Source organism: Papilio xuthus, unplaced genomic scaffold, assembly GCF_000836235.2.
Source record: "Papilio xuthus unplaced genomic scaffold, Pxut_1.1 DF827714.1, whole genome shotgun sequence".
In the NCBI taxonomy this organism is placed as follows: Eukaryota; Metazoa; Arthropoda; class Insecta; order Lepidoptera; family Papilionidae; genus Papilio; species Papilio xuthus.
Genome location: NW_013530935.1, coordinates 820856 through 887796, shown reverse-complemented (window position 1 = coordinate 887796; position 66941 = coordinate 820856). Strand labels below are relative to the sequence as shown.

General features: G+C 36.2%; 7 protein-coding genes across 13 annotated transcripts in view; 4 read left to right on the top strand and 3 right to left on the bottom strand.

Moving 5' to 3' along the window:
- The window catches only part of LOC106116725 (uncharacterized protein DDB_G0284459), a 65283-nt gene extending 56760 nt beyond the window's left edge, over window positions 1–8523 (top strand). For all 5 annotated transcript variants that reach the window (XM_013310687.1, XM_013310688.1, XM_013310691.1 and 2 more), the window contains exons 2-6: window positions 2781–5241; window positions 5432–6069; window positions 6602–6917; window positions 7311–7653; window positions 8063–8523. In XM_013310687.1, coding sequence (XP_013166141.1) covers window positions 2781–5241; window positions 5432–6069; window positions 6602–6917; window positions 7311–7653; window positions 8063–8474 — 4170 coding nt within the window. In that variant the 3' untranslated portion in view covers window positions 8475–8523. The remainder of the gene's footprint in view (window positions 1–2780; window positions 5242–5431; window positions 6070–6601; window positions 6918–7310; window positions 7654–8062) is intronic.
- Window positions 8524–11484: 2961 nt separating this feature from the next.
- Window positions 11485–19352, bottom strand: Sfxn2 (sideroflexin 2). Its single transcript, XM_013310432.1, has 9 exons — window positions 19258–19352; window positions 15106–15266; window positions 14634–14804; window positions 13980–14181; window positions 12923–13001; window positions 12762–12849; window positions 12327–12452; window positions 11947–11994; window positions 11485–11726 (listed from the first exon to the last, which is right to left on the bottom strand). Exons 2-9 carry the CDS (start codon window positions 15261–15263, stop codon window positions 11615–11617), a joined length of 984 nt encoding a protein of 327 aa, XP_013165886.1. The 5' UTR covers window positions 15264–15266; window positions 19258–19352; the 3' UTR covers window positions 11485–11614.
- Window positions 19353–19648: 296 nt separating this feature from the next.
- LOC106116847 (PWWP domain-containing protein 2A) lies at window positions 19649–22673 on the top strand. Its single transcript, XM_013310892.1, has 3 exons — window positions 19649–20038; window positions 20123–21425; window positions 21770–22673. The coding sequence occupies exons 1-3, from the start codon at window positions 19887–19889 to the stop codon at window positions 21926–21928; spliced, it is 1614 nt and encodes a 537-aa protein (XP_013166346.1). The 5' UTR covers window positions 19649–19886; the 3' UTR covers window positions 21929–22673.
- Window positions 22674–24806: 2133 nt separating this feature from the next.
- Window positions 24807–30818, top strand: LOC106116495 (glutamate receptor ionotropic, kainate 2). Its single transcript, XM_013310365.1, has 18 exons — window positions 24807–24896; window positions 25131–25273; window positions 25445–25594; window positions 25738–25886; window positions 25982–26178; window positions 26332–26588; window positions 26828–26895; window positions 26939–27044; window positions 27114–27177; window positions 27384–27526; window positions 27833–27994; window positions 28336–28535; window positions 28738–28939; window positions 29165–29250; window positions 29319–29400; window positions 29505–29553; window positions 29970–30085; window positions 30207–30818. Exons 1-18 carry the CDS (start codon window positions 24824–24826, stop codon window positions 30672–30674), a joined length of 2715 nt encoding a protein of 904 aa, XP_013165819.1. The 5' UTR covers window positions 24807–24823; the 3' UTR covers window positions 30675–30818.
- A 2160-nt stretch (window positions 30819–32978) lies between these two features.
- jef (major facilitator superfamily domain-containing protein 6 jef) lies at window positions 32979–38915 on the top strand. Its single transcript, XM_013310927.1, has 9 exons — window positions 32979–33252; window positions 34489–35187; window positions 35258–35450; window positions 35557–35724; window positions 36143–36292; window positions 36394–36507; window positions 36649–36928; window positions 37103–37338; window positions 37436–38915. Exons 1-9 carry the CDS (start codon window positions 33155–33157, stop codon window positions 37544–37546), a joined length of 2049 nt encoding a protein of 682 aa, XP_013166381.1. The 5' UTR covers window positions 32979–33154; the 3' UTR covers window positions 37547–38915.
- Window positions 38916–39276: 361 nt separating this feature from the next.
- On the bottom strand, window positions 39277–42066 carry LOC106116608 (uncharacterized). Of its 3 annotated transcripts, none has more exons than XM_013310490.1 (5): window positions 41722–42066; window positions 40854–41057; window positions 40357–40557; window positions 40144–40289; window positions 39277–39863 (listed from the first exon to the last, which is right to left on the bottom strand). In XM_013310490.1, exons 1-5 carry the CDS (start codon window positions 41779–41781, stop codon window positions 39788–39790), a joined length of 687 nt encoding a protein of 228 aa, XP_013165944.1. In that variant the 5' UTR covers window positions 41782–42066; the 3' UTR covers window positions 39277–39787. The 3 variants fall into 3 exon arrangements, with proteins under 3 accessions (XP_013165944.1, XP_013165945.1, XP_013165943.1); XM_013310491.1 differs by having other exon boundaries at window positions 41900–42066; XM_013310489.1 differs by lacking the exon at window positions 41722–42066 and adding an exon at window positions 41516–41671.
- Window positions 42067–42842: 776 nt separating this feature from the next.
- LOC106116791 (uncharacterized) lies at window positions 42843–65837 on the bottom strand. Its single transcript, XM_013310813.1, has 6 exons — window positions 65704–65837; window positions 47437–47625; window positions 46245–46448; window positions 46010–46081; window positions 45641–45886; window positions 42843–45390 (listed from the first exon to the last, which is right to left on the bottom strand). The coding sequence occupies exons 1-5, from the start codon at window positions 65767–65769 to the stop codon at window positions 45644–45646; spliced, it is 774 nt and encodes a 257-aa protein (XP_013166267.1). The 5' UTR covers window positions 65770–65837; the 3' UTR covers window positions 42843–45390; window positions 45641–45643.
- Window positions 65838–66941: the final 1104 nt, after the last annotated feature.

The following is a 66941-nucleotide window of genomic DNA, read 5'->3' as shown; positions in this document are numbered from 1 at the left end:
AGAAATTTAAATAAAGTTAACAACAATTAGGTCAGACCATCGCGGATGAAGTGAGTGGTCGGAGCGTGGATTGTCTTTGCGGGTTTTAAGAATGGTACGCGCGGAAACTATACGTACAAGTGTTATCTCCATATGTGTGCGCGCCCACGCACACTGGAATGTTTATTGCAAACAATTCGACCAAAAATTTGATGTAGTTTGGATATTGACATTCAGTTTTTTTTCTTTATTTCTTAAATATAATCAGTATCAGTAAAAGGTAAAAGTAAAAGTGTTATTTTTACCGGTACAAGTTTAACAAACATGAGTAATAAACAAATTACATGCCAATAGCATCGCTTTATCTCCTTCATTTTTGTTTGAAATAGAAAAGTACTTTAACGGTCAAACTCATTAGTCCAAGGCAATATCAAAAAGTACCTAATAACTACGGCGATAGAGTTTAATTACATGTGCTTCGATATTAAAATTAAAAAGTTTAAATATCAAAAAAAAAATAGTGGCTTGGGATATGAACCGCCGACCTTACGTACCAACGGCGGCGAACGGTAAGGCCACGAGACCAAACTAGCATATATGATGACAAACTTAAATTTGATGTTGGTTTTATCTACCTAATATCTGTCATCCGCGTCGAACACTTTTAGTAAATTTTGAAAAATGGTTTGATGCAAAGTGTCAAATGAATGTAACAGAAGTAGTTTATTCCAAATTGTATCACAAGTATATAGAGATAGAGTTCAATTTTGTCAAATGTACCGATATTTTTGAGCACCTTGACTGCTTCGTTACTTATGACGCTGTGGCTGCTACGATATTTATGAGCATCTTGCATGTACTCATATATTTGACGCTGTGTATGTACCGATGTATTTGAGCAGGGTGAATGTATCTATTATTTTGAGGACTTTTGTTGTACCGATATAATTGATTACTTTTGATGTACCTATATATTTGCATATCTTGTCTGTTACGATCTATATGACGCTGACTGTACATAAGCTAACCTTTAAAAGTCCGCCAAAGTCTAAATAACAATATTTGATGTAGAAATTTTTTCCACATATGATAATGTATTACTATTGCAGCAATGATAAAGCGTTATGTTACATTGCAAATTATGCCTTCAGGTTTAATCATAAGATTCAAATTTAATTGTCATTCATTCACTTGCCACCATATGGCAGATATTGATTGTCAATCAATCTCATGTGTTTGAAATTGATATCACATGAAGGTCTTGATTACAAACAATTGATTCCAAATTATACTAATATTGTAAATGCGAATGTTCCATAGATTCATGTTTGTGAGAAGTTATAGAATGACTGCATGGATCTTGCTGAAATTTTACATAGATGTACAACATAGACTGGAAGAACTTGTTTATATTAAAAGCTAGTGGAATAATAAATGTGTAAACTATCGTATCATGACATCATCATCATTAAAATATACTTTTTATCTTTTTTAAGTTATTAAGTGACAAAATACTTTTATTTGTCGAAAGCTTTATAAACAGCTCGTAAACTTTTATAAGTATTCCTAAGTGTAGTGTATGCATAAACGTAGTGTTGTTTGTCTCGAGCGTACACGCCATAAGTACATGCCGGAGAGAGGGGACGTCAGTCGATGTCAGACCTTTGAGCCGGCAACACGTGTCGGTACGTGAACGAGCCAAATATAGCGCAACGAATGCTACACTAAGCATAACAATCCAGTTTCACTTTGTCTAACATGATGGCAATTTCAGCTTTACATTTATTTGTTTTGTATTACATTGCTTGATAAAATCATCATCATTCTCTTCTAACCTTACTCACCACATACACCCGAGTTGACTTCCAGATCGATCTATCTTCCTTCATTCCAGTCTCCTTATTTAATCAAGTCTACCTAATAATCCATCAATCTCTTTCTAAGCCTATTCCTAAAGGTATTGCTAATTAATTTAAACTATTATGTACACAGTGTCTGCCAACAAAGATATTCATTCTATAGTTTGGGTCTGATAACAGATTATTAACAATCTACGTTTTGGACCACATCTAGTATATCTATATCAATAAGACATTTGTAACCAACATACATTTCACGGTCCATCGGCACTTTGCCATGCATATATTTAGCGTGAATTGTCAATTCATATGTAAAGTACTTGACATTGCAATGTTTGAAGAGAAAGCGTCATGACATGCTAACTGTACCTAGTATAAGTCAGGAACGGTAGCGGAGAAAGCAAATTTTATATATTACATACAATCGTTTAAAAAATGGGACCCACCTGCAAGCAAAACGTTTCGATTAAAACAACCACCAATGTCGGAGTTATGCGTTACATATAAAAATACGGAAGATTGAAGCTCCTTTTTGAAGTCGACTAAAAAGTAGCTTGTTTCAGATCAGATGACAAAGCAGATTCTTATATTGCAAATATAACTAACCTAAATTTTACATTTATAAAGTTAATATAACATTAATTAATTATCTAATTACCGAATAAAATAATAATAATCCTTATACGATCTAATATGGCGTGTTAAAGTGACTGTGTAATTATATAAGATTTGATTAACGCGCTTGCACGCAATCTCGCGCTGTGCCTAGTGCATACACGTACCATATGATTATAAAATCGCATAAACAATAACTATTACCAATTTTCCACAAACTATAGTATCACAGAATATTTAGAAATAATTCTTTGGTTTAAATCTGAATTCCTAGTACCATAATTCAAACGTAAAAATATTTTAAATTACTTTTTTCTTTGTTTCCAGAATGCGGGTTATGTGATCAACAGACGTTATACGAAGAGCAAAATGTCACCAGTATGTCACAGCTTCGTGCAAAACGCGTGGAAGAAAGACTTCTGCTCGAACTGCTTCAAATCACGAGAAGAACACGTCAAGCAGGAAAAGACGACGGATGGTAGCAAATATTCTGCGACTCCCTTCCAAAACAGAAGTACATTCTTTAAGAAAACACCACCGAGTATATTAAAGATTACTCCAAAGAAGAAGAACAAGCGTAATGTTCGGTTCCCAGAAGAAGTGTGCAGTGTGATTGGCTTCGGAGGCGATGATTGGTCTGACGAAGAAGAATTCGAAATGTCAGAAGACAACGACGACGAAGATGTATTCCCAGACACAGAAGAGGAAAGAGAATTGTACAAAATTACAAAATCTAACACAGACTTTAATACCGTGAAAGCAAATCTATTGGGAGATTCGGTAGCCAAGTCTTATACTTCGTTGTTGCTTGGCAAAATTCAAACAGATTCCGATGGAAAGAAGAAAACGTTAATGGTGTCCGTAACTCCTTTCGGCCAAGAGAATAAAGGCCCAAATGTTAAGACGCATACTCGAAAACCCGCTGTCATTCATATAAATGAAACGCAAACGGAAGAAGCGGCGAATAATTACAAAACTAATATTATTCTGACGTCTTATATTAAAGAATCGGAGACTATAATTGCTTCAGAAAGTGTTCGATCTACTGAAGGCATTTGCACAGAGAAATCATTGTTGGAAGAAATATCAGAGACATTGCAGCAAAATAGAATGAGCAACACGGACCTTAACTTAAACCACAAGGATAACAATAAGCCTACTGTTATCGAAGAAAAAAGAAAAGAAAGTATGCAAGACGAAGTGGAGAAGAAAGAAATGTCTGAATCGCGGAAAAATGGAATTGTAAGAAAATCTCCCTTAATTAAAACACAGGAAAGACCTAAAGTAAACTTAAGTAGGTCAGAATTCAAATTTTGTAAAATAAACATTGAAAGCGGTAGTGTAGATTCTGCAGTCGGTACTTTAAATTCTACCGCTAATAATTCACTGACATCGGACGATGACAGTTTTAGCGCACGTACCGATTCTGATAATGACGATAGCGGACATTTCTCTGAAACGCACAAATGTGAGGAAACTGTTAAGATAAAGGTGTTTAACGAATCAGAAAAAACGATGAAGATGTCTCCTATTGGACACCTACGAAAAGCCGATGGAAAAGCTGGTAGTGGCTATAGCACGTTTCAGACTCCGATCATAGATATGCCCCCGATTATACCTAAGCAGCCCGATACTGTTTTCTCTGCTGAGGCAAGTAGGGAGTTAGCCGGCGAGCCTGATGGCAGAGCGGATCCTGACGAACCGAGTGAAGCACCCGCTCTGCCCAGCAGTCCAATACCTACCATGGATCCGCGACCATCTTTTCTACACGGAATGATAACCGACATTATGCCATCTAAGCCCACTGTGCCAGAAAAACCGAAAGTACCAACCAAACCAGTTATAAAGCAAACAACTAAGAAGTCTGTGACATCATCCCATCAAACCATGCAAATTCATTCCACAAAGAAAGACGGAGAAGGGAGTAAACATGTAAGCGAAGAAAAACAAAATGGTTCAGAAATACACGAACAAAAAACAGAATCCATATATTATGCGAAACCAGTGCTTACGAAACAAGACAGCGACGTTTCGCTCAATAGTCTTAGCAAACGAAAGGCACCGACACCACCGTTATCTCCAACAGAGGAATTCCCAAATAATTTGTACCAAAGAAATCCAAGCGGATATATGAAATCAGATTCTCCAGTCGTTAGAGAAATGGAGAAGAGAGAAAGAGCCGTAATGTCGTCGACCCCAAAAACCAGAACCGTTGAAGACATTGAAAAGAAAGACTTGCAACCCGAGCCGGCTCCCAGAAGGAGTATATCCCTCTCTCACGATAATTTACTTCTAGATGAAAAGCGCAAAGGAAAGTATAAGTTTTCGATCAAGAAATTATTACGCATTGGTTCTTCAAAAGATTTAGATAAGAAAGAATTAAGTGTGGCGACCGTTACGAAAGTGTCCCCGCACAAGACGGAGGAAATATACGACCTGGCACCGAAGCCGAAACCGCGACTTGTCATCATTCATCCGTTGGACATTAACGGATCAAGCGTCGAAGTGGTGAAATCGAATTGTGAAATTTCGGAAAGTTTACGTCGCATGAGTCACGACGACGTGTCAATTTACAGCGGGTCTAGCTCAGCGACTGACGCAGAGCCTGCAAAGATCGTAAACAAGCCTCCGCCGCCGCCAAGGCTGTCTAGCGAGGACGCCAGTGCTGTACCTGCACCGATCCCAGCACGCCCTCCCCCGCCCAAATCTGCTGCATTGCAGAAGAAACAGAAGCAACAAGCGTGGACGCCTGCAGCATCCAAGTCTGATAGCATCTACGCTAATTTAGGTAAGAATTTTTTTATAAGAATAATGTATTAAAAGCTGTTTACAAATATACTATAGTCACAAATAATGAAACGTGATATAGATATAACATAAACATTTTGTTAATCTATTATTAAAATTTGTAACACGACCTAAGTACCACTATTGAATCTGTTGCTTTGAATTCAAATGTAAACAATTTAACTTTCCAGGCGAGATAAGATCAGCTCTTGCGCCGAGAAAACCCGAACGAACAGCAAGCATGCGCGAACGTGAATCTCATCTGGAGCTTCTGAAACGTAGAACACCTTTAGACGATGACAAAGACGAATCAGACGAACCACAAGAACTAGTCCAAGCTACAAACGATACTGTCATTAACAGCTACGATGACGTCTACAATTCCGGCAAATACGACGAGGAGACTTGTGACTCAGCTAAAAACAGCGACAGTGACTATGAATACGTCCACCACGCTCGGTCAAGCTCGCCTGAGTGCGATGCTGCTATCAAACCCCGAGAACCAAAAATCGAAACCAGAACTGATACCAAAAACGAAGACAATAACACCGAATATCCCAAATATAACAACAGTTTTAACAGATCCTCCATCCCTTACTGCGGAAGCGAGACAGAATCAGAAATATACTCACCATACAGCTTTTACAGTTCGAATGACAATATGGATGGATCTACGAACGATGATTACCAAAATGAGATGACACCAAAGGCCACCACCAATAAACTACGAGTGAGGAAAGGCAGGAGTATTGTACACAAGAATCTTGAGGATAACTACGGAGCTGTTGTTATAGCTAACCACGAAGCATTAGCACAGGTTTTAGAACAGGTAACGTTTGCCATTTGTAATATTAATCTGCATCCCCTAATTTCAAAACGGTAAAGACGAATATATAAATACGCAATGCTTCTTAACTAATAGAAGAGCTTTGTATTCATTTCCAAAGCTTTTGCATTGAACCGAAAGAAGCAATTAAATCTTTTCTTCTTATAATATTATAGGTACATACAAACTGCAATTAAATATATGTTTTCTGAGTTTTTATTGGTAAAAAGCTGTTTCCAAATGCATTCATTGTGTTAAACAACTATCGTGTACTACGTAGAGTCTACAATTGTATAAGGATGTGGGGCCCGCATACACTCCGCATATCCTTTATAATCAAATTTAAATCAATCAAATCAAAAACTATACGATTAATATAACTGGGACTTAGTATAATAACAAAATGAATCAATGATTATTAAAATTAAATCGTCAAAACAAAATTTGTATAAAATTTAGGAAATAAGAATGCAAACAGACTCGCTAAACCTAATCTATCTGATCTTCGTATTTACGTAGTAAAAACAAATTTCAGGTACAACAAAGTGCTACAATGCAACCATCTCTCCGAGGTCTTAAAGCTTGCACCAACTTACGCTGGAGTGACTTCACAATTCAACCTCAGAGTAAAGGTCTCACAAGAGCGGGCAAGCGAGTCTTTCATCCTGCAGTGTGGAACTCCAACCAGGGTCCGGTGCAGGTCACCTTGATGCTGTACAAGGAGCAGCTGGCCTCACAAATGGTGTGCCAGCAATCGCTGCAGCCGACCCTCAGCCTGAACGCAGTCACCGAGTTCTGTGACCTGGTGCCTCTACAGCATTTCGGGGAAGAGGGAGATGATCTGGTGCAAGGTGAGTGTTTTGGACAATTACGTCGATTTAGTTTATCTTATAAGTTATAGCTTTGAATACATATTAACTTAAGTTTCGATTTGTGTTGTCATTGTTATATGGGCAAATAGCCAAATTTTGCGTAACCTAGTTGGCTAAAAACTTTGTAAAATATTGTGTCTTCATCACTTTAAGTGTTTTGAATCACATTCTTAAGCTAAATAATTTTGTTCTGAATAATATTTACTATCTCTAGACCTATAGACAATCACCATTCTCTACCTGTAGTCATAATTATAGAATTACGAGTAGTGTAAAGAAGCCATTGCATAATATAGTTTAAAATGAAATTACTACAACTTTAAACTTCCAAGATATTAAAACTTTGTTCTCACAGAACCATTTTTCTTCCAGCAACAATCGTAGTGTTAGGTCAGGCGCAGGTAGACACTTTGCAGTCATACGGGGAGTCGCTGCACAGCGGCGAGGGTCACAGCAAAGACCACCAGCTCGTCGCTACTGAGCAGACGCACGAGGCCATATTCATGTTACTTCAGCTCATCAACGGTCTCAAGTGCCTGCAGGCGCGCGGTGTCGAGGAGATATCGGAAGCTCTCACCTCCTTCATTTCGCTCAAAGAGATCCAACCCCTCACCTCTCACGGCAGCACACTGAACCTGCCCTCGCCTGATGACAGACTCAACTCTCTCTGGGCGCCGAAGACTAACTCTTATGGAAGACTTTGCGTCTTACAAGGGTCAGTATTAATTTTGTGAAGCTAATTTAAACTCAAAAATTAATCCTAATTTCTTACGAATTTACGGTTTAGATTTTTGTCTGTCTGTCCGTCCGCTAGGCCACGTTTGTTCTGGATAATCTCCAGAACGGCTAGACCAATTTTATCGGGATTTTGACGAAGAGGTAGCTAAAGCTCCGGGGCATATATATAAAGCTGCTTTTTTAAATACTAAGATTACGAAGTTGCGGGAGACCGCTAGTATTTAAATAATATGGTTGAAGTGATATCAAAGTATATGCATTTTAAATACATGCAGTTATGATAGTCAGATAATAAAAACCAAGCAAGTAGAAAGATAACTAAATTCCCTTGTCATTTGTATACGTAAAGTTAATTGAAATTAAAAAAAAATCATTTTATATTTCAGTTTGAGTGACGAGATAAACAACGGTAAGTCGAACGAAGGTGAACATCACAGTTCTCTGTGCAAATGCGCGATAATGGCCGTCGACATCCTCCTGCCGGGAGAGAAGCTGACACCATTGCTAAAGGAAGTTCTACAAGAGGAGAGAGCTGTCTCCTTGAATCAGGCCAAATCTGTCTTGGAATTTATGTTATGGGGACCTTTGGATGTCGTCCAAGGTGTTCCAGTTGAAGAAAGAGAACTATCTCTTCAGAGATGGTTGGATTTAGAACGAGCGACAGTTTTACATGGTCTTGTTAGAACAAGAGTGCAGTTGAACGTTTTCGAACAACTGCATCTAATGTTTTTGGTGAGATCCACAGCGAAAGCAATGTGCGACGCGTCTGTACTCTTAGAGAAAGCTAATGTATACTAATTTTGTATATTTTATTTAAGTTTTGAAATGGATGCCGTTATGAATTATATTTTTATGATTACTTTTAATGTATGGTCCTTCGAGCCGGATTCGAAAAATTGAACGAAGTTAATTGATTATATCAGGTTTGTTTATGACGCATGTGGTATTGTAAAATGTAGATAGACGCACAAAGATATAAGGCATCCATATTTAGATTTAAATAAAATAGTAGGCACCTTAAGACTTATCGTATTTTAATATTTTATTTCCATTGAGAAAATTAGGAACACTCAATTGATAGAAATTATATGATCGAAAGAAAAAATCGTTTGTAGGGAACCTAATACGATGTTCATATTAAAGTTTTGTATACTCATAATATTCCGGTGCCTTATCTTGTATAATACACAAGCTTATTGTAAATTTATATTGTAATTTATTTTAATATTATAAATATTTTAGTGCTCGATTCGACTTCAGTGCAAAAATGTTTAATCTTATTTTATAAATATTCATCGAATATAAATGTTTCTTATCATAAATGAAGTTTTATTTTTTAAAAATTCCTGAAATCATAAAGAAAATGTTAAGGGAGAGATTCCCGATCACGTCGGGGGTTCGAATCCCGCAATTCGACTATTATCAACCATGTCCTAGCATAAGCATAGAAGTTAGTTTGAATGGTAAAAGAAATATTAGGATATTGACTAAAATCTGCTTATATTTTATGAAAAAAATACTAAAGTATTACTCAATGGAATATATTACCTAACTGGAAAGCACACTAACGCCCCCCCTAATGTTTTCTTGAACTATTACTGTTTTGTCATTTTTTCCTATGTACATATAAACATTTTCTGCGAACTAACCACCATAGCAGCATCAAATATGAAATGCATTTGGGAAAAAATGAAAAAAATAAATTTTTTCATAACGATTTTATTGTCACTCACCATCACAAGTACCAGATTATACTTTAATCTTAAAACTAAAACGCAACATAAAAAAAACAAGCAAAAAGAATTATATGAAAATATAAGTTCAAAAAAAATTGAGCGATCTCAAATATCAAAGACTAGACAGATACAGATTATAAAATGCGTTGTCTTTTAAAGTTGATTAGTTTAATAGCACTTTTTACTTAATTATAGATTATAAAATAAATATAATATCCAGCCATAAATTTAGGAAAAACTTCTTTAAAAAAATATTAAAAAAATATTTTATTTGTTCGAAAAATCTCAGATAAAAATAAACAAGCAATAATTGAATCAAATTATCTGTAAAAAGCACAAAAAAAATGAAAAAATACAAAATTAGATTCATTTATATTAACGGAATGTATGTACAGGATAAATTCGTACGCGATTGCGAAAAAAATAATTTAAGAAATCTATTCGAGAACAAAAATATCCTATAAAACATTTTCCAATTTAAAAAATATATATAAAAAATGATACTCTTAAGCATAAATTATTTTAAAACAGTAACAATGTAACCTTTTTTTATTTACCCGAACCTAATTGAATATCAGAAAAAAGATAAAATAGAAAAGAATAAACTAGAGTTTTATAAGATTCTTACATATTTTTTTCTATAAAAAATCATATAAACATCTGCAAATATAACATACGCTTACATTTTAATGAATTAGGAACCATTTTTAACAAAAAAAAATCTAAAATTGACATTTTAGAAAAAATAATCTTAATTAAATTTATATACTGTTGCGTAGAAAAACATTTATTGTAATTAATAACAAATATTTAATAATACTTTAAGCGCTTTGGAAACAAAAAAACACAATAAAATAACACGCAACAAAAAAGCAAAAGGCGTAATTTAAACGTACTTTTTCACTTTAAAGTTATTGCCACAAAAAAAACCAAAGAATGCAAATTTTGCATAAACCTTTTCTCAGTGGAAATTATAGGCCAGTTGTCAAGATTTTTAACACTATAGTGTATATATTTAAGATAGATAAGTTTGACAATTCACTAGATATGGGTTGATTAAAATCGGTTATAAAAATTTTGGATTTTCGATTTCGGTTGTTTTCATAGAACTTGCAATCGTATATTTCGTGATCGTTGATTTTGATTTACAATACAAATTAAATTGTTTCTTTCTATGCCAATTGTATTCTTAAAAACTACGTAGAAAAATAAAATATAAAACCAAAGATTGAGATGTTGAGAAATACAAAGAAATGTTTTTAATCTTTTTTTTTTAATTATTTGCTCGAGATATAGCTAAATATCTGTAATCAATTCTAAATAGTATTTATTTGTTCTATTACTATTATTACAAGACCGATTCTCGATACTTCGTAGTTGTTCGTAATGCGCGTACACTCCGACACTATAACATCAATTAAGTACAACATTTATCCTCATACAAAATTAATTCGATACTTTATAGGCGTCAGTTGTCAAACTAATCTATCTTAAATAGACACACTAACAAAAATGTCAAACAACATGACAGTCGATTAACAATTTGACATACAAACATCAAAATAAATTTGTATTTGAAACAATTAATAAATATTTTGTGTGTTATTGCTCTTTTACAACTATTTAATAATAGAATTAAATACATCTTTTTTAGTTTTAAAATGAAAAGTTCGAAAATGTAACCTAAAACACATCTATGATTTTAATCACGATTCTCAAGTTAATAAAAGCAATCGAATACTGCATTTAAAATTAATATTGCTTTGACGTTTGTACTATAATATCAAGAAGGCGCTAGTTGTCTACAGACAGAGAATTAAATTTGGTACCCATCTAAAATTATTCTACGATCAAGTTAAGGGTAGGAGATAAATTTCCTCGACAGTTAGGGAACATACCTATACTACGTGACCTACTACGTGACGTTTTTTTAGTTTTTTTTAAGTTTTTTAAGACTGCATGCGTACTTAAATTACTAGTGAATTATGTATTATGAAAAAAAAACAAGTAACGAGTACGTGACTAAAATCTGAGACCCCCAGATTCTGAGACTGAGCGTAGTATTTTAAAGACACCGCTCCCCCCCCCCCTAAACGGGTCACGTAGTATGCGTACGTTCCCTTATCTTAACATTTGCTTACTGTTAAATTATTGCATTTCTAAACTAATTCAACTGCTCTGTGTAACCTTATTTACTATTTTTTACAATCCCTTATTGAAATAAACATACTGCGGCGGTTTGCCGGACGTGTTCTTTAATATTTCTTCATAGTTCTCCTTTTCAAATCGCTTGATGGTATCTATTGAGAGTTTGCTGGAAGAGAACGTAAGAGAAAGAGATTGAAATATGGAAAAGAGAAGTTAAACACATCTTTTGGTAATTTGTCGGAACTTTACTATAGGAGAATAACCATAGAAACATCTGAACATATTGCTGTCCTTTTCATTCTCTTTGAAGAAATAGAGATAGGAAAGAAATATAGAAAGAAATTACGATTTACTACGATTTTTCTTGTTTATGAATTTAAACTCACCATCTCTGCGGGAAGAGAGCGCACGCTGTCGGCACCATGAATGTTAGGCTGAAATATACAAAAAAAAATCATGTTTAATGTAATAAAAGGTCGTATATATATTTCTAGGTGATAAATTTACAGACATCGTAAAATTAAAAAATATATATTACTAAGACCTTTCAATTAAACCTATTGAATAAACTTTAGGGAACATACCCATACTACGAGACCTATTTTTTTAGTTTCCCTCCCCTCGGTGACCACTCGTAGTACATGCCAAGACCCCCCTCTCCCCCTTTAGTTTTCACGTAGTAATTCTTTTCAATTTCATTTCCATTTAACCTTTTCATTAAAGTTTTGACTTTGGAGTAAACTATTGTCTTCAGTATGATACTCACAACATGCCGACGATGGCGGTCTGCACGAGGATGTGACCTCGCTTGATCCTCTGCATCCAGGGCTTGGGCTCGATGCGCTCCATGATGACCGGCAGCAGCAGCATGCCCGGCGCACACATCACGATCCTGACACACACACGCACACACACCACCATACACATATTATAAAGTAGTTTTCTATGTAACGAATAAACTCAAAAACTACAACACCTAATTCCAAAATTTGTGATCAGAGAGCTGCATTATGCGTTAAGTAACATAGGATATATTTATTACTGGAATTTTTCCTAATTCGGTTCGGACAAAGTCGCGTGAAAAAGCTATAAAATCCAAAGACCTCAATACAAAATATGTAGGAAAAGATTTATTTTTCTTTGATACTAAATATTACGTATATGTAAACAGTATAAAATTAAAAAAGTAGAATAAACTCACCTGGAGGTGACGACTTGTGATATCCCCTTGATGGGCGCGACTTGAGACTTGCCTATCACTTTGCCGCTCTCGTCTGTCACGTCCAGACCTTACGTAACAATACAGATACAGTTAAAGTAATGTTCAGACATTCATGTTCATTCATTAGTTCAGTAAAATACCTAATAGTATTTCATTCTGTCTCATGAGAGGGATGTTGACCCAGTTGGCGGCCGCCACCGCCACGAACGGCACGAACCTCTGCAACGAGACGAAAAACACTTTATAAAGTTAGGAAGAAAATCCGAAACTGTGCCGGTGTACTGGCGCAACACTAGCCTTACTAAAATGTCGACATTTGTTCCCTCACTAATCATTCTAACACTTGTCTTGGTAAAAAATAATGTCTAAAATTAATTAAGCGTCCATAGCCTAATGGTTAAGGATACGGCTATCCGATCACGAGGTCGGGGGTTCGAATCCCGCCATTCGATTCTATTATCGTAAACCATATCCTAGCACAAGACTAAAGCTTAGTTGAAATGGTAAAAGAAATATTAGTAAATATACAAAAAATCTGCTAATATTAAAAAAAAAATTAGATTACGAAAGTATAATTAAAGTCCAAAAAATATACTTAAAATAAAATTTTCACATTCTTACAAAAATTTACTGTTACAATAGTAAAAAGGACACATAAAAAAGATAATTTGTCAACCTTAAATGCTTTGAGCATCGAAGATTTTTAGTAGTACTAGTAATTAACAACTTACTAACGCCCTGGGCTAGATTTCTTTTTTTACCATACATTAGTGACTTGGTTTATGGATTACCAGGGTTATATGACACTGTATAATTCGAGCCCATTTCAGTGTAACGCCCTGGGCGGTCGCCAAATATCCCTAACTTAACGCCGGCCCTGTAGTCACAAATCATCATCAGCTCACTATACATCCCCACTGAGGGGTCGGAGTCTACCCTAAGTTGGGTTTGACTAGGACATAGTCAACTCCCCGAGAGGGAGCTGCCTCGGCAGCTGGCGCAGACGGGGCCGCGTAGGAAAGCGAAATCGGGCCCGTGGCCCCGTCCCGATGCGTTGGAGGAACAGAGATGTTAAGTGGGTATGCCTCCGCTATGGAGGAGAATCCCACATAACTACCGCGTCCCCCCCGGGGCGCGGGGTATGCATAAAGCATTCCTCTCTGAAAAAAAGGCCATAGTCAAGTCAGAAATACTTACCGCTAATATGGGATTAGTAGCACGTTTCTGTATAACAAACTTGAAAGTGAGCGCAGTGGACATGGCGGCCGTCATCGCGGACACGTACGCCACACCCATCTGTGTGGTGGTCAGAGGTGCGTTCGCGTTGCGGTTCGTGTAGTTCACCAGCGCATTGAACGATTGGTTCACCCACTGCCAGAACACCACCGCTGTTGCTGATCTGTATACATATATCTTTATATATTTACGTGATAACTTTGCTACGATTCGATATATGTTATTGACAATTAGGCACAAGCTATGTTCTATTATCATAATCTTAAATAACACACAGCACTTAACACTAGTATTCATACCGATTGTTTTTAATTTCGCGCGGACAAAGTCGCGTTACAAATAGGGTTATGTTGGTATATTTGTTAAGACATAGTATGTCATACTAATATTATAAATGCGAATGTTTAGATAGATAGATGGATGGATGGGTGTTTGTTTGAAGGCATCTCCGGAACGACTTGACGGATCTTGATGTAATTTGACACATATGTAGAACGTAGTCTCGAAGAAGACATATGCTACTCATTAAGTTTTAAATATCCGCGCGGACAGCGTCGCGGGCGACTGCTAGTTTATAAATATATTTAGAGGTCGTTGTTATTAGTAAGAGCCGACCTGTACCACTGCAGCATGGCGCCTGTGGCCAGACAACCGCCAGGCATCTGGAAGGACATCCTGCCGAACACATTTTGCAGCTCGCCACTGTCCGGGTGGAAGGCTGACTCGTACAGCTGCTTGGCGCGCACCACCTGCGACATCGTTGTCCCTTCTGGCTCCTCACCTGCTCTGTGGGCAAGTAAGGCTCGCTACAAACGGACAGAGTATGGTAACTACGAATTTCTAACTTAAGCCTTTTCATAAAAAAAGAAAAAAAAACCATAACCAAATACAGTCAGTCAGACGTCAATTTCAAAGACAATTAGGTAGAAAAAAAAATGTTTTATAAATAAGCTAAGGCTCTAGGGTTTTATTCCAGTGATAACTATATTTTCTAGTAATGAAGAAATCAGCTATTCCTTACAGTTATAAAAAACTTTAACATTTTAAAGAAAACTTTAAGAGTTTTGTTGAGTTTAATTATACTTACTTATATTTCATATATAGGTCTCTGGCTTCGTACAGCTGCTTCTCCGGCACGAAGGTGAGCAAGGGATTGGAGATGAAGGCGAAGTGCCGGAACCGACCCACGAACGTGTTCTGGTCCCACAGTGGCTGTGTTATATCAATCCTCTTCTCAGAAGACATTGTCTATGGACAATAAAACTCTATGGTGCATACGAAAAAACATAGGAACATTACTTTGAGCAGGGGAGAACTTATATTCTGTTAAATTACAGTGTTACATTGTTTCGTCTAATCAGTTTATGTCCATTAATTAAGTAGGTTTTCCACAAAATCGGCGCACATTAATCCATTGTCGATATGTTTGTTGTTCAAAGATTATTTTTAGTTTACAAAAATAGAAAGTTACGACTTAGGGGCCTTCAAGAAAACAGCGTACACCTTCCTTAAAGGCCGGCAACGCATCTGCAGTTCCTATGGCGTTGCGGATGTCCATGGGCATCGGATCAAATAATATTAGGCGATTCGTTGCTCGTTTGCCCACTTCTCCTATATAAAAAATAGAAAAGATTTTGTTCTCTTATTTCGCGAAATGAATATCTGTATTTACTCTTACAAAGATAAGAATTTATGTTAATGATATGCAAGTTGTTATCATATTGACATAAGCTAACGTTATACATAACGTTATATATAACGTTATACATAACGTTATATATATATATATATTCTTGAGATATTTAATAACAAGTCCAAGGTGCAATGTTTATATAAGACTAGCGGACCCGACAGACGTTGTCCTGTCTACACGTCTTTAATTTGAAAATTCGAATATTATTTAAAATTTGACACTGCGATGGTAGCGCCGTCTGTCGGATCCAATGTAAAACATTCCAAAATCAACAACTACTAATAAATTAAAAATTAATTAAAAAAAACATTGTCCAGCGGACAAAATTGTGAATCTAAACCATTCCCAGATCCCCTTGAACACACACAAAAAATTTCATCAAAATCGGTCCAGTCGTTTGAGAGAAGTTCAGTGACATACACACGCACAGAAGAATTATATATATAAAGATAAGTAAATGAAAGGATTGTAAATCTAATCCGTTTATATACTAAATTACAGAGCGTCGGTGGCTCAGTGGTCAAGCACTTGACTTGCAATCTGCAGGTCCTGGGTTCGAATCCCGCCATGTACCAATGTGTTTTTCGATTTCCGATTTACATATGTACATTTATCCGACGTTCTTACGGTTAAGGAAAACATCGTGATGCTGTACATATCTGAGAAGAAATTCAAAGATATTTGTGAAGTCAACCCGCACTTGGCCAGCGTGGTTGACTATGGCCTAATCACCCTTAACTTAGGGTAGGCTCCGAGCCCCTCAGGTGGACGTATGATGATGACTAAATTAAAAATTGACGACATATATTCTAAAAGTAAACATAGTATCAAATACCTGACTACGATTATTCAATAGGATGTTATGTTATTACAGTGACCACTAAAAGCCGGAAAGAGAAACAGTGTACGTTTTTTTTCATACATTAGACAAAGTTTTCAAAACAAGTATTCAGTTTTATTAACAAAGATGAGTGAAAGGTAGACCTAACTGTAAAAAATAAATTAACATGTATCTTATCTATCCGTGTTAACATTTACATTCAAACAAATGAAATTAATCATAAACTTTCATTCGATAAATATAGGAACATATACGCATAGAATGAGAAAACTCCATCTACATATATGGCATTTTTTTAATGCATACAAGACAAAAAAAATGTTACTGGCTGATAAAAGTTTTTTTATTTATTGGTAAAGCAATTTTTATAATTAGGTTTGTAGTTTTTAAGCTAAACCTGAGAATCGCATTTTAGCTGAATCCATTCTTAGCTATGCAGACGTTCAGTAGTAGAGTGAGGTGGGGCCACCGCCCAGGGCGCAGAGCACAAGGGGCACCTGCTTTGCTCCATAAGATAGGGTATCTTTGCAACATATCCCCGGACACTAAATAAAGAAGGCGCCGTAAATGTCGCCTATAAGGCCCTGCACACGATAACCGAGTTTCATAGTATTCGTATAGTTTCATCACCACCAACGCTAAAGTTTGTAAACTTAACGTGTGTAACCTGCCTAATTTTACTGCATAAATATAAAATTAATGTTACACGTGTATTTTGTGCAATATATGAAGAAAAATTAATTAAATTCAATGATTTTAATACAAGACATTTTAAGATATTCATTAATGAAACGATAGTTTACATTTATCGATAACATATTTTTGTACAACGCATTTTATTATGTTTTGATTTATAGCCGTTATTAGTTTTGAACACGAAAACCGCATTTTTATCACAATTTTTTTTAAAGTGTCTTTCCATTACGAAACTATTTTCTATTTTTCCATCCGCGTCCGCGATTTCATCCGCGCGAAATTACAAAAAAAAAATAATTAGTAGCCTCTGTGTTCTTCAAGGCTATGTTCTATAATTATGCCAAATTTCATCGTTATCCGTTAAACCGTTGTGAAGACACCTTCAAACAAACATCCATTCATAATATTAGTAAGAAATAAGATTGGTGTCGCGAACGGTGTCATTCGATTCTTATAATAGTGTCATTGTGGTTTAGTAAACTCTTCATGTGTTCATACGTCAATGCTCTATTTCTTTGTTTTAAACATAATGGAGTTAACTTTACTTGTACTATTTCTAAAGGATTAGCATATAAATAGCTATTTTAGTTGCTAGCAATATTGTTCAACAAAATGTTATACGAGCGTGACAACTGTGTGGCATTATATGCTATATTGTAATTACCTCATAAATCAATTAAAAAAAATAAACGTCAAGTAACAAAATTGTGACGTTGACATAACGCGCCAAAAATGTTGCAATCCCAATTACCTTTTTGGCGCGAAAGAATAATTTGAAATAGATAAGTATCCCACATAAGTTGACAAAGAGCAAATGTAATTTGAATTTTCGTAGATTTTAGGAGTAAATTAATTTTGTAACTGTTGAAATTGACATTTCTTAACTTTTAAAAATTTTACCGCAAAACGTAACCGCATTGCGGTAAAAGATTAGGAGGTCTGATTTTACATAAGGTAACTTTTAGCATGTACAAAATTAATATTCAATATATTTTGTTGTATATAACAATTATCATATCAAAAGATTATGTAAAAACACTTCGTGTGTACAAACAAATGGCCAAGAACAAAGTAGTGTGATTAAAGGAAACATTGTAACATTATCTCTTGTTATTTAATTTAACGGTACATATGCAAGGCTTTTTATATTTCTAGAGATATTCAAAACCATTATTCGATAATTACTAAGCTTAGATTTACGTTAACACTAGCTGTCCCCCACGACTCCGTCCACGCTGTATCAAAATAAATTTAATTAGTAGCCTATGTGTACTTCCAGGCTATGTTCTAAATCTGTGCCAAATTTCAGAGAGACCCATACAGCCGTTCTGGAGATACCTTCAAATAAACATTCATCCGTCTAAACATTCACATTAATATATTAGTAAGATAAAAAACCACAACTTTTTAATTGATAAAGTAATTGGCTCATTGCTCAAAATTATTTCTCAAATAATAAATCATCCTGTAAATAGATCTATGACTCTAACATGGTTTATTACTTCTGTCATTATGTACAGTATGATATATATTTGAATAATGGAGATTAATACATTAATTTGTTACAGGCATAACAATTACAAGAATAACATTTAAATTGAGTACAAGGACATTCATCATGTTTTACAGTAAACTGATAGTGGTTATATAAATTAACATATTTACAGTGTGTTAAGTCCTCTGATATAAATTGCATATATTACTTATATTTTTATATAGGATTAAAATTCGGTTATTTTAAATTATATAATTTTTTTATGGATTTGAGACAGAAAATAGAATGATAGAAATTCCAAATGAATACAGTATATGAAAAGATTTTATCCTATAATATTTTAATATTATTATTCTGTTATAATTTCTAATCCTTGAATTTAATTTAGGCCGAAAAAAACGATAATAGGAAGGAAACCAATATCTTATTTTACGCTAACATAGATTATGTAAGTAGCAAAGTATAGAAATAAACTTAATAAATAACCATTAGTTATGGAAAGATAATTACTCACTGTGTTTTATTTAGTCGTATTAAGTACTTTTAACTTAAAAACGGCAAATTTGCGAAATCGCAAAATCAAAAACGACTGTACACCACGAACTTAACTGTCAGATAGAAATTGTCAAGCTATGAGCTGTCAAAGCCATATGATATGAAGTTGTCTTTGGTTCCGCTAAATAACAGTTATTTTCGTAGAGTAATCGTTATAACGTTATAAAAGCAGTTCACGATGATTTTAAAGGAGCGTTTACACTGACATCATTGATCATTATCAAATATCAAAGTTACTTATTTGAGAAGACTTTGATTATTGTATGCTGTGTTTTATTATGAGTGGTGGAATGTTCCACAACAGTGCATGTTTAATTTTGTATGATAAAACTGGTGACCTTTATATTAAGAATTGAAACATTTTAATCTCTTGTATACATAAATAAAAATGTAGTAGTAAATTGAGAGTTTATAAGTCGACGATCTTCTAGTTATGACCTTGTTCTTTTGAATTGTTCGGGCTTCAGGATAAAAAGCGATCTTTTTAAAGTAAGGACAAAGGGCACAATTTTTTTCTAATGATCTGTCTATTCTATTTTCATAATATTGTACAATGAAGACTCTATGGCCAAGGACTGAGAAAAGAATATGGCGGCTGTCGTGCCAACAGCCGATATGATGATTCAAAAGAATTCCCAAATATTAGTAAATGTTGAGGAAGCACTGGTCGATTTACTAGTTGTGTCGTATTGTACTGAAGATAAAAAATTTCAGGGTGTGCTTTTGGACTCCAGTAAAGGGTTGGTATTGGAATAATGCTTCTGAAATATTAGTCGATTTTTGAAGAATTCCTAGTTTCCTTCTAATTGCTCATTCTTTTACAGTAATTTGCCTTTTGGCGTGTATAGTCTACATCCAGCTTTTAATAAAGAGACTGAATCCACCGATAAAAAAGATGAAAAATTACATTCCGTTAGTCAAAGATTTACTTACCAAGAGCCTCAATATGGAGATGAGGATGGCCAAAAGACAAAGAAACTCGGACCCAAGGGTAAGCCTCAGCCTAGACAAAAGATGACGGTAAGATTAAGGCCTAGGAAAGTACTATGCTCGAATTGCCAAGGGATATGCAACGAAAATAATGAAAATGTGGACGTGTCTAAAAAACGGAAACTAGACAGCAGTGACGACACTCCTCAAAATGGCTCCGGGCAACAGAAGGTCGAGAAAAAATATTTAATGAACAGCATGCTAATACCTAAACTAACAAGGCTTGAGGAAAGTGAACTGAGTGCTTTAAAAACAAGTGAGAAAAAATTAAAAAGTATAAAAAGTGAAAAATCGGAAGTGAGTGAGACTACACGTGAGTTAGCATTTGTTAGTGTTTCTGATCATAATAATGTCTGTGATGATAGTGAATTAAAGGAAGATAATGACGCGTCATTTAATTCATTGTTCTCCAACGCGCGGACTTTAAAGATATGCTTTGGTGAAGGCGAGGGCACTGTGGTCAAAATTCCTCCACTCACCGGAGACTATAATGAAGACTCAGGTGTGTCCTGTGATATGGGAAAGCCTGATTCCAAAGCTGTTAAAAAAGCTTTAAAGAAAGCTAAAAAACAAGCTAAAAAGATAAATACCTCAGATAAAGATGAAGAAAGCAACACAACTTCCCCAAAACACATTGGTGCGTTGTCACCTCACAATAACATGTCAGATAACCCAACATCAGATCCATTAGAGAAGAAACACAAGCATAAAATAAAACACAAGAAGAAACGTAAAGTGACAAAGAAACGAGATGAAAACAGTAGCAAAAGTGATGACAGTATGGACTATTTTAGTAATATAAAAGAGCACTGCCTGAAACAAAAACTGTCTATTAGTCTGCGTAGGTTGAGCAGCAATTCCTATGAAAAACAAACTGAACAAGAGACTGATTCTGAGGACCTGGAAAATGAAACAGTTCCAGATTTCCCTGCAAACTCAATGGAAGGTATCGGAGGAAAGTTATTAAGGGTATCACCAGGTGATATAGTTTGGGGGAAGGTGGTTGGTTTCCCATGGTGGCCGGGTAGAGTGCTGAGTGTCACACAAACTTCCAGAGCTCATGTTTCTTGGTTTGCATCAAGTTCATCATCTTTGATGCCCTTTGACAGTTTATGTCCATTTCTAGAAGATTATAAGGTGCATATTTCTATATATTTGATATTAGCCAGCTTCCTATCATATAGAACACTGTTAAATGTACAATATTTACATACACTTCATTTTCCTTTTCAAAGAATATTTTGTCAAAGGAAAATAGATGTAATATTCGTAAATTTGTCCATAAATTGACACCTTCACATGTAACTTATGAGATGCTCAATTAACAATAGAAATATGTAGTAAATAAAGAAAATTGTGGACTAATTAACTTGAATATTCACTCCTATCATTGTAGAGAAACTATAAATAACCATTTAATTCAAAGCAAGACCTTGATGTAAATTTATTATATAATAAATAAAATAATATTTAATTTCCAGATACGATTCAATAAAAAGAAAAAAGGTGCATACAAAGAAGCTGTAAAGGAAGCTACCATTGAAGCAAGAAGATTAGAATCTCATATGGACCCATTGGCCAGCCCGACACACGCTAACCTGACCACAGTCTCCCCACGACCTATTGATGTGTTCTCATAATTGTGATTGTAGTCTATTCTATATTCAATGAAAAGAGTTACATCTGTTAAGATGTGACCATTTTCATCAGATAGTATTTGTATCCGAATTTGAAATTGATGTGATAATTCCGTAGGCACAAGTTAATTGACCATTTAAGGTGAGTTTGCAATGTCATAGTATCTGTATATTGTTGTCTTTGTTATTCTCTTTGAAAGATATAGAGATAGCAATAATGTGTGTTGACAGTATATATTCACACTTAGGTTAATTTTCTTATATAAATATGTGATTTAATCAGTGATAATGTTTGTCTTTGTCATCGTCATATTATTTCTGTCGTGTACTACTAACCATAGGTTTCTGAAACCTAGATATCTGTAAAAAATATATCATCCAATCCATCAATCTTATGTTTTAAACTAGGATTTTGGTCTCAGAAACCCATGGTAAATGAACCAACATTTATTTCCAAATAAATTGTCTCGACCAATCAAATACTTTGATGTTGTGCGAGACAGGTATGAAGTATTCTGCATCGGAGAAGTGAGATGTTTAAAATAAGGTTCAATTTCAGTCCCCTTCCCATTTTATAGTAGTAAAAGGATGGGAAAGGAATGCGATAAGCAGAAGAGGGATTAATTGGAATCAGAAATATCTTTTTTCTGTACAACATTTCTATTTTCTACTGTAAAAGTATGGCAAAATTTCCTACTGCTTTTAATTTTAATGTAAAAGTTTTTTTGAAACCTATTTACTTTCTTTATGCAATATTTTTTTTGCATGAATATTTAATTAGATAATTTTTAAATCATGTTTATGATTTCGTGTGCATTTATATCTAGAAAACTGTAGTAAATCTAAAAACATTTTTAACAAGATAAAATCTATTAAGTAATTATTGCAAAATTTCATCGATGATGTCATTTGGTACCCATAGCAAGGACTAGAAGCATTTTATTCTTAAAAAAAAAAAAATTGTACTTATAAAAAAAGAAATGTTACCAGTAATTGGTGTTTAAGAATAAATTCTCCATATTTTTTAGTTAATTGAGCATTAATTTTTTTTTTAATTTTTTCATCTATTACAATGGCTTTGTTATGTTTTAATATTTTTTATATTTTCTGTTTATATTAAAAATGGCCATGTTATATAGTTTAATAATTCTTGATTGGGTAGTTATTTAGTTTTGTTGCCATTCCTTTGAATTTAGTGATTTTTTTATATATTTCTCTGTATCATTCACGGTATATTTGGTTTTTAATCTGAAGATTTAGCTTAAATGTAGACAAAAAAAAATATTAAAGCTAAAAATGTCTTTGATAACTATTAATTTCTCTTAACTTCAGATTCAAAGATTTATGTGTATTTTAAATATGGAAATTGTTTTTTTTTTATTTTGTAGAAAATTCTTGATTCCTGTTCAATAAAATTGTTATTTATTTTTAAGATAAAAACATATTATACTATAAGCATTCAGATTTCGTTATACAAGCTAACTAAGATTATAAAAATCTTTGCCTAGGAGCAATTAATTTGATGTTAATCACTTTCTAAAGGACGCAAAGAAATTAGTCCCATATTTTTCAATATGGCGAAGTTTTTTATATCTCTGGTCAGGCTATAGTTTATATTTTTTGATTTTTTTTGGGTGAAAATGAATTCATAAATTAAATTATTGCCAGTAAAAAAAATAAAAGCAATTAGGTGAATATTTATGCTCAAAATTTTAATTTTTTATTTTGCATGAAAATGAAATCTGGTTGTATTATAAATTTTGCGTTTTTTTTTATGTGTGCTTATTTTACCAGGTACTTCAACAAAGATAAAAAGACACACATATTAATTAACTATAATTTTAAATTAAATATAATAAATACAAAAATATTATAATAGAAAATGTAAATTTTACGGGTGATAAAAGCATTTGTAGGCGAAAACATTAGACAAAAATGTATGTTTAATATAAAAAAATATTTTATAATATCAGTTACCTTATCGCTAAATATTTATAAGTTTTAAGGTAGAAAAAAAATAAAAAATATTTTTTTTTGTAGAAAAAAATTAAAAAATATTTTTTTTGTAGATTTTTTTTCTGGATAATGTACTTATTCGAAAAACACGTTTCCCCAACGAGATGTGTATTATGAATGTTTTAAAATATACAAATTCCTAAAATATATATATGCCAAAGTTTAATGATCTTTGTCATATACTTACAAGTATGTGTATTTTTTAAATTTACGTTGATGTATCTATATATAAAACAGATTCCATTGTATGTATAGTTTAAGGCAGTTTAATTTAAATAGATTTAAACTTATTGAAATATTAATTATATTTCTCTATGAAGCCTTACCAACTTCCCATTCCTTTCATACCTATCCATAAATATTCTCTAAACAGCTGTCGCCCGCGACACCGTCCGCGCGGAATTAAAATAAAATTATTGGTCGCAGCTTAATGTTGTATAGCTTAAAGCTTTCCGCTATAAATGGACAATCCAACAAAAAAATAATTTCTCAAATCGGACCGGTACTTCCTGAGATTAGGTCATTTGAAAAATCAAATCTTTCCTCTTAATAACATTAGATATGGGAAGGTGAGCTTTTATTCTATTATAATGATGGAAAATATTTCTATTTTTTAAGGTGACATAATGAGATTACGGTCTAAATTCAATAAGAAAGTAAATGATTGGAAAGGAAACACGAGTTATAAGTAAAACAATCGTCTATACTATTTTTAAATTGATTGTTTGAATTCACTTGAAATGGGGAGAACTAGTGACACAATTTAAATAAAAAACAAGCGCGGAACGCTTACGCATAGTCTGGACGAGCCAGAAATAGCAGAGTGCGGGGGGATGGGTGTCAGAGTGAAGGGGGGTGGCGGGAACATAACATGTCCGCGCTATGTGGACACGCACGTGTATACTGTATGTGCTGTGCATCAGCTGTATAGTCGCGGAGGATGATTTGCAAATTGGTTAGAAAAAGTGTTTAATTATTGAAAATATAATAGCATTGTTAAGTGCAAAGCTAACCTTTTTGAGGAGTATCGAAATGTTCTGTTTGTGTTGTGTCTAGAAGTGAATACAAATATGTGCCTAGGCATAAATATGGGTTGACTTAGGTGAAGACCTACTAGGATTACCACAGTCTGCAAGAAGTTGCAGACTGTGGTAATCCTAGGTACACATGGTTCGGTGTCTGTGTGCAGGCGTGGTGTGCACGGAACCGGAGCGTGCGGCTCGGCTGGCGGCGGCGGTTGACGCGGCGCTCGGCTGCGAGGAGCCCTGCGCCGTGCTGCTGCAGGCTGAGCCGCTAGAGCCGCTCGCTCTGCCACAAACTGTCTGCGATCAGGTGTGGTGTAATTGAACAAAAGCTTAGCTACTAGCAAAAAGAAATACTGAACAGAAAATAAATCACTTGTAACAAGTCCTATTTAGGATTCTAAACATTATTGCGTTGAACAGTACAGTATCACGAAGAGGTAGTGATTTTGCGGCTGCTTAACTTATATTACGATCGTAGGGGGGAGGACTAAGTGCGCTTGTGGGTGATGTGGCAGCACTTCCTGCCGCGGTGCGCGCAGGACTGCCTCTGCTGCTGCCGGCCTCCGCGCCCTCTACCGACGCCGTCTTTGCCTTACAATTGCTGCCGGATCCTGACCTTATTGCTCAGGTATTGCTTTATTCTAAAACAATTTCATACCGACTTATATAGTATATATCAGTAAGGGTAGGCCTAGAACTAGATCGACGGATTGCGAGAAATTTTGCCATTGTTTATCTTGGCTGCACGTTAGCCTGGTGTAAAATGTGCAGGCGTGCGCAGAGGTTTGCGTGGCCAAGGGCTGGAGCAGCGCTGTGCTGTTACACGAGGGAGGCGCGGGGGGCGCAGCTCGGCTGGCTAGTGCCGGCGTAGACATCATACCCCATCAGCTACCGCCGCCGGAAGACGACGCTTTGCTCAGGTATACTTTACAAAAGATTGTTCACCTGTTTATAGGACAATCACTCAAAACGCTTTGCGCGTCTTTTTGTCTATAAAAAGTACTGTTATTGCCAGGAATTTATTGCTGGTATTAAAGAAGTTCGGCGCGACCAACTTTATAATTTGGTGTGAGGCGGAGTGTGCAGTGCGCGTGCTGGACGCGGCGCAGCGCGCGGGACTGCTGGGAGCGCGCCACTCCTACCTGCTGCTCGCGTTAGACTTCCACACTCAGGACCTCGCCGGCTACAGTCACAGCGGTGCCAACATCACCAGTAAGATAGTTCCTGAAATATCTTATACTATCGTACAGAGAGTCGTTAAGATTTCGTAAAAAAAATCTACTAAATATCATTCCTCCTACTGCGCGACCACTTTAAGAAAAGAATGAAGCCCCTGTCTATGTTTATTTTTTTAATTTCTCTAAGGTATACACTTATTTGATCCGGAGTGTGAGCGTGTGACGGAGCTAATGTCGCAGTGGCAGCGAGCATATGCTCGGCGGCTGCAGGAGGCCGCCGGAGCGGAGCCGAGCGCGGCCGCCAGCGAGCTGGTGTTGGCGCACGACGCCGCGCGGGCCGCCGCCGCCGCGCTGCAGTACTTGCAGCTGCCGGCCATCGCGGCCGCCTCCTGCACCGGCTGCGCTGCATTCCACGCTGATACCCTGCTTAATTATATACGATCGGTATATCTCTCATTAGATTAAAACTTGACATAAGAAAGCGAGGATTAACTAAAGCTACTTGAAACTTCATAAAAAACGAATCGTTCAAGATCTAAAAACGATCAACCTATGACATTGTATGGCATAGCATTGTTTTGTTTTGGACATTCTTAACAATGTCTATTTAGTATTATTCACTATTTATTTAGCAGTATAGTGTTATTATCATATTATAATAATTTCATGAATAATTTGTGCAGGAGGAGTGGGGCGGTGTGGGGGGCACGCTGCGGTGGGGTGTGGGCGGGGCGCGTCGTGCGGCGGCGCTGTCAGTGCACGAGCTGCAGCGCGGCGGGCGCGGCGGTGGCGCGCTGGGCTCCCCGCGCCGGCCTCGCCTGGCACCGCCGCACTCAGCCCGCACCCGACCTGCCCTCCGACATCATGACCAACCGCACATTCAACATACTCATCGCACTGGTAACATAACACAACATAACATAGTACAAGATACCTAACAAAGTGCAACGTATCTATATTTTATTTCAGAACGATCCGTACGTAATGATCCAGCAGTCGACGGACCGGCTCTCCGGTAACAACCGGTACGAAGGTTGGTACAATATATCGAATTTAGTAATCTGAAATGGGTATACAATCCTATTACTTTGCCCCACCGGAAAGCTCTAGATCCTAGGTAAGTTAGGAGCGACTAGGCTTTATCGAAATATACTTGACACCAATTTTAATTTGAATCTGGCAAGGATTTGGTTCGTTCTTCGGCTTTCTTAGCTGTCTTGTCCTATGTTATATGTGCAGGCTACTGCATCGAGCTGATAGAGAAGTTGGCCAAGCTGCTGAACTTCAACTACACGTTCATAGAGCAGGAGAACGGTGTGTACGGCAGCTACACGCCAGGTCGCGGCTGGAACGGCATGATGCGTCGCCTCATGGATGATCCTGTAACTAACATGAACTAGCTTACTTATTCCAGGGCCGTATTGGGCGCCCGGTTGCAAGAATCTGGTGCCTCTAAAAGTAGTACCACTATCTGGCGTCCGGGCGCCCATTATTATTTAAAAAGCACTATTTAAAAATTTGATATCACTGCCGTAACAGCTTTATATTGCTATACATTTCAGTATTTTGAAGAAAATGTACATATAACTTTCAACTGCAAAACTGTTAGAAGTACCTGTGATGAGAAGCAATATATTTTGTAAAAACAAAGAATGATATGTTAGAGATTGTGTTATGTTTGTGTGAAGGACATTCACTTCGCGATCACGGACCTGACGATCACGGCGGACCGGGAGCGCGCCGTGGACTTCACCACGCCCTTCATGAACCTCGGCATCAGCATCTTGTTCCGCAAACCTAAGCCGCCAGGACCAGCATTCTTTGCCTTCCTCCTGCCCTTCTCAAGCGGGGTACGTATAACTGACAAACATTCAGATCTACGTCATGTATTATGAAATCTGAAATCATGCCCCAAATTCTGATGAATCAGTTCAAGCAAGTTAAAAGATTCTTTAACCTTGAACAGTGGAGTAAAAATGTTGTAGGCTTGAGATGACACGTCGGGTACGAGAGAACTGTTGTTCTCGGCGTGCCAAATCATATTTCTGGTTAGTACCAGTAGTCATGTTTTGTGGGTTTTTTTTGATGAATTAAGTACTGCAAACATGAATCCTCTATTTTTTGACCACTCTTAAGTAACGTCTAGTGCTGTCTTCAGGAGTACTTGGAGTATATAACTCGTGTTTTCCAGGTATGGGTATGCTTAGGTTTCGCGTACCTGGGCACCTCTCTCGTGCTGTACGTGGTGGGGAGGCTGTGTCCAGAGGAGTGGCAGAACCCCTACCCGTGCATCGAGGACCCCCCAGCCCTCGAGAACCAGTTCACGCTCGCCAACGCGCTCTGGTTCAACCTTGGCGCTGTTCTGCTCCAGGGTTCAGAAATTGCACCCGTGTATGTTTACTTAAACTGTTTTACAAATTACTGAATTTTACTAATAAATGAGAGTAAAGAATAACATCTGTTATAGAAAAACCTTAGAAACCTTAGAAAAACCTTACTGTAGTTTCCATCTATGTGCAAACGTATTTTCATCTCTGTTATTCACAGGGAGAATGAGTGAGACGGCATTTATAGATAACATTCTTTGCACCAGTGCGTACGGTACGCGTGCGGTTGCGAGCGCGTGGTGGCTGTTCGCGCTGGTGATCACCAGCTCGTACACAGCCAACCTGGCCACACTGCTCGCCAAGAAGACCCCCACTGACCTCATACACAACGTGCAGGAGCTCGCAAATAATCCTTACGGAATCAAGTTCGGTGCTAAAGCGGGGGGATCCACTTACACATTCTTTGAGGTATCTTCATACGTTCATAACATTTCATTCTTCATAACATTTATATGTATTTTGCTATCCAAACTTTATTCAAGTTTACAATTTAGCAAAAGCATAATTAGGTTTGAACCTTTTAATATATGTCGGTTTTAAATATAATAATTACTTTTTTATGGTGCATAATTGGAAAGTACACATTTTTGTTAGAAAATTGGTTGTAATTTTCTAGAGTAACGGTTTTTTCAGATTTCTCAAAACGCGCTCTACCAGCAAATGTACCAAAAAATGAAGGATGAAAAGCAGCCGGAGTCCAACGTCGCAGGAATAGAAAAGTAACCTTTTATTTGTTTATCTTATATAATTTTTTAAATCTTTTTTTATACACATTTTGTTTCTATAGAGTGAGGAATGAAAATTACGCCTTCTTCATGGAGTCGACGTCCATAGAGTACAACATAGAGCGACAGTGCGACATCACTATGGTCAGTACAATACTGTTACGTGTGCACTTTGTATGCGCGGTTTACACTAGCAACTCAAATTTATATTTCTACGAAATAGGTAATTTTTTACTTTTTTTTGTAAGGTTGGTGAACCTCTCGATAGCAAGGGTTATGGAATCGCTATGAAGAAAAGTAAGTTTTCAGTTTTATACAATGACTAGTTGTCGTCCGTGACTCCTTCCGTACATACTTAATAGCTTATATGCTCTACCAGGCTATATTCTACATCTATACCGCATGCTCGGTTGCCTTTGTAATATAAAAAAAAAAATACCAAATTGCAGCGAAATCCATGCATCGGTTCTGAAGATTCCTTCTAACAAACTGGATGGATGTATGTTAGAATACATCCAGTCATCCAAGCATTCGCATTTATAATATTAGTAAGATTTTCTCTAAAATCTTTACACGATCGAATGGAAACAGCAAAATATGTCGTTAAATTGTCTGTGTTATTAGTATTGCAATTATTGTAATTGCTGTCCGAATAATAAGAGAGCAATTGGTGGTGCTGAATATGTTTTTATGTAGTGTTGTTGTTGCGGCAGACTCCGAGTATCGTCAGGCGATGAACCTGGCGCTACTGAACCTGCAGGAGGCGGGCGAGCTGCGCGAGATGAAACAGCGCTGGTGGCAGGAGATGCACGGCGGCGGCGCTTGCAAGGTTAACTGACGCTCGTTATCTTCGTCCTCGTTCGTTCAAGACAAAAAACTTGAATTTATTACTTGTTTCGACTTCTCTGGACATTTCAAAACTTCCTATTAAAAGATTATACACTTTTTAGGAAGAAGAGGAGCATGGTGGTGAAGAACTGGACATGAATAGTTTCCTCGGTCTTTTCGTGGTGCTGGTGGTGGGCTGTGCACTGGGCGTGGTGGTCTCCTTCTGTGACCTAGCGTGGGCGGCGGCCAGACATCCTAGAGACCCATCGGAATCCTACAGACGTCGCCTTTGGACTGAAATCCGCTTCGTGTTCAGTCTGGAACGTTCCGAGAAGCCGCTGTACGGGCCACTGTTGCCACCCACTCCGGAGTCTCCTGCCCGGTCTGGGTCTGGTGGTCTCGCTGAGTTGGTCGACTCTGCTTCCCGTGACGGATCCCGGGAAGGGTCGGCGGTATCCGAGGGGTCGCTGGCTGAGGAGATCGGGTCTCGTGGACAATCTCCAAGGCTGCGACCCCGCACCAGTGCTAGACGGTCTTCAATGCATGCGGCTAGTTTGCGCCTGGCTAGACACACCACACCCAGACCTTAGATATTAGCAGATATTTTATTGCTACAACACTTAATAAAATAAAAAAAATAATGTAGTCGGTGCAGCGATTCATTTATGACGTAAATATAAGTGAAAAAAAAAGCAAAATTTTTCACTAAGTATTAAACATACTAACTTCTAGTACTTATCTAATTATCTAGTTTCCTAATTCTAGTCAATTATTAGTAGTAAATAATAAAAACATATTAACATTGTACACTATTTAAATTTAACATAATAAAAAATTACGTTCTATTTTCATTATTCATAATTTTAACATTTTTACATATGGTACGACATTCCATAACGCTTTTATCAAAGAACTTTTACTGGAAGTCTTTGGCTTTCACAAAACAGAATATTTAAAATTAAAGTTCTTTTTTTTAGAATTTATTTCCGATATTAAAAGTTAAAGAAAATAATTTTGTACCTTCACCTGTAGTATTTTTTGAAAAAAAAATTATATTTTTGTTAATAATAAAACCAGGTGACTCATTTCAAACTAGGTTAAGTTAAATAATTGTATGTTATTTACTAATAAATTGATTTCAATAATGTTTTTGATTTTTGAACTTTTTTTCTTTGCGAGGATTTTTGTTCTCAGAATAATTTAAATATATATAAATGTTTCATTGTTATTTCTGAAATATTTACATATTTTGTTCTCAAAAGGGAACAAAAAAGAAAAACATTTGAATCAGTATTTTTTTTAATATCATAAGGTGGCAAACGAGCGAGCGGCCACCTGAAATCGTGACCGTTGCCCATAGACATACGCAATTGCATACGCGTTGCCTACCTTTAATCGACGGAGGAGAGGATGCACAGAAAAAAAATGTTTCCCTTTCCATGCATCCTCTCATCCGGAAAGTCCACTTCCACTTCCCATCCTTTCCTTATAAGAAAAAGGGTGGGAAAGGAAAGAGGACTAAATTAGGCCTCCGGGACGCACACTTATCAGACGAAACGCGGAATAGCTTCCACTTGACGCGTGTCTTCTGTATGGTCGTGGTATTTCACCGGGCGAGTCGGGACAATTCGTGCGAAGATGTTAAAGCGGGCTCTACCACTGTTAAATGTATCTATTATATACACGTTAATATATGATTAATAAATGATGCGCGAACATTCATACGACTATATTTTGTCAGACAAAGCTCTACATGACGCTACGCCGTAGCTCCCCGTAGATGGAACGAATTACGTTTGTGACGTAACACGAATCTTCGTAATATTGACTAATAGTACCTGGATGGCCGAGCTTTGCTCGATATTTTTTTGAATTGTGTTTTTTGGAAATTATAATATATTTAAGTACGAATTACTAATAAAATGATGAAATATGAATAATATTTTTCGATCTTACCGATAGAAAAAGTTAAGTTTATGTTTAAGTTGATTATCGATAAAACACGAATAAAATGACATTTTTTAAAATTGATTCCTAGCTAGATCGATTTATCGCCCCCGAAACCCCCTATATACTAAATTTTATGAAAATCGTTGGAGCCGATTCCGAGATTCCAATTATATATATATATATACAAGAATTGCTCATTTAAAGATATAAGATTAAATAACTCACCCGTACTCAGAGTCTTTAATTGATCCCCCTTACTTAAGGGTTACTTTTAGAGCTTTTTCGACATAAACGAACTTAATATTTAACAATCACCTGACAAACTTTTGACAACCTATTTTCAACACGTGCCAATTTCCAGTTAGGTAACGCGGTCGGACACTTGAACACAACGCTAACAGAAGTGGAAAATGCTATTAAATTAACTAGACTGAGATAAGGATTTCTGTACTCTGGATAAAATAAACAAGGCCAGGAATAGATTTTATACCAATCTTACTAATATTATAAATGCGAAAGTTTAGATGGATGGATGGATGTTGGAAGGTATTTCCAGAAGGGCTGCATGGATCTCGCTGTAATTTTGCATAGATGAAGAAATCATAGCCTGGAAGAACAAGGCAACAACAAGGCAACAATTTTTTTTTTATTAATTACGCGTCGACGGAGTCGCCGACTACAGCCAGTAGTTTTATAAAGTAATGGATGTTTTGTGTGATAGAAATGCTTTGAGAAGCCTAAAATCTATTAAATCATTTCAGCCGTTACATTCAAAAGGATAAGACCACTTTTATTACAAGGAACCACAAAACTATAAAAATATCAGCACAATTCTAACGTATAAAGATCGATATTAGTTTGTGTATAAGTAGTCCATCGGTCAAAGAATCGATGGATTCTACAATAATATAAATGTAGAGTAGAAAACTTAAGAGGAAGTTTGATGTAAGTGGATGATTCGGTTGAGGTCAGATCGTTAGGCAGCAGACGGGCGGGCGCCTGCGGCCGGTCTTCGTGGCAGCTGGTTTCAATGCGCTTGCGTGGCTGCTACTTGTAAAGCGCTTGCGTGACAACATCGAGCGCTCTGCTGGCCCTGGAGGCGGCAGTCCGCGGCCGCAATATGGAGCCGCCGCACGAACCCGCGCCCTTCGCGCCCCCCGCAACCGCCGCGCGGCCCCTCGTACGCCCCGACGAGACTGGCGAGGTCGACACCTCCAGGTCTGTGCCAATCCTTAATCCTTATCTACTGCTATAACGTGAACGAATTTACCTGCAAAATTTATAGTGTTTTTATATAACTGAAAATGTCAATGTTGATATAAGGGTTCTTGAATATTTGGTTTATGGACCTAAGATAAGCTCCATTGATAAATAACGCAAAACTGGTTATCTATTATTATTAAAAACATTATTATTATTATAGAAAACATTATATTTATTACTTAATAATTATTTTAAAATATATGTGTAGTTATCAAATTAGAAAAACCCAATTTCAGATCGTTATGCACTTATAAGTACGCAGAAAATGCAAATTTTTGTCTATAAATGCTTATATGTTATCAGAGTCGGGACTCTCCCCTCTCTCCAGTTGTGACCTAATTCTAACCAACTTGACCCTGACCTAGAAAGCTAGCTCGATCAGAACATTTTCTCATATTTACGACAGATTGATCCATCAATCTTTTAATATATTACACATCGCACTTATAGTTATTAAGTAAGGCTTTAATTGTTGATGTATACAAATCTACACTAAGAGTCTTCCTAAGTGAATCATTAACACTCTTAACGGCAGTAAGAATTACATAAAATGTTGTTTATCTTAAATACGCTATTTATTGCTGTTTGTGATTTCAACGTTACAATACACGGTCATTATTTCAAGATCGGCCTTTATTGATTTCTCCGCAGGTTAGAAAAACAACGACAGCGAATTTTGCATTTAAGCTTTTGATAGCAAAAATGTTTATAAACATACGTATAGAAAATGAAAGAGAAATTTAATTTGGATCAGAAATGGAAAAAAGCATTTTATTTTTTCAAGATAAAAATCAAATCTATAGTCTAACAAAGTTAAACCAAAATCCAGTTAATCGCTTTGAGCTATTCTTTCGTCTTTTTACGTATCCTTCCTTTGTTGAATTAATCCTTAATGTTACAAGAATCTTTTGATCTTTAATTTTGCGAGGAGTTTTCCTGTTGGTAACATCGCATGTATTGATTTGTTGAGGCATGTTTGTGTTTTAACGAAGAGCGAGGTCACAAGCTACCGAACGCTTTAGTGATTTTCTTCCTAATGTTTTTATCATATAACTTCTATTGAGCGTTTATTGCAAAAGTTTTCATGACTTTTTCAGTTCACCGTAAAAAATAAACACGATAACTTTATCTAATAGCGATTTTCAATATAAGAATTGGTACAGATATTGAAATAAAAATCAATTGGCGCAGGTATCCAGCTCCGAAGGATGCGACGCACAAGGTGCGCGGGCGCAGCGACCTGCTGGAATTGATGTGCGGCCCCGGCGCCGTCGACCCAGAACTTCTCACCGTCAAGACATTCTACTTCTTTTTCTACTCCGCATTCGGCTCCCTCTTCCCCTTAATGGGAGTCTACTTCAAGCAGATGGGCATGAACGCCGGACAATGCGGTTTGCTCATCGGGACCCGACCTTTTGTTGAATTCTTGTCGGCTCCATTCTGGGGAGGTCTAGCGGATCGTTGGCAGAAGGGACGCACTTTACTCCTTGCTTCACTTGGCGCTTGGATTATCTTCACGCTGCCACTGAGCTGGGTGCAGCCTAGCGCTGTTGCCTGCATCCACCCGATCAACAAGACTGACTACCGCCTTGATACGCCTAGCTACGACGATGAGTGGACAAAGAACGAGTTTCGCTCCTTCCACAGATCGGCGGCGGCAGCTCACGTCGGCTCGCCGCTTCCCGTAGATGACGCTATCGACTATGATCCAAATATCAACGGCAACTGGGTCACTCCCCTCCACTCCTTTATCGTGTACAGTACGCCAGATATTCAAAAGACCTTCTTTTTACTTCTGTTATTGGTGGTTATTGGCGAATTCTTTAGTGCTCCTGCAATTACTCTTGCGGACTCCGCTGTTATTACCTTGTTAGGAGAGGATGCAGATAGGTGAGTTTCATTTTTACTTTGAGTCTTCGTTGTAACATCAGATAAAAGAATATATTTCATTATGGTGTAGATACGGCCACCAGCGCATGTTCGGCTCGCTGGGCTGGGGTCTAGCGATGTTCTTCGTGGGCATTGCGCTGGACCACAGCACGGCATTCAGCAAGCACCCATGCGGCGGCCCGCAGCGCTACGAGAAGAACTACACCATCTGTTTCGCTACGTTCTCTGTGCTAATGGGAGCAGCCCTTATCACTGCAACACAGGTTTGTTATTTTGGTTACTGGCGATAAATGGCTATAGAATAAGGCTTTCTGCCAGTTTTCGCTGGTTTTCTGAGAGTGCAATCACATCTTGAACTCGATGATACAGGTGAAGTTCAAGTACGAGGAGCTGCCGCCAGAACCGATGGTGACTGCCGCGCCGCAGTCTCCTACTCGCGAGGAGAAGCTGCAGCAGCAGCTAGCGGAACAGCTGCAACTGCCAGGACTCGACACCAGTGCCCCTGCGCGCCCCCAGCCTACACTCGAACAGGCTAAGGTACACCAACAATCGAACAAAGTCAAGTTTAACTATAGGTCAACATTAACTGGTTAATTGAAGAAAACCACCTTCTAATAGGTCAATTTAAAACGGTCTCTGGGCTATGATGCCACAATAAGTTATGATATATCGGTCGCTGTTTTATGAAACTCTCTTTTAACAGCGGAGCCAAAAAGCAGAATAAATTAATTCTTACCTTGAACGATCAATACTTGAAAAACTTGTTCACCTTTTGTTCTAAAAATAACTTTAGCGTCGGTAGAAAGAACCTCAGAAAGCTGAACACGCAAATGAGTTTTTCAGTTCGGTATATTTACTGAGATATTGTTTGTGAGAAAGTCATGGAGAACAGTGATATATAGGTCCCTATTTAAAGGGTGAGCAGAGAAGTTGTATGTTGGTGGTGTGTGTGCAGGTGTTCGCGCAGACGACGCGCGAGATGCCGGAGTGGGTGACAGTGCTGCGCCAGTTCCAGAACGTAAAAGCAGCCTCTTTCTTACTGGTTGCTTGGTTCATGGGCTTCGGCATTGGACTCATCTTTACATTCCTCTTTTGGCATCTGCAGGTCTACTTATTTCATAATTATTTGAATCAAAACTAAAGCCAGTTATTATTTCTCGGTTTTTAAGTTAACAATTTTGATAACAGGATGTCTTTTACTTGTAGGACAAGGGCGGGTCTCCTACGTTGTTCGGCGTTGCTTCAGTCATCAACCACATCTCTGAGATCTTCGCATACTTTTTCAGCTTTAAATTGATCACTCAAATGGGACATGTTAAGGTAGTTTATTTTACTAGTACGATTGGAATTCATCAATAGTGCCCGGTTATGAACTTCATCCAAGTCTTATAAAGTCTTTGATTTCATCTTCAGAGTCAGCTTTGTAATTGTTCAAGTAATGGTTATCATCTTGTTTGGCAGGTGTTGTGCCTTGGTCTTGCTGGCAACGTGCTTCGGTTCCTATACATAGCATGGCTGCCGGATCCGTGGTGGGTGCTGCCTTTCGAGTTCGTGCAGGGTGTGACGCACGCGGCGGTGTGGGCTGCTTGCTGCTCGTATATCGCACACGGTGCTCCGCCGCGCCTCCGTTCCTCCGCTCAGGGCGTGCTACAGGGCCTGCATCACGGCCTCGGCCGCGGCTGCGGTGCCGTGCTCGGCGGCATCGCAGTTACACGATGGGGCACTACAAGGACTTTTGCAGGTACATCCGTACTACAGAAACAATTGGCGTTTTTGCTTTTTCTAGTCCTTATTTAATTCTTCATACTAATCTATGAAGGTGGCAACTGCTCCCACTGATTTATGACTCTTTATCCATATTGAACTCCATATCTAAAAGTATACAACGTAATACAACGTTGCTAATGTTTGTCAGGCTACGGGTTGCTGTGTGGGGTGGCGCTGGCGGCGTTCGCTTTCGTGAACTTCCGTGACGGTGGGGAGGCTACGGGCGGAGCAGGTGCGGGCGGCGAGGCAGAGGACGAGGCGCGCGCGCTGGCAGAGGCGGGCGTGCTGGCGCCGCATGGCGTGCCATCCAATCCGTTGCCTCGCGCGCTCTCCTCCACGCGCCTCGCAGACCTCGCCAACCATGAGTCCTACGGCGCTACACAAGTAAACTTACGCGTTTATCTTCTGCCAAGTTCTCGATTTATATTATATTTATAAATACAAGCTGCGTCTCACTGAACCACTTGTCATTTTGTTGCAGAGCTACGCGGGCGCAGACAGCCTGAGTGTGCCGGGCGCCCCGCCTCCACGACCCTCTAATCCCTTCTTATCCGAGCAGGCCGCTCCCGCCCCCGGTCCCGCATACAGATAAGCGCCCTAGCTGTTCCAGTTAACCAAGTCAACCCTCCATCTAACCTCAAACCCAAGTTAAAAGCACAATGTTGCTCTACTATTAAGTCCATGTAAACCTGATACGTTCTTTGATGTCTTTTTCAATATATAAAGAATTATTATACAACAAATTATATGTCGTAGTAGTGAAAAAAAAAACTATTGTTAGTAATTCCGAGATGTTATTTGTTGTTGCTTTTGTTGGATATTTCATGTTGATCTATCGTCCTATACTTATTAGATGTTAAAGTTTCGTCGACGGATATTTGTTACTTGTAAATAGGCATTACAAACGCTACTGGAATCTGCTGACGACAAACACAGATTAGTTTTTTGAATAAGTAAATTTTGGAACACGCATTCAGTGAAAATAGTCATTAGCGCACGACTAAATCCCACACAAGATTAATTTCATTGTAAATAACCAACTTCCTACAATGAAAGTAGGATTTCATTGTACATATAAAAATAACACCAAATTAAATAGCCGGTAGACCGTTATGTCAATTTTAAGGTTAACTATTTTGTGAAGTTTTCGATTTTTGTAAAATAGCAGTAATAAAATAGACTACAAAATATCTGCCGTGTCACATTAAATAGCAAAGAAATTATTAAAATTATTCATTAAATATTATAACTCAAATGAGCCATGAGAAATATTGAGTCATGATATTATACAAATGCTCATTGAGTCGCAAAGTTCGTCGGCAGTTCATTGAATGTTGCTAAATCTTTGTAATTAAAAATTATTTATAAATGTATGTATGTGAGCTAATTGACGATGTCATATCATTGTGTGATGTGTTAAATGTATGGAGATGGAGTAAAGCGCCTGTTGTCTTAATATTTTGAGCATTATCTTAAATGTTGTATAATTCTAAACGCTTATGTGACGATGCTCAAGGTTACAAGTCTAATAATTTATTGTGGTAATGCCTGAGTGTATTTCTTCTTAGAAATTGTTGAATGAATAATTAAAATAAATAAAATAACAAAAAAAAACATGCACTAAGTAGTATCGGTTTCAAATAATTTTAAAAAAATATGATTTTAAATATTGTCACTCAGTTTCTCAGTTCACGCTCAAATGAGCGTTGAGATTAAAATTTATGAGCATCTATATGTCACGTGACTAAATAAAAATCGGCGCGTTGCTCTATCCAATGATTCTATATTTTTGTTGACTATGTAGTGAATATAAATGATAGCTATATACATATGTATATGTATATATAGGTTTGTTGTGATGTACGTTCGCGGGGAGGCACAGTTATATATTTTTGCACGGCGTCCGCGCGCCTGAGCGCCGGCTCTCAACTTCTGATGTATTACAATCAATGTTGAACTATTCATATTAGCCGTTTTATTTATGTCCCACTAGCTGTTGCCCGCGATTCCGTCCGCGCGGTATTTAAAACATAGTAGCCTGTGTTCTACCAGACATGGTTCTACATCTACGACAAATTTCAGAGAGATCCATACAGCCATTCTAAAGATACTTCAAAAAAACGTCCATCCATCCAATCAAACATTCGCATTTATAATATTAGTAAGATTTTTCCTAATACGCTCAGTACTGCGGTTGAATGAATAGCGTTTCTTAAGTACAGGTCAAAGGGATTCAATTATTAGTTGTCAGTTTTGGTTCATAAATAACAAGAGATTGAGAAAAAAAGTTCGTAAGTAAACCTATTTATTATTTTATAAATTCGCGTGGAAGTTTATTGGCAGTTACAGCTTATTTTATTTTACGATGTAATTAAAAACTAAATCTAATCAAATATCTAGTAATTATTATACAAAAATTGAACACATATCAAATAAAAAACACAATATTAAACAGTCTTAACATTAAACTTTCTCCTAACCTAAAAACCTTTGACCACGACCAGTCTGACAAGACTGCAACGACAATGAAGAAGAAGAGAAAAATCTTTGAAATTTAAAATCAAGAAATTGCTAACAAACTTTTAACACGCTTTAGTTTACATAAAATTAATATGTATGTAAAAGTGTGCAAAGAATCTAACCTAAAAAATTCTAAAAATTTAAAATAATACCACGAGTATACAATATCAAAACTATCTAATATTATAAACTAAATAGTCATCATATTACGTTATGAATTAGACAAACTATTACTGTTATCATTGATTTCCCAAATATGTGTTTGTTCAGATATTACGCCAGTGTAAAGCCATAGTTCCAACAATAACTAAGACTAGACTAGAACAAGTCGTCCGTTCTTGTACGCCGTCCGCAACGGCCGCCTCTCGCTGTCTAAGCTCGTGGTGACGCTGGAAAGACAGATTTAACTAGCTATATTCATAAAATACGTTTCCGTTCTCCTTAATAGTACTCTTTGAAGTATGTCTTCAATGCCATACGTAAAACAGATGGAAATAAATAGAACTACATACTATAATCATTTTAAACACCAAGAAGTAACACTTCAAACTTTAAAATAAGTCAAGCCTTCAGGTTACTTTTGGCAGATGGGCAAAAGTCTTTACTTTTTACTTACTTTGAGGTATTTCATCACTCGTCTCGTGCTAATCATGTAACAACCAGTATTACCTAACATTTTGATCTTCACTTCGCGTTGGTTGTGTCCGTGCAGCCAGCAACAACGACAGCGCGGCGGCGGCGGGCTGCAGCACCAGGAACACCGCCAGTGCGGCCACAGCCACGTACCCGTTGCGCGGCGCGTCCGCCTCCGCCTCCTGCACAATTAACAGTAGTAGCTTATGGGTTATAGGCATCATATTTTACTAAATTTGTACAGTATACCTTAATTAAGTTATTGAGTTTCTGCGGCAGGGGATGCCACTGCGATAGGTCCTGCAGCAGCGGCGCCAAATGCTCCCGTAAGCGCATAGCCCGGCGCAGTTCTTCAGCCTGCGCGGAGTGCGCCCAGCCCGCCAGCCGCACGCCTGTCCACCAGCCCCAAGCTGTTTGCGTGCTCACCATCATCACCATCACGCAGCCGTACTGACAACACAAGTACATCACTAGATACCTGGTTACAACATCGCAGATATTCCGACCGGAAAGGATAATACGGTGATATAAACCGAAGCTCAAATTCGCTCAATCTAACCTTGATTTTTGGATGGAAACTTTTATAGCGATGTCGCACTCGGGCTAAAGGATATACTTTAATAGCGAAAATCGTATAACTCAATGTCCAGATGTATTTTTGGCCTTTAAAATATTACTAGTCCTGCAAATCTTTGATTCAGATTTATGTTAGACTGGGTTATCCTATGCTTAGTACTAATACGAACCATAACAAGCAACAGTCGTCTAGCACGGCGTGAGTACAGCGCTGCAAGCGCTAGATGTGCCAGCAGGAACAACACAATACTAGCTGCAAGCAGCAACGCAGCAGCTGCACGATACTCGTGTGGCAGCAATTCGCGCAAGGGCACATACGTACTTGGGTCCCACTTCAGACGCGCCGCTGTCGCGAATCCCGCACCCGCGTACATCTGCAACGTTACCCTAATATTTACGGTTCCAGTACTAGCGCTGGAGTGCTGGACAGAAGGAGGTGCCACAGGTTCGCGAATTACACAGTCTTACCTAATCCTGTTAAACTTTTTGTCTAAGTTTACGTGTTATTGAGATATAATTAAGGAATTTGGTCTCTTGCACTGCAAGTTAATATTGTTAGAGATAAGATACCACTGAAACAGATTACTAAGCTAAATTTGCCAAATAATAGATAATTTTAATTTAGGTCACGTTAGAATTTTAATATTCCAGTTGACTAAGATTTAAAAGTTAGTTATTTATGAATAATTTTTTTAAACTTTTTCGATTATTTGTTTCAGGCGTATAAAAAAACTATTGGAATCATTTTAGAAATATAACTCTCGCCAAATAATATATAACATCAACTATAATTAAACAATTTTATAGAAATAAAGAGAAAAGAAAACGGTACATTTAATATTCGTAATTCTATGTTTTCTTCACCCAGTGCTCTTGATAAGTCATTAATCAACATACAAATAATCGTTACCAAAACAATCACTAAAGGGATTAACTTGAGATAAACAAAGACCTTTAAACACTTCTAAAGTACGAGAATGTAACCTATTAATATTATAATAACATCTAAAGACCTATGGTATAACTAATATTACGAACCATTAACATGAGATTGAGTTGCAGAAAAATGGCGGGAAGAGCTCGGGCACAACAAGCCATAGTGTTTTCCAAATGTCAATTCATTTAACTCTATGAAATTGCAAGCCAAGCACAGTTTTACCGTCACTTTATTCCATTTATTACCGTAACTTTACCGTCACTTTGATTCACACCATACCGTCTTGTCATTCCGTACAGCCGTGAGAAGATGTAACCAAAGCCTGTCACTTCACACCATGTTACCGTCACTATAAGACCTTGACTGTTTCCTCCGTCACGTTACTTTGTCGCAACGTGGTCGTCGCGTTACTTCACGCCTACGCCTTTGTAAATCGTATGCATGTCTAAACGATTACTGACTGCGAAGTCTTAAGTTTGGTGTTCGTATCTTATCTACGCTATCAGTTATTCTGAAACAGCTGCCGACCGATTATATTATCTGGATTACGTTTTTATATCAGTGATTGCCAAAATTGTAAGAAAACTTCTTGGTAAACAATGAAGTACGCAATGACTCAGTTTACTAAGAAATAAATGCTCTATAAAATCATTGGGAAATTTATCTACTACTACTACTACTAGCTGTCGCACGCGCGGAATGAAGAAAAAACTTAATTAGTTTACGTGTTCTTCAAGACTATGTTCTACATTTATGCTAAATTTCAGCAAGATCTATGCAGCTGTTCTGGATATACCAAACAAACATCCATCCATCGACCAAAACATTCTCATTTATAATATACTAGCAGTCTCCGGCGATTCTGTCCAAAGCGTAATTAAAAATGAACATAAGTGGCCTATGTTCTATACGTATGCCAAATTTTATCGAGATCCATTCAGCCGTTCTGAAGATACCATCAAAAAAACATCCATCCATCCATCCATCTAAACATTCACATTTATAATATTACTAAGATTAAACATACATAACAAACTAAAAGATTTAAGTTTTTAGATATCGTCTGTGAATCATAAAGCCGTGGGTTCGATTCGTTTGCGTTTATTTTAAACAAATTACTATCACAAATTTAATTATGTACTAGGAATCCTTATACTTTTTCTTTTAATCTTTATATTACGTCATTTAATTAGGAAAAAGGTAGAAATAAAAGAGGTTTGTATAAAAATATTATTTTATTGCTTCAAAAGTCTTAACTGCTTAGTGACACGTGACGTGTCAACGCATGTGCGCCTCGCTTACCTCTTATTGTCTACTCGGGTCATCCCGAACGCACCTTATTGTCTAAATATTAACGTCTGCTCTCAGAGACGCTGCAATACATTTAAAAAAAAACATTTGACGTTTGACAGCTGTCATAGTGACATAACTAGTGATGTGAACAAATTAATCTGTGTTTTTCGATTATATCGATATTCGATATACGATTATTTTATTTATTGTTATTGAATATTGAAATTTGCAGTTTTTTTTAAGTTTTACTAAGAATAAAAATGTAAAATATAAAAAAAAATAAGTTAGTGGACAGTGTTGAAGCGTCCCTAATTGCAAGATACAACCTTAATTATGGCAACAAAACTCGTTATATCCTTAAAGCTATTTGGCACCAGAAATATGAGAGGTCACGGTATCGTGGCTGGCAACACTCAATGTATTATCTATATTACGTATTCTAATAATTCTCTTTGTTACTAAGCAAATCACAGAATAATGGAATTAATGAATTTGTTGGCTCCGTTAATACTTTTAAAACTAAAATAATGTGTATTTGTTAAGGCTAATTCTCTGGAATGTGTAAATATTGTACAATATTTCAGTAAAGTAACATTTCATGGAAATGTTACCATCCTAATTTTCGAGGTAATATTTAAATTTGTTCATTATTTATTTGTTATGGCAAGACTTGCGAGTTAGTGAAAAATATGAATTCAATTTTACGTAAAAACGTGAATATTTTTACTAATTTTGTATACCCCAAAAATAAGCTTGGTCCATATATTTTTATGTTATTGGAAAAGTAAATATTTTGCAAAGATAAAGGCTATTTATATGAAAAATCAATAGCGTGGACGGCAAAATAATCTTTAAATTTTTTTATCTGCTTTAAATAGAACTTTTAAACTCACGGCATCTTGAAAGCTATATAAAATAAACATGATTTATAACTAAATCTTATAAAGTATAAAAAGTTTGTTTATATAATAATTAATTACATACGTTTTAGTCAGATTAAAATTTAGTGAACATTTTCTAACTAGATTTTATTAAAATTTATTATGAATATTTTATTTCATCTAAAGTTAGTATATTATATTTGTATAAAATTTTAACAATTTTGTAGGCGTCGTTTCCGCTATGCCTATAAAGATGGCGCTTTAGAAACAACGCCATCTAGCGAGCAGATTGTTAATATTGAAAAATCTTACTATTAAACTGTATTCGAAAAGGCTGTGCCGTATTTTAATATATTTAAGAACTGTTATTTATTCTTTTAAGATAAAGAAAAAAGATTATACATGCAGTAAACAACTTTTACCATAAACAATCAGATGCAATCCGTAGGGATGTTCGATGGCTGTCGATGTTATTGTATCGATATTCGATATCGATTTAAATCGATTTTATGAACACTTTTTTTTTGCTAAATTATCACCAATCATGATTGTGTCTATATTACAGCCAACATTTTTTTATGAAACCAAACAAAAGAATTATTAACAAAAAATACTGTTAAAGTGAAGTTTAAAATATCGATTCTTTCTATCGATAATTGTTATAAATCAACATCGATATTAATTTATATTTTTCCATCGACCATCCCTAGTGCGCATCAACAAACCTACTAAACTTTCTATAACTTCATTACTAATATAAAAATATAAAACTAATGTACTAGGAATAATGTAGTAAATAGTTCGCATTAAGCAAACTAACATAACTAAAAGTAGATATTTATATTTGATATGGTTTGTCTTATATTCTAAAAACTAAAGTTAATAGAATTTCGCTGAAACATCGATAATCGATGAATTTAAAAATCGATTATCGGACAGAGAAATTCTAATAATTCGTTAAAAGTTTCGATTAAGATTTGTTCGTAAATATGGTACATTTGATGTTATAAAAAACATAAGTCAGAGGGGTCAACAACATTTTGATAGGAAGACGCGAGACCCGAACTCCTTTGGGCTTGTGGCAGTGTTCGTCTAAGTCTTTTGAATCACCCTTTAATACAACCAGTACTCAATTACTAAGCTTTTTTTCATACGATATTAATATTATAACGTTTTATTCACAATACTATAGAAGTGCTACTCTTTTATAAATTAGAGAAAAAACCAAATAGAACATTTTGGATGTTGCTCATTGATTATAGGAAAATAGACTTTAAATGTAGAAGATTAAAGTCCATTTTGAGATGTTTAGTTTTGAGTATCACTTGTATAATATTGAGCAAGATTACGCTAAAGTTCAGTCCGGAGTATGAGGAGCGCAGCGTGCGGCGCGGGGGGCGCGGTGGGCGCAGTGGGTGCGGTGGGTGCAGTGGGTGTGCGGGGGGTGCGTGACGCGCGGAACTGCGCGTGCACAGCATCCCAGCGCGCGTCGCGAGTCATGCCCGCCGCCGGGTCCGCGCGCCCACCACGTCTCCGCCCCCTGCGATGCACACGCCCCCTGCTGGTGCCCGCCGTCACACCTGGTTCCATCTCGTCCTGAAATTACAATAAGTTTATTTCTCACTAGATGTCGCCCGCGACTCCGTCCACGCAGAATTAAGTAGCCTATGTGATAGTTTTTCAGACTATTTTATATACTTATGCCAAATTTTATGAAGATCCATTCGGCCGAAATGAAACCTTTAAGTAGATGGCGCTAGTGTCAAGATTGGGCTGTCATCTGTCAATTTTTTTCTGGCAATTACATAAAAGTGTATTCCTATAATTATTTTGTGATAGTACCGACCTGCTAGAAAATCTTGTCGAGTATAGTGTACATGCGTAGGTTGGCATTCTTGCGGCAGCCGGGCGGCAGCGGGTGCAGCGCGGGCGCAGGCTCTACGTCACTGTCATCTTCATTAGCACCAGGACCGCACGGCCGCTTCTCCATCTCCACGCTGCTGCAGCTTGCCGCACTGTGCCCGCCCACTGCCGCCTCCGCCCCACTTCTGCGTCTTGTGGCCAGCCGTCGCGCCATCACGAATGCTGCTATCTACAATTACACTATGAATCACTTCACAATCCTACAACATAACTCACTTCTGTAACCCAGAGGGGTAGGCAGACACCACAGATTTTGTTACATTCTTTTATCACCTAGTTAAAGACCACAGACCTGCAAAACCATTCCGACGACACCAAATATCACGATGACGACAACATTGTTGGGCGCTTCTCTTTCCACTTCCTGAAAAAAACATGAGCAATTCCAAAATTAAAAAAAGAAAAACGTTGGCAACAACTGTCTGTAATGCAGGCCATGCACGTTAGATTTTAATCTTGCATACTTAGCGTGTATTGAATAAAACTGTATGTGTGTGGCCTGCATTTTATTATTTCAGATTACTTACCTCAATAATGTCGTAAATTGGTCTGGCGATGTCCCTGTACCGTTCGACAGCGAGCAATGCAGGCTTAAGATCGTGCACGAGGTCCATTGCGCGGCGCGCCAGCTCTGCTTGTGGGGCGCTGCGCCACCACGCAGCAAGGGATGCCGCCATCCAAGCGCCGTACGCAACCTCACTCACTGCGAGGCACGCCACACCGCCCGCGTACTGAAATCAACATAATATACAGGTTGTTAACAAAAAAATCCCGACAGACTGTACCCTAATAAGAATTCGAACAGAGTAACAATAGAATTGACATACGTACAAAGCCGCATACATAAAAATACTTATATAGCCATGAAATACATGGGCATCGCCAGCTGATGATCTAGACTAAGTCTAGGGGGGCAGCTATCATTAATATGGTCTTATTTGAAGTAGTGTTTATATCTATTTCACATTTTTAAATACTCAAGAGGAGGAACTGCACCTCTCCCCTCAGAAAGCGACGTCCATGGCAGTCAAATATTCGGTCAGTCAGGCAATTGTTTTTTCTTATCATAATTTTTTTAGGTGAACATATTAAACTCTTTCTTCATTTACCTGTATAACGAATCAATAAAAAAAATGGTTTTCCCCGGTCACTAATAACTGTTGATAAACACGCGATTTTCGATTAGCAAATGAAGCTAGCCAACACCCTGAATTTTTTTTAATGTTCCAACAGTTTATTAAATGGCCAGTTACACCATTAAAAAAACAACTATCTTATAGCAACACTGAGGTCACAGTAGGTAACTCTTGGTACTAATTAGACGAATTAGATTGGCTTAAGTCTCTCTGAGTCAGAAATTTTTGCCCCAAATATCAAGCCGGTCTGTATGTTACAATCTCTTGTATTACCTCTATTAAGATTTACACTTTGGAATTGTAAACATGAATTTGTTTATATACAATTTAACGTAGATATCAACTACTAAAACTTCCGTACAAAAACATTATTATTTCAGATTTCACAAAGAAAAAACAACTACAATACAATTTAGTTTAGTAGTTCAATTTAATGTTTGTTTACAATCGCGACCGCCCAGGGCAGTAAACAGAAAAGGGAGCCACAGTTCGACACGGTAAAAAAGGGGCAATATGGAAAGCTCGCCTAGGCCGTTGGTAACCCTTAATAAATCTAAATTAATTTGATAATAAGTATACATACAATATGGAGGCAGGCGGCACGTCGCGCGGCAGCCGCGATGTAAACCAGTGCGATGAGCCAAAGCCCTGCCAACAGGACGTACGCGGCGGACACCCGGTACTGAGCCGCGCACAGGAATCTAAACCACGTGTATGTGCTGGGATCCCACGCCAGCCTCGCAGCAGTCGCCAGCAGCGCCCCAGCGTACATCTATACATAACAAACTATCAGACAAACTCTAATACCTTTAAATCTAAGCTTAAGGATCTGTACCTCGAAAGATTACCAAAAATGTACAGAAACCCCGACGCTCGTTTGCGCTCTTTTCTTATAAAAAAAAAAGAAAAACAACTGACAGTTTTAATTAAAACAGCCAGTGACAGATGTCATAATTTCTTATATTGAATTCGACTAACGTCACTCACTCGGGATTGAAACGCCCTGAAATATGGTCGTGTATTTTTAATCTGACAGTGGGGGGGGGGGGTAATATAAGTAGCCCTAAAGAATTGATCTATTTCAAAATGTAAGGTTTCATTGCATTGGTCTTCTTCCCGCGTTTAATATAAGGGTAAGGCTTCTTTGTTTTTTACTTAATTGCTAGTAATTTTCTTCGTCATCATGAGGCATTTCCTTTCATATCGATCCAATTTTTTTAATATTAAAAGCGGCCACCTAAATCCGCCAAAGCGACCCCTATACTTCCACAAATACACAACGTTGCCTATCTTTAATCGACAGAGGAAGGGACAGAAAGAAAATATTTCTCAAAACCCCGTATATCCGTGTTCATGAAGCCTTTAGTATATCTGATCAATTAAATAACGATTAAATGCTAAACTAAAATGGGAATATGATACAGATGACTGCGACATGAAAACAAATACGTCATTTCCCATGGGAATCTATAAAGGACACTTGTCGACTTTCCCTTGTGCCTTGTGACGTCATCAATCGCCAGGAATGCATTGCATGTGTTCAATTGCGTCACACTTATGTCTTCCTAGTAGATTAAGAACATCTGATGTTTCCGTCTTATACAAAAACTTGAATAAAAACATATATAATCCGTATGTGTAACATACTGTTAGAATCTGTAATATCACGATTCCTTACGTGTACAGTTTTGTTCAAATTCTTTTGTTAATGACATTCTAATTGTCAACTTGGTAATAATATAATTTTGTTCTGATTGTCTTTGGTTATAGGATAATTTAAGCCATATATAATGAAGTATATAATTCCATATTAGTCCATAACATATGTCATAAATGACATACAGCGTTTAAGTATATTACTAACTCGTACAAAGGTCAATATACAATTAGTCACAAATTAAACAAAGACTTATTTATATACACGAATTATCGAAATTACCATTTTATATAGGTATTTCCATTTTGCAAACATTTCGCTTGGCACAGGACAGGAAAGGGTTCGCTGAGCTGACGGCCAACCTCCAGTAATGGAGAGGCATTAGAAGAAGAAGAAGAAGAAACATTTCGTCAGTTTAAGTGTCCTCGTTTTGATAAGTTTATGTTAAGTTACGTATACCAAAAGAAGAAAGATTATATGGTAATAGAGAAAGTAAGTTTGGTAGTTGGACTCAGTCCACGCAGGATTAAATGAAAACTTATTAAGTAGTCAAAGTGTCCTTCCAGACTATGTTCTACATCTATTCCAAATTTCAGCGAGATCCATGCAGCCGTTCTAGAAATATCTTCTTACAAACATCCATCCAAATTTTCGCATATATTAGTAACATAAACATTAATTAACATGCTTGCTTATTTTTTTTATAATGAAAATTCTCATTTACACCTAAAATATTTTAAAACATATAAAAAAAACAAATTTGTAGTAAACAGTCTCGTATAGATTTCCAGTTTAATTTAATTACGTAGTTCAAGTTCATTGCAAATTATTACTAGTTGTCGTAAGTCGGCATCACCTGTACATTAGATTATTGGGTTTTAATTTATTTTTTTCATTAGAAATGTTAATTTATATCAAATATTCGTTTGATTAATATTTATGTGTTTTTGTCAATTATAATTTTATAAATATAATTTTTAAAAAAATTTACTCATATAAAACGGCTAAACACTCACTTATATTCGTCCGGTGGCGGTACCGACTAGTTACGAGCCCATCAGGGGCTCTTCATCAGGGTAAGTGGGCCGATGGGCTCGAAACTAGTCGGTGCCGCCACCGGACGAATATACGTGAGTGTTTAGCCGTGTCTATATAAGTCTATTATAATGTCTCACTAAAGTTTGAATAATTTAATTAAAAAAATGTTTACTGTTCTAAAGGATCCATCATCAGCTCACTATACGTCGCCACTGAGGGGCTCGGAGCCTACCCTAAGTTAGTGACTAGGCCATAGTCAATGCTGGCCCATTGCGTGTTGACCTCACACATATCTTTGAATTTCTTCTCAGATGTATACAGATTGCATCGCGATGTTTTAAAGGGTTGTACATAAATGCGTATTAAAAATAAAGATTAATAAACAATGAAAATTAAAAATAAACTACAACACCGCACAGATAAACATTCGTAATATTAATTAATTATTCCTTTGTTTTCTGTTCGATTGTATTCAAATGTTATATACTTAAATAGGTAAATTACTTATCATATGTATATAACATTATTTACATCATAATATGCGTCTAATTATTTATTACGATGTAAAAATTACCGTGGGTTTCTGAGACTAAAATGTTCGTATAAAACATATAGTCATGTCTGTCATTGTATTGTGAACATTGTTTTAGACGGAGATTTTGTTTTCAGAAACCCACGGTTATTAGTTGTTTTTATGTTAATCATATAAAAGTGTGCACCTTTTTTAACGAATAAGATTTTTTCAGTATCATAAATATTAAGATTACTGCATAAATATATTTTATTTTATCTTATATATTATATAAAATATCGTGTCACAATTTTCGTTCCCATATTCCTACGAAACGGCTTGACCGATTCTCATGAAATTTTGTGAGCATATTGAGTAGGTCTGACAATCGGCCAACATCTATTTTCAATCCCGCGCGGACGGAGTCGCGAGCGACAGCTAGTGATATATAAATCTGCCCCTGCATTTTTATAATACACAAGCCGTTGCCCACGATTACGTCGGCTTAATTTTTTTTAATAGTAGCCTGTGTTCTTCCACACTGTTCTACATATATGGCAAACAGCGAAATACATGCACCCGTTCTTGAGAAATATTGTTACAGGCATAAAAACGTTCATTCTTCAGTAATGAAAGCATCGTTATTCTCAATGAAATACCAACTGTCGACTGATCATGTTTAATCAGAGGTGAAGAGGTTAGTTGAATCAATCGGTCCTCTTTCGGTCTTCTAGCAGACGTCCAATGAGAGACAGACACTCATTGATGCTTTATCGACCTCTGGAATGCGGTGTGAGGTAAGGAGGTCGAGTGAGGCCTACTCTATAAGCCCATTGTATCACATCTTCGTATATCTTTTACAGTTTTCGACTGCATTGTGTCAAAGATAGTGTGTGGGATGATAATATCTATATATAAAAATTAATTGTTGTTCGTTAGTGTCTCTAAAACTCGAGAACGACTGAATGGATTTATCTTATCTTGGTCTTGTAATGTTCGTGGAGGTTATAGGGAAGTTTTTAAAAGGTGAGAAAAAATCGAATAATTGCCTTTTTTTCAATTACTCGCTGACGGAGTCGTGGGCGACAGCTAGTGTGTCAGTAAAAGTGTGACAGTGGTGAACAACTATTAGATTCTAAAGCATCGACAAACCTTTACTTACCAACTATTAAACGTATTACGTATGTGCCATCAAATAATTTTTACTTAGTAACTGACTCAAGTTCGCTTGTTCAGATATTTTACACTTTTTTATTTGTGAATTTTGATTTCTTATTGCATAATTTGTGATCCGCAATGTGCCCGAAATATTGTGACGCGTGCCAATGGTTGACCATCCCTGTTAAAAACAACCAGTAATTTCAGACATGTAGACTCGAGAAAGTACATTCTTACCTAGGTGAGAATTTCACAAACTATATCCAAAACGAATCAAAATGGAATACTAGACTTTGTAATTTAATTTAATTTCTGTGTGTTCCTTCCTCTGTTAATTAAAGGTAGGCAACGCATCTGCAATTGCAAATGTCTACAGGCAGTCTCTTTGCTATTATAGCGAATCAGGTGGTCGCTTGGTCGTTTGCCACCTCATATTTAAAAAAAATGTTGTGTAATTTCGTAGTTTAACTTTCCTGTTAATTTTTTTCTCAATCTTTTTAAACTGTTTTTCCTGCTTTTACCACAAGTATGCAAAACAGATGTTATATTTTAAACTGTAATATTTTTCTGTTTCTGTAAGCACGACCTACTTGTTTGTCGGACGACGGGTATAAATATTTAGTTCACCGTACGGGTACATTGTACAAAAACAACATCATGGACTTTAAATTTTTCTAAGGTTACACTATTGATGAAAATATTAATTTGCCCACAAAAAACAATACATATCTCTCGTATATTATTGTTAGGATGGATGGATGGATGTTTGTTTGAAGGTATTTGGAGAACGACTTCAAGAATCTTGCTGAATTTTGGCATAGAACTTAGACTGGAACACATAAGCTACTATTTTTTTTAATAACGCGCGGACGGAGTCGCGGGTGACAGCTAGTATATTAATATAGAATGCATTACCAATGTAAACAACATATCGATATTTGACACTAGATTTGTGTGGTCTCTACAGTTAAGATAAATGTAGAATTCCACTGCCGCGAAACTTGCAGTGACGCCTATTGATGTCTCTATTTTGATACAAAAATGATAGGGAATACAATGAAGTATCAGAGCAGTGGAAGACCACAGTAAGATGAGCCAAAGCTCTTATTCGGGCGTCAGTTTACATAAAGGATTTGCTCTATGTCTATCTTACTAATATTATAAATGTTTAGATGTATGTTTGTTTGAAGGTATCTCCAAAACGGCGGTACGGATCTTGATGAAATTTAGCATACATATAGAGCATAGTCTGGAAGACCACATAGACTACTAATTATGTTTTTTTTAATTCCGCGCGGACGGAGTCGCGTGCAACAGCTAGTTAATACATAAAGCATTCACACCCTAAACTTTATGGTGTCGGCAAAGTTTTGGTAAAGAAAAGTAGGAGGAGGTTTTGATTTGGCACAGTACTGGCATACTTTCCTGATTACTTCTACTTAGAGGTATTGAAGTGTTGGCAGTTTTTTAAATAAATAATGTACATATACAGATGTTTCAATATGAATGGTTATTTGAATATAAAAGTGTGTACTTTTGACGTACAGACACCGCCATCTTGGCTTTTGTTTACCCGAGGCGCGTCACCGAGCCAAGTTATTCAGTTTTCAATGCGTACGTAAATCACAAAGTTATAGGCCACGGTCGTATTCTTTGTGAGTCTCTATTTATGACAATACTAGATGTCGCCCGCGTATCCGTCCTCGCGGTACAAAAAAATAATTAGTAACCTATAGTGTCGGTAGTAACCTAACCTTCCCGGTGTCGAATTTAAAAATAATCGAGAAAAACTGTATGCCAGATAAAATGTTATCAAGTCTAAATTATTTTAACACTTTTAGTACCACCGAAATTTTACCACTTGCCTAGCGAGTTGATTTTTAAAATAATATTGGCAGTAAACGTGTTAAGATGCGGTTTGTAAGTTCAAGGTCGAGGATATTGTCGGCTTTGTATAAATCAGGGTTAGCAGTTATTTGGTGAAGGCAATTTGTTATACTTCACGCGACCCAGCTGGTACTATTTATTACTAATATTACGTGAACTACTTACGATAAATACTTCCTATTTTTTCCCAAGAAAAGGAACATATTTGGACATTATCTGGTAACACTTCAGTTTATAATAATTGATTCTTCTATGTTATAACACGTTTTTAATCCATATTTTTAGCTAAGCAAAATTAAAAAATAACTTAATAAATAGCCTATGTGTTCTTCCAGACTAAGTTCTATATCTGTGTCAAATTTTATCGAGATCTATGCAGCCGTTCCAACAAACAGTTCCCTCTGCATTTTCTACCGCATCTACCATGGGAAGGGCTATGAAGAATTGTTTGGAACGATTCTTGCCACCGAGTACTGTCATCGGACAACACGACAGACCGCCAGGTTCCATTCACACAATCTGGATGGCTGGCAATACACAACCGTACGGTTTGCGCGAAACTTCCTGCCTCGTATAATTTTACTAAGTTCTTTATATCTTGTATGCTATATACAAGATATAAAGAACATCAAAGCTTTACTAATTACATCGCGATACATAAATTAACAATTGAATAACCGTTTTACATGGTTTTCACGTTTTTATTAACATTTTTTATCAGATTCTTAATGAAAAACAAATTACATCAGTCAAGAAAAGTTTTTACAAGCATTATTTTACAAAACATTGTTTTTACGTTAATTACGGAAGGATTAGTCATTTGAGCTCACAATGCATTTACTATAGGAATCGACGAAGGTAGGTCATAGAAGGTCATTTCCTCAAATCAAATACTTATGACCAATAACAGTAATTAACAGATGTCAGAATAATTAGTTTAGAATGTCTTTTTCCACTGCGACTATTCGTGCGACTTTGACCGTCGTTGTACCAGTGGACTCGCGATTCCATACCACACCGGCTGCGTTTCTATCTCTATCTATCTATCTACTCAGCCATGAGACGCCCACTGCTGGGCATAGGCCTCCCCCAAAGATCGCCACGATGTACGATGTTGTGCCACCCGCATCCAGGACGCTCCTGCAACCTTGACCAGGTCATCAGTCCATCTTGCGGGAGGCCTGCCCACGCTGCGTCGACCTGTCCGTGGCCGCCACTCTAGGACTTTGCGGCCCCAAAGGCGGCCGGCGTTTACCAAGTGGATTTTGTTTTAATACAAATATCTTTTTACATCGTACATTTATTTATAACAGGCTGATATAATATATATATCTACTTAATATGTCTTTATGAAACAATCAAGCAAATCACCTGCACGTATTTTTTGCTTAGATAGAATTTTATTCATATTAATAAAATAAAACTAACATAATAAATATTCATAAATATTTCTCATTTCCTACGAACTATAAATGGATAAAGAATGCAACGAGTTTACAACTAAGTTAACCATTGATTTCCACTGCGGAAACATTTAAACAAAAACATATTGTTATCTCTCTCAATCTCTTTAAAAAAACTGAGATAAGTTGTAAGTCTTTCGACAGTGTAACCTTACTCTTATAGTGCGTGTAAACAAACATAATGGAACGTGCATTCAAACCAGTTATTCTTGATCCGAGTTTAGTACCGGTTATTGAAGACGTGTATCGAACCCAGTAATGGCATGACAATCGAAAATCGATCAAGTTTTTGTGTCGGCGTATACCCCCACCTTTCCTTAGTCGTTGGTGCTTGGAACAGCTTGGGTTTTGGTAGATGATTCAAGCCGTTACGTCACAGATATTTACAGTGAATAGTCATTGTTGTGAAGATATATTATTGAGTTTCCTTAATCGCAAATAAATCGATAAGAGATAGTATTGAAAAGTTCAAGATTCTTCAAGACGGAATACGAAATGTTTTTCCCGGTTCTTAGGGGTTAGACAAAATACATTCGCTTCAAAGCGATTCCATAGCAAACTACAAAATTATATGAAACTAACGCGCGACAATCACGTGACTTATTGAATATCGTCAGTTCTATACATTTTTGAAGTTCGTTATGGAAACGCTTCAGAGCGAATGCACTTTGTTTAACCCTGTAGTTATTAATAAAGATTTTTAATACACATTTAACTATTAAAAACGTCTGTTGTACATCATATTGACAGCTAAATCTTCAACATGTAACGAATATAACATCATTAGCAACTTGGACATATACATATTTAGTGATAGCGTTAAGATAGTTTTTAAGGACATATCAAAAAAGTTATTCGACAACACAGAGGACCGAAGAGCTGGCAGCTACCTCGTACAAAGAATTAGTTTAGCTATCCAAAGATGGAACGCTGCCAGTATCTTCGGAACCTTGCCTAAATGGACTCCTTTTAACAATATATTTTAGTTAATTATTCGTTTTTAATATTAAGGGTTCCGTAACTCATAGGAAAAAAACGGAACCCTTATAGGATCACTTTGTTGTCCGTCCGTCTGTCTGTCAAGACCGTTTTTTTATTTAATATCTTGGATTTAAGTCTTTTCATGTAAAGTTTATAATATTAGGTGTATATTATTGATCAATAAATTCCCCTTTAGTTATAGCTTGGGATCTTTTAAAAATAAACTATCCTTATAAAAATCATGTATATAAAATTGTATGAATAAAAATGTCTGACGTAACTTGTGCATGTCTATAATTGGCATACGTAAAATGTTTATGTGAATTTTGTTATTACACCATTTTATATGTATTCTGTTGGCTTGTCTTAATCTTATATATAAAATTCTCGTGTCACAATTTTCGTTCCCATACTCCGAAACGGCTTGACCGATTCTCATGAAATTTTGTGAGCATGTTGATTAAGTCTGAGAATCGGCCAAGATCTATTTTTCTTCCCCTTTATGTTAAGGGTAGTCCACCCCTCATTTTTTTTAGACAAACACGCGGTCGGAGTCGCGTGTGACAGCTAGTAAATGAATAAAACATGTAACATATTAATTTTAGAGATAAATATAAAGAGCGCGCGGCCGTATTCGCACGGGGCCCCCCGCGCTTGCTTTACCTCACCTCCTTCAAACCCATAAAAAACGTGATAGTTCAGTAAAGCAGCGTCTTAAGAGTTAAAATAAAAACGAAAGCTTTTATTAGTAATACAATGTCTCGCTGGCATTTGATCATACCATAAACATTTCGTAGAATTCGTCGATACGAGACGTTTGCTTGTTACGAGAATAACAACGAAGCAACAAATGCCAAGTAATTTGATGATGTAATAGTCTATCAATTGGGTGGTCTTTAAACTAATTATAAATGTGAATGTCTGGATGTATAGATGAATGTTTGTTAGAAAGTATCTGTTAAACGGCTTAACTGAATTCGGTGAATTTTAATATAGATATAGAACATAGTCTGCAAGAACACATAGGCTACTTATTAAGTTTTGAATGTCGCGTACTTTATGTAACCTAAACTATCCTAAATAATTAACATATTTAATATCTGAAATACAGTTTGGAGTAATTATTTATTGGATATTACAGTTTATGCTAACTAATTTGCCTTCTTTTCTCAGAGTAGTTATGACTTAGTCAAATATTGCTATCTTCTTTCTTTTCAACCATCAAAACCCTTTGGACTGTTCACTTATAATAAACTTATATACAGCGTGTCCCAAAAATCAAAGATAAAACGGTATTGGTGTACAGCCAGATCGATAACTACTTAAGGAAAAATACTACAAAAAATCAATCTCCATAATCATCATCCATAAGTAAAAAAAGTTAAAGTAACTTTTAAACAAAAAGAGATGGATTTGTTTTTTTTTTTATTTTTCCCCACGTAGTTACCGATCTCTCTTTACACCAGTACCGTTTTACATTTGAATTTTGGGACACGCTGTATATAACCCTTCACATGATATAGGTATTATCGTGGGCGGTGATTTTGTTTTCCTCGATTCCATTGGCTGTAAAAGGTGGCGTGTTGATCGCGTCACAATTCGAAGAACTCCGAGAACAATGCAGATGTAAACCGAAGCTGCGGTTATATCGCTAAGCGTGGGTTTCTAACCCAAAATCCCCGTTTAAAACATCTCTGTTTTGTACAATTTTTGGTCTAAGAAACCAACGATAATTAATCAAAATAGCTCTATTCAATTTTTTTGAATTGTGTAAAAACATATCCAAAATATTAATAAATACTACACTGTAAACTAAATGTAACTTCGTTAGCAAATTAACTAAGTACGTCCACCTCCCTATATAACTCAACGAAAATATATTTATTTACATCCTTATACATATATATATATACTTATAATACATAAACTCTTAAATCTATGATATAAAATAAAATTTAAAAAAAAAAAAAAACCGAATAATTAACTAAAATATGTTAATAAAAGGAGTCCCTTTAGGCAAGGTCCCGAAGATACTGGCAGCGTTCCCCCTCTGTACAGCTAAACTAATTCTTTGACCGAGGTAGCTGCCAGCTCTTCGGTCCCCTGTGATGTCGATTAATTTTTATATGATTTCCCTATATTATGTCGTGAAGATAACAATATCGTGGCCGCACGTGGCAGTGACGTCACAGATTACTAACGCCGACACTCAGTCATCCGTGTAAACATTGCCTTGTTCCCGGCATATTTTAATGATAAGCTTCGTTAACACTCTCGTAAAGTTAACGTTTAATAATAATATAATTTACATGAATAATTACATAAAATAATTTATTAATTGGTCGTAACTTTTAATTTTATTTAATAAAACAAGCAAATACAGGGGTCTAGGCTCCGAATATGATTTTGTCCCATTCGGCGTCGAGACCTTGGTCCGTGAGGTCCTAGCGCTTTAAGGCTTTTGAAGGACATATCAAAAAAGTTAATCGACATCACAGTGGACTGAAGAACTGGCAGTTACCTCGGACAAAGAATTAGTTTAGCTATTCAAAGGGGGAACGCTGCCAGTATCTTCGGGACCTTGCCTAAAGGAACTCCTTTTAATAATCATCATCAGCTCACTATACGTCCCCACCGAGGGGCTCGGAGCCTACCCTAAGTTAAGGGTGATTAGGCCATAGTCAACCACGATGGCCAAGTGTGGGTTGGTTGACTTAACACATATCTTTGAATTACTTCTTAGATATATGCAGGTTGCATCACGATGTTTTCCTTCACAGTAAGAACGTCGGATAAATGTACATATGTAAATCGGAAATCGAAAAACACATTGGTACATGGCGGGATTCGAACCCAGGACCTGCAGATTGCAAGTCAAGTGCTTGACCACTGAGCCACCGATGCTCTCTTTTAATAATATATTATAGTTAATTATTCCTTTTTAATATTTTATTTAATATCATTTGACATTTGAGGTTGACGTTGACAATTGAAATCCTTGGTTGACGTTTTTATTTTATTTAATTAGATTTTTATTACTACTTAATCTTACTATAATAATATTATAAATGCGAAACTTAAGATGTATGGATGTTTATTAGAAGATATCTCTAGAACGGCTGAATGTATATAAATGAAGTTTGACATACATATAGAACATAGTCTGGAAGAACGCATTGGCTACTAAATAATAATTTAAAAAGCTTCAATGTCACGCACAATACGCTTTCATTATTTATATATGATAGAGGTCACCAAATTCTGACCTATTAACCTTTTGATAGCCACAGAGCAGCGTCACATTGCTCATACTACGTAAATACTATATGCTACAAAATATTGTCAATTTATCTTCACATGGTTAGCCGTTTGAAATGTAAACACTTGATTAGATAAGTAAACATTTTATATGTATGCGTTTAGTTGATTTTGTTACATGAATATATTGGACCTTGTACAAAATCTCGTGCGTAATAAACTAGAAATTATTAGAGAATAAAAATGTCTATTAATTTGTGTATTGGATTGAATCTTTTTGATTAATGAATATCCTTTGTAGTCAAGGTTATTCGTTCAATAAAGGGAATTTTAAGCGAGTTTTTTTTTACATTAATTTTATTTGGTTTCTTCGTTCGTTAATTCATTGATTAATATTATTTCTTGTAATTCTTCATCAATTCATCTCCTTATCTTTGACAAAACAGAGATAAAAATATATTTTAATCGGAGATTATAGTCTTAGAAACCCACTGTTAGATTATCATATGTACGAGTAAAAATATTTCTAATGAAAATTAAATTAAGTATTTGATAAAATTTACATAGGACAGAGACGATTGTCAGGATGTGTGGCAATTAATGTCGTGTTCTATGCAATGCAATATGCATCGGCAAACATTCAGCCGTCAGCTATGAACTATGGAGCACCGTATTTCCTAATTAGGTCGAGCTTTGACACCGTACTCATGAACCAAGCGCTGCGTTGTAGTTAGGGCTGTCAGCTTACAATAAACGTAGTACAAACACTGACGATAGAAAACGGCAACCTATGACTTATTAACAGTATGTCTCCACTGAGAGGTCAAAGCGTACTCTAAGATAGGGGTGACTAGGCCATAGTCAAACATGTTGACCCAGTGAGGGTTGACTTCAAATTTAGCTTTGAATTTCTGAAGGTTGTGTTGCGATGTTTTTGTCCAAATTAAGATCGTTGGATTAATATACATATGTAAATAACAAATCATCTGCAGATTACAAGTCAAGTACTTAACCACTAAGCCACCGACGTTCTATGACATATAGCGACTTGTGTAACTCAATCTGACCCAAATACGTTGTCTTACTCGATATGCAATGCATTAGTAGAATTTTGAGAATCTGAACAAGTGGCAACCCTAGTTGCAGGTCGCTTACCGCTTTTAGTACAATGTTTTCATGACTTTAAGAGACGTTTTACCTTAACTTTCCCAGTGTTTGTAGCGCTAACATTTAAAGCTTAAAATTAACATACTTCGTAATTACTTGTGGAATAACAAAAGAGTTAATTAGTAGATGAATTATCTTTAAAAAAACAAGAATTAATATACAACTATAATAATACATTTTTTTTTAATTTTCGAATATAGAATGTCTACTAAAAAGTTTTGCGTCGAATAAATGTGAGTCATTTGGAAGATGGTCGTGTCGAATTATCTACGACTTTACTTCGACTAAAATAATAAAAAAATTCTATTCCAGTCTTATAAGTAAAAAAACAGAAATGCAATCTTCAAAGAATTGCTAAACGGTAACCGCTACAGAGGTTTTTGCCGTCTCGGTCAGTGACCTAACTTCATGTACCACTTGAACATTACTGTCATCCTGGTACATTCCGCATACCAACTCGAGCACGTGTCGTCTACACGGTACTTTGAATCTGTCGTGGTCTGGCGGTTAAACCACTTTCATTTAACTACATTTTTTATATTTAGTATTTATAGTTTAACTAACTGTCGCCCACGATTCCGCCCGCGTAATATTAAATAAAAACTTAATAAGTAGTCTACGTGTTCTTCCAGATTATGTTCTACATCTATGCCAAATTGCAACGAAATCCGTTGACCCGGAGATACATTGAAACAAACATCCATCCATCTATAAATTCGCATTTATTTTATAAATTTTACGTGGCTACTTCCAAACGCATATTGAATGGTATTAGTCAAAATCTCAAACTACAAATTTTGTAATATTTGAAAATGTCCTAAAATTCTAACCTAATATTGCTGAGATGAACATATTCAAAAGCCGCACTTTTAAATACACAGTGTACATGAACCCAAAAAGCCCCGGGACCCGTATTAAATGGTACAAAAAAGGTCGGGTGGATGATTCATTAAATTAGCGTTAAGCGCAATCAGAACACAACAGTAAAACAAAATGCTAGCGTGCTTTTAAATAGGGCAGCGCCATCTAGTTCTTTTAGAACGAAACTTATATTTGCGCGTGAACACACTGTTTAGGTAACATAAATTCCAAAGGAAACAATTCTATTTACTAAATTCTAAGCACGTTCCTCGTACGTTGTAAGCACCCAACTCGTGTTACTGCTGACCCCAAACAGGTTTACTACCTTAATAATGTTCAATGTATGCTTCTACTAAATCGATGAGTTTATAAATGAAATCTATATTAATTAAAATATAATCTTTATATATAATTCTTCTGTGAGTGTGTATGTCACTGAACTTCTCTCAAACGACTGGACTGATTTTGATGAAATTTTTTGTGTGTGTTCAAGGGGATCTGGGAATGGTTTAGATACACAATTTTGTCCGCTGGACAATGTTTTTTTTATTAATTTTTAATTTATTAGTAGTTGTTGATTTTGGAATGTTTTACATTGGATCCGACAGACGGCGCTACCATCGCATTGTCAAATTTTAAATAATATTCGAATTTTAATTTTAGTCTGTCCCGACTTGACAGTTTTGTATTATTTGTAACGTTGTTTTGTCTGACAACGTCTGTCGGGTCCGCTAGTTTTTTCATAAGCTTTTAGTCGCGTTGCAATAAAACGGTACGGTGATATGTTCCAGAATGTGTAGGTCAGAAAACGAGAATAATATAGAGACAATTTTTATATATTTTAATATTCCTAAATATATAATACTAACATAATTTAATTATAATTATTTTCTGTCAAAAAACAGCACAAAACTTTAATCAGACCTTATTTATCTAAAAGCTTTGAACCACAAATTGACATAAGACGTGACGCCATTTTAACTTTTAAAAGGGTCTCTAAAGCTCACCTCAAAAAGTTAGACGCAAAGCTTTCAAAAGTTGAGGCCGAGCTTATGGGATCTGTCTTCTTGTACATACAAATAGAATATTTATGAGCGAACTTTTTAGTTAGTTGTTTTAAAAATAAATTATTCTTTGCTCCCAAATATTAAATCCAAATATATTAATATTAAAAATGAATATTTTAATAACTGTCTAGATGTCAAATTTATTTTATTTTCAGAAAATTCACCACTGTATATTAGATTAAAATTATAAGCCGATTAAACATCTTCAATTTTAACTGAATAGTCTGTACAGTAACTGTCAGAATGTTCAGTTTTTGCTAAACACGTATAGTCCAACTATTTAGTTAAGAGTCAGCAATTAAAACTGAAGATGTGTAACTATCGTCTTATATCCGATTTTAATAGTTTGTATAGAATTCTTTTGGTATTGAATCCTAAGTCTACACTAACATATAGTCATCTCTTTCATTCCCTTTAAAGAAACTGAGAAAGCAATGTTTTTGTTACCACCGTTACTAACTATAACATGTCTACATTGTACATAGACAATTATTTTTTTTAATTAAAAATAAATACACTTTGTTAAAAGATGCTACTTAAAATGCAACAAAGTATGTTTTAAGAAACAAAATAACTTTATTCATGTTCAAATAATTATCAACGCTCATTAGAACCAGAGACAATTTTAATCTTACTAATATTATAAATGCGAATGTTTGGATGGATGTTTGTTTGAAGATATCCCCGGAACGGCTAAACGGATCTCGATGAAATTTGCCATACATATAGAACATAGTTTGGAAGAACACATAGACTATTAATTTATATTTTTTTAATTTCTCGTGGAGAGTCGCGGTCGACCGCTAGTGCACAAATTATTATAAACGCATATTAGAACCAGAGACAATCTTGTTTTAATTTATTTATGGTGAATAAACTATTCAATAGAAGGAAAACAACTAACCTTGACCTCTTTGGATAATTATACAATAACGTCTATGGATATTTTATAAGTCGCTTGCGTAAACAGTAAGCAAACAATACGTGACATTTGTTCAGTTTGGCGGGACGGGCACATCGCGTCACGCTCTTTGTCCCGTCAGCAAGCTGAGCGTGCTGCGGGAAAGAGTAAACACGTTGCTGGCATTACGATTAAGTTAATTAAAACTTGAGATTAAAGTTCATTTTGTTTGGATTTAATAGATTATATTAAAATAAATTGAATGATGTTAACCGCTTTTTCAGTGTGTGCATTAACTGTTGATTTCTGAGACCAAAATCTTTGTATAAAACATATCGTCATCCCTGTCGTCATCTTTGTCAAAACAGAGATAACTAAATAAATTTTAACGGTGGTTTTGGTTTCAGAAACCCAGTGTTAAGCTTGAATTTCTTACAAATTAAACATATTCACCTACGGGCGCATAAGAGTGTCGGAGGCTCAGGAGTCAAGCACTTGACTTGCAATCTATAGGTCCTAGATTTGAATTCCGCCATGTACCAATGTGTTTTTCGATTTCCGATTTACATATGTACATTTATCCGACGTTCTTACGGTGCAGGAAAACATCGTGATGCAACCTGCACATATTTGAGACGAAATTCAAAGATATGTGTGAAGTCAACCCGCACGGTTGACTATGGCCTAGTCACCCCTAACTTAGGGTAGGCTCCGAGCCCCTCGGTGGGGACGTATAGTGAGCTGATGATGATGGGCGTATATAGCACAAGCTTCGTACTCACGATTTTCCTGATACTTCGTACAGGAAATTTAATTAATTTTGGATTTTGGTCTCAAAAACCAAAATAAATATTAATAATATATGAAGTTACAAGGGTCCAAGTACTCAAGTTACAAATATGAGTACTTGTACTACTATGATATTTCAACATATCCTGGCGCGTATTTTACGACGAGTCTATGTTGCTTGAATTCTTACGCTAAACTACAAGATGTGTTTAACCTCGCATCTCGCTAATTCTGCATCTTGTCTTGTGCAATAAGGTCTCAATATGCGCTTACGAAAGTACAATTTTCAGCACATTTATTCAAGGTCAATACATCAATCGTTTAGTCATGTTTAGGTTATTTAGCACGATTCAATGTTTTATTATTTAAGATATTGAAATAAAATAAATCTATAATTTAACAGTGGTTGATCGCTTTTACATCTTCGCACGAATTGTCCCAGCTCGCCTGGTGAAATACCACGACCACACAGAAGACAGGCGTCAAGTGGAAGCAATACCGCGTTTCGTCTGATGAGTGTCCCGGAGGCCTAATTTATTCCTCTTTCCCTTTCCACCTTTTTCAAAAAAATTATATATATTAAAAACTTAGATATTAAGCCTTCTTTCATATTTTGTTGTATATTTTAACGTTACAAAGTTCTGTTAAATTTTAAAAATAAATAGATTTTTAAAATCGTCGCATTTAGATTATCTCCAGATTATGCCTATATTAATTAATACCTTTTGGATAACTGAAAGAGAACGTGAGCTTATTAAAAATATAAATCTTTGTCATTAGTCAAACTTTATGACAGAATTTCGCGGGAGAAATCGCGTGATTACACAAAGTATTAGGCTGCTAAATATGCACAAATAAAATGTTTAGCAAATTCAAATTAACAATCAAATTATCAACAATTAGAAGAAATCCTTGCTAATATTTTTGTTTGTTGTTCAAAAATGCTTATAATTGTTATCTTACTAATATTACAAATGGGAATATATCGATGGATGTTTGTTAGAGGATATATCCAGAACTGCATCGATTACGCTGAAATTGCATAATTGTAACGTAGTCTAGAACACATAGGCTACTAATTAAGTTTTTTAATATCGCGCGTACGGAGTCGCGGTCAACTAGTTAAATAAACTACCAGCCAGGGTAAATGACATCTTGCAGGAATATTGAAAAAAGAACCCTATATCCAGCACCGGTAAAGTCTGACATGATGAAGAACTAAGAACTTTTTTATTACATCTATGGTAGCTTTTTAGACGCTTGCATTTGCGTTTCATACAAACGGTATCAGTTAACAAGGTCCACTTGAGAGTTTGGGTGACGTCTTCGCAGTGATTACTCAGTACGACTCATTGAACAATTGTGACAGCAATGACCCTTGAGATAATCCGTGATGTTTACCACAAAATACAAATATATACGGACAATAAAATCGATCCTTATACCAAAAAGTGTACATCAGAAAAGGTATTTACATGTTTTTGACTTTTATGAATATTTGTAAATTACACGTAAATAAATAGATTACAATAAAAACAATAACTTACACACGACTCAAAGACTTCTTCAATTCCTGTATGTATTTAATATTATTTTGGTTCTTTTATGTTTACGTTGGTTAGTTTAATTCATACGTAAAAACATCGGGACAGTCTACCAATATATTTGGTCACCGCGAATTCAATCAAGTTCTTGTCGGAGAATTTATGAATAATAACCAAAAGCATGTTCGTTGGAACCAATCGTATCGTCTCAAGCCTTTATTCGTATCGGATTGTAAATAAAATGGACCACAACGTCTATGATCAGGTAGTTGGGAACAAAGGTGGGGGAAGGTGCACAAACTACAAACTTGAATGCATACGCGCATCACAGCTATGTGCATTTGACAACTATTTTGACCGTTATTTTTTAAAATATTAAATACCAATTTATTCCTATATTAAAAGTTAGTTAAAGCAAACATTTATAAGACTAACCATTGCATAATTTATCCCAATACAGAAGGTCTTTAGGGATTTGAATTGAACAAAGCCAGTGTTTATATTGACATTTCGAACGCGTTTAGGAAAAAGCATGAATTAAAAGAGTTGTATTAGGTCATATGCTTACTGCGAATGCGATGTTTATGAATATGAAGATCTTCTCAGCGGTGCAGAGCCCCCGGGCGCAACCCATGGCTGCACTCACTCACTGCACTATCACAACATAAGACACGTGCGGCCGCGAACACGCCGCGTAAGGCACTGCCGTTTGGCGGGCGCGGGCTGGGCCGGGTGGGTGACGCGCGCTAATTCTAGGGATGCACAACATATCGACTTCCGAGTTACCCTTAAACAAAACGTAAACTATGTCAATCTAACACGCAACCATTTGTACCAATAATTAAATATCAGTAAAATTATCTGTTCTTACAAATGCAGATAAAAATATTTTAAACTAAACTAAGTAGGTCTTACTCTAATAAAATAAATTAAAAGCGTATTTATTAGGTTCATGGAACAAAAGCTATTTCTTAATTCCTTAATTAAAACCAAAGCTTTATGAGTTATTGCCGACGTTTTTATGTTGACTTTAATAATTAAAAAAAAAGAAATAGCTGTCAAACATATCGACATTACTCTTCGGTCCCGCACTATTTATCAAGCTCCCGAGTCCCACACGTTCCATTCCAAGCGCTGCCTAATTTCTTTACAGTCTGACCCAAAAATAATTAATTTCTTCTTACCCACCTAATAAAAACTTAACATACATAAAAGTTCTGAGAATTTTCAGTCATATGGCTTTTACCATTTTACTTTAATTGAAAAACTTCGACATTTCGAAATTTGAAGTTTATGCTAACTATAAAGAGTTGGTATTATCAATTTTTTTTTCAAATCGAACTCTGATTAATTTTCAATTAACAACATAGTCGATCAAAAATTCCTTAATTGTTTAATTATTTAACATGAAAAATCTTCACTAAATGTGGGTTTCTGATACGTCTCCGTTTAAAACGTATCGTCAACATGTCATCTTGGACATGTTTGAGATAACAGTATGATTGAAATGGGGAATTTGGTGTCAGAAACACACAGTAAGTATAATAACTTATCTCATATCTTTAAATGAGCAATTCTTGTATATATAAAAATATATAATTGGAATCTCGGAATCGGCTCCAACGATTTTGATAAAATTTAGTATATAGGGGGTTTCGGGGGCGATAAATCGATCTAGCTAGGAATCATTTTTAGAAAATGTCATTTTATTCGTGTTTTATCGATAATCAACTTAAACATAAACTTAACTTTTTCTATTGGTAAGATCGAAAAATATTATTCATATTTCATCATTTTATTATTAAT

Coding starts and splice junctions, on each gene's coding strand:
- LOC106116495 (XM_013310365.1), top strand. CDS start 24,824: ATGTGGACACGCACGTGTATACTGTATGTGCTGTGCATCAGCTGTATA. Junction 25,274..25,444: donor CACAAACTGTCTGCGATCAG/GTGTGGTGTAAT, acceptor TTACGATCGTAG/GGGGGAGGACTAAGTGCGCT. Junction 29,401..29,504: donor GACAGTGCGACATCACTATG/GTCAGTACAATA, acceptor TTTTTTTGTAAG/GTTGGTGAACCTCTCGATAG.
- LOC106116608 (XM_013310489.1), bottom strand. CDS start 41,578: ATGTTGATTAATGACTTATCAAGAGCACTGGGTGAAGAAAACATAGAA. Junction 41,058..41,515: donor TAGAATTACGAATATTAAAT/GTACCGTTTTCT, acceptor GTAACGTTGCAG/ATGTACGCGGGTGCGGGATT. Junction 39,864..40,143: donor AGTGAAGATCAAAATGTTAG/GTAATACTGGTT, acceptor CTGTCTTTCCAG/CGTCACCACGAGCTTAGACA.
- jef (XM_013310927.1), top strand. CDS start 33,155: ATGGAGCCGCCGCACGAACCCGCGCCCTTCGCGCCCCCCGCAACCGCC. Junction 36,508..36,648: donor CTCAAATGGGACATGTTAAG/GTAGTTTATTTT, acceptor CTTGTTTGGCAG/GTGTTGTGCCTTGGTCTTGC. Junction 37,339..37,435: donor AGTCCTACGGCGCTACACAA/GTAAACTTACGC, acceptor ATTTTGTTGCAG/AGCTACGCGGGCGCAGACAG.
- LOC106116847 (XM_013310892.1), top strand. CDS start 19,887: ATGGCGGCTGTCGTGCCAACAGCCGATATGATGATTCAAAAGAATTCC. Junction 20,039..20,122: donor CTTTTGGACTCCAGTAAAGG/GTTGGTATTGGA, acceptor ATTCTTTTACAG/TAATTTGCCTTTTGGCGTGT. Junction 21,426..21,769: donor CATTTCTAGAAGATTATAAG/GTGCATATTTCT, acceptor TTTAATTTCCAG/ATACGATTCAATAAAAAGAA.
- LOC106116791 (XM_013310813.1), bottom strand. CDS start 65,769: ATGGGTTGCGCCCGGGGGCTCTGCACCGCTGAGAAGATCTTCATATTC. Junction 46,082..46,244: donor CAATTTACGACATTATTGAG/GTAAGTAATCTG, acceptor TGTTTTTTTCAG/GAAGTGGAAAGAGAAGCGCC. Junction 45,887..46,009: donor TCGTCGGAATGGTTTTGCAG/GTCTGTGGTCTT, acceptor GTGTAATTGTAG/ATAGCAGCATTCGTGATGGC.
- Sfxn2 (XM_013310432.1), bottom strand. CDS start 15,263: ATGTCTTCTGAGAAGAGGATTGATATAACACAGCCACTGTGGGACCAG. Junction 14,805..15,105: donor GACCTATATATGAAATATAA/GTAAGTATAATT, acceptor ACTTGCCCACAG/AGCAGGTGAGGAGCCAGAAG. Junction 14,182..14,633: donor GCCATGCTGCAGTGGTACAG/GTCGGCTCTTAC, acceptor ATATGTATACAG/ATCAGCAACAGCGGTGGTGT.